This window comes from Cryptomeria japonica, chromosome 10 (genome assembly GCF_030272615.1).
Source record: "Cryptomeria japonica chromosome 10, Sugi_1.0, whole genome shotgun sequence".
Classification (NCBI taxonomy): domain Eukaryota; kingdom Viridiplantae; phylum Streptophyta; class Pinopsida; order Cupressales; family Cupressaceae; genus Cryptomeria; species Cryptomeria japonica.
In genome coordinates, this window is record NC_081414.1 from 387,056,227 (window position 1) to 387,128,315 (window position 72,089).

General features: G+C 38.7%; 1 protein-coding gene across 1 annotated transcript; it reads left to right on the forward strand.

Annotated features, from left to right (window-relative positions):
* The first annotated feature begins 18,297 nt into the window (after positions 1-18,297).
* LOC131071681 (guanylate kinase 1-like) lies at positions 18,298-58,503 on the forward strand. Its single transcript, XM_058007619.1, has 2 exons — positions 18,298-18,596; positions 58,191-58,503. Exons 1-2 carry the CDS (start codon positions 18,298-18,300, stop codon positions 58,501-58,503), a joined length of 612 nt encoding a protein of 203 aa, XP_057863602.1.
* The last annotated feature ends 13,586 nt before the right edge of the window (positions 58,504-72,089 follow it).

Sequence of the window (72,089 nt, forward strand, 5' to 3'; positions counted from 1 at the left end):
TGTCACTAGCTCTCCTTGAATGGGAATGTGCAGGATGCGCCAAACATCCTTCAATGTAACTGTCATCTCCCCCTACGCCAAGTAAAATGTGCATGTCTCACTATGCCATCACTCTGCCAATGTTGTGATCAACCCGCGATTCATCTGAATCACGGGCATATACATAACATCATACAGGTCTGTCGCTGCAATGCAATCCACCTCGACCTCTGTCAATCAATCGTCCAGCACCTGTGTGGCGGGATGCCTCTCACGCATCTGTAAGATGCAAAGATCCTCCTACATGCGTGCATCAACCAATATTATTAGTTGTTTTATTTCAAACTTTCTTAAGTTTAAACCTAAACTATCAACAAATACTTTGATCAAGTATCTTCGGGTCTCAACAAGTAAGCATTCATGGTACACCTAGACTACAACAGGCATTTATCCTAATGACCTAAGTCTCATCAGGGCTGATATGGTTCAAAACAACTCTCAACTCACATCTCCCTCCATCCATCATTGGCATCAGGAGATTCTTGTTCAAAAACACTGGGGCATCTACCTTCCTAACAAAAATGTTATTCTGCAGACAAAAGCGCTAAAGTATTGACAAATGCGCTAAATCAACTACCCAATAGCGCTAAACCAACAATAGCGCTATATAAACTATACAATAGTGCCACCTAACAACAAAAGTGCTCAATCAACTATACCATAGCGCTAACAATGCAATAGCACTAAATCAGCTATACAATAGTGCTAAACTTGACACAAGTGCTAAAACGACTATACAAATGCACCATAGCGGCACAAAAGTGCTAATTTAGTTGACAATAGCGCCAAAACATAGTTTTAGCGCTATTGTGTTGACTCAACTTGGACCAAGCAAAAAACATATCAAAAATATATGAAATTCAAAAATTCCAATTCACATACCGCTGGTCTGTAGTCGTCTGGCCACTGGAATTGACGGACTCGCTCTAGTCGATGATCTACTATGGGAACTGGCATCCAAAAGGTCACTATCAGAGCTCAAATTTCACTATGGAGATGAATGCAAATGAGCCTGTTTTCACCCCTTTCCCCCCATATATACCCTTCGTTGTAACCCTAATTTTACCCCATTCACCATCGTGGTCCCTGTGAACTTCCCAAGCCTCCCATTTCTCCATTTTATCTCCGATTTCTTCTATTTTTCACCAGTATTGCTAAATTCTTCTCTTCTACCTCCCCTCCAATTCTCATTCTTTTTCGAGAGATCGCCCGATTTCCCATCTCTCAAGGGGGCATACCACCCATTAAATTAACATTTTATAGGGCATATTTCTTCACACCTATTTTTTCTTTCTTTGAAACGATGCGATAAACCGCACCATCTCAAAGAAGGGCAAATGTAGTCACATAAATCTGTCCATTTTAATTAAATGAATATTTTCTATTTATTTGATTAAAAACCCACTAGCCACCAGTTAATTAAATTAACATTTAATTAATTCATCTTCAAACATCTCCTATTAATTAAATAAATTATTCAATTTATTTTAATTAATTCATTAAACCAAATTCACAATCAATTAAATGAATAAATTCTATTTATTTCATTTAACCCCATTTCCTCTTTTAAATAAATTAAATAAAACAAATTATTTAAATCATTAAATCCCCTCCCACTTGCATTCTCCTAAAAATGCAACTTGCACCTATTTGTTGAAATAAATGAATTTTATTTTAATAAAAATCCTATTTTCTCTCACCCACCAAACCCACTTGCAATCCTAATCCCCTTCTAGATTCTTCTAACCCCTTCCTAAGTAGCCTAATCCATCCCCTAATTATTGTCACATTCCTAAGCAACTTGGAGTCACTTCTCAAAGAATCCAAAGTCTTTGAAAAGCATTTAATGCTTTATGTGTCCAACAAGCTAACCTCTAAAGTCTTCCAAACCACTAATGGCTCTTACATGACCATTGATGGCTCTTACATGACTATTTATGGTTAAATCCACTTGCACCCATGGTTAGGGACTTTGACCCCTAACTCAACCCTCATGTGACCCATATGTCTTCTCAAGCATTTATTGCTTTGACCATGGTTATCCTCACTAACTCTTGCACAAGAGTTTATCCATTAGATAAAAGCATTATTCTTTGGATAATGAATTTATTCACTCAACCCAACCTTAACCTTAACTCCCAAGTTAACTCTTAGGTCATGTCAAGCATTTAATGCTTATTCCCTCTCCTCTCAACTCATCTCATGTTGACACTTGTCATCCTGGGATTGGGTTGAAAGTCCACACATGGATTGAATATCATTCAATCCTGACCCTTGTTGAGATTACTCAATCTCAACCATCCATTGCTCCATTTTACCTATAAATAGAGCTCACATTCCTAATTTTCAAATCCTCAAGCACTCTCAATCCTCAAGCATTCTCAAGCATTTAGCATTCATAGTCATAATCCTAAAAAGTTGTATGCATTTACATTATAGTGAATTTTAGAGAAAGAGCATTTAGCCTAAATAACATATATTGTCATTTTGGACTAAAATAAATCTTATTTCATTTCATAGCATATCTAATTAGTTTTGTTCACATTTGCATATCATTTTTGAGAGAAATCATTTGTCAATATTGAACCTCCATAAGGCATCCATAGTGCAAAAAGTTGTTGAGAGCTACACTAATTTGGAACTTGGAGAGGAGAGGAACAAGGGAGAAGGAGTTACGAGCATGGTAGAAGGCATTTGGAGATGCCTTGTTGTGTTTGCTTTCAAAGTTAAAAACTTCATCATGTTTTTAGTGTCTCTCTTGATATGTCTGCTTAGATTAGTTTTTGGTTGATTAACACTAACATTTATCTTTATTTCTTGTGTTCTTATGTGTTATATGACCACGGGTTTTAGTCTAACATTGTCCATTTTGCATAGCATCACCTTCCATCCATCTTGGGTCCTTACTTCCCTCCATCCACCATTCCATCACCTCAAATGATCCATAAGAAAGATCAACAAAGGCACGCATCTTTGAACTTCTTTCAAACATCTTTTCAAAACTATTCTTCCATCATTTTCTTTATCTATTTTGTGTTCTTATGTCCCAAAATTCAATTTTCCTCCATCTCTTCATCACTTCTCAAGTTGTGTACCAACACTAATCTTGAATACATTTCCATCTATCCTTGCACAAATCTTCAAACATTCTATCTATTATCCAACACCTCTTTTCTATCCTTCCATCCCTTTCATTCAATCATTTGCATAAATTCATCATCTTTGAAATAGGCACTTGTGTCATTTTTTAACATGCTTGCCCATGCTCGAATCTCATGTTCATTCCATTTCCTAGATATATATTCATGATACACTTCAGAATTTGAGGTTGTTCCTCTTTAACATTATCTTTTGGTTGGGATACACACTCAATACAGAAAAGAACCACTTATCGTGTTTTGGTACTGCCATCTTTTGATTACTATATCTCATACACTTAATCAATTGCTCTAAATCATTATGATCTCTTAGTCGAAGACACGGCTAGTGAAAAATCTAAAATATTGCTTCAGCACCACTGTAATTATCAGACCCGTGTATGTTTCATTACTTACAAGCCAATGCAATCAAAATAAGAAAAGAAAAAGACAATATCAAAAGATCCAAAGCATGATCAGGAAAAGAAATATCCAGAAAAGAAAAGAAAAAAAAATGAAATATCAAAAGCTTGGCTATGGGAATATGTGAGTAACTCCATCGGTGTTGTGGATGCCTACCTGGCAATGGAGAAATATTTGTGATATTACAACGATAACCTCATTGGAGCTATGGACACTTGTTGGCAGCGAGGCTCTATCCAAGATTATTTTGAAGTCATGGTAGCTCATATAGCTAGCCACGTTGGATTCTGAAGATTACAATGATCATATGAGCCAGAATGAACCCAATTCCACACACATGGGTAATCAAAGACTAATTACCTTGATCCAGTTTGGGATTCTTCTTCCCTTTTGAGTCTGTTTCCTAGTTGTTGGATCTGTTTGGTTGAATTATTTGGAGGTTCTAACTGTGGGTTGGGTCTCTATCTTTGAAAAGTTCAGGAACACTTATTCAGGTGGTGCTAAATACTATGACAATCTTACATATCATGTCTTTACAAATGGAGACCTCTATACTTGGGGTCAAAGTTTCATCCACTCTATTCTTCATACTACATCTCCCATTATCCTTCCTCTAGTATCCATTACCCTATCTAAATTCATCCATCGCTATCTATGATCTTACTTCATGCTAATCTATACCATCTATCCTAACTATTCATTTCTTCCATCATCCCTCACTATCTATGATCTTGTTTCTCCTATCCATATCCACTTTTCCATCCTTGATCTTGATCAAAACTAAGGACAAAAACATGATTTTAAGAAGCTCTTGACGTGTCTCCACATAAGCTACTTTCATCTTTCTCCTATCCATTTCCACCTCAATGGTTCAGTCATCTATTCATCCATTCCTTGTCTTGCTATATATTGGGGAAACCAAGTACATCTTTCTTCTAATCCAAAAATCTCCTATAATAAAAAATGTCTCAAAAACTATTAAAAAAAAAATCAAAAGAAAAAAATTGAAAATCAAAGCATGAGCGCATGACCCATCCATCAAATCAACAATAAGAAAACTCTCAAAGTTTGCAATCAAACTGATCACATGTCTTGTTGATCAATTTGTCACTCAAAATCTATCAACATCAACATGTCTTATACAGGGACAGGTACACTCAAAATCAGACTGATCGTTCTTATATGGGATACTCACTCTTTGAAACCAGACATTCTTATCAATCATCGAATAAATCAAAACAATGACATAGATCAATATGACTACTGGATTTTGTTCTAGTTATTCTTATTTTTATCAATTGATGGTAGGACATGTTTCATCTCTCAAAAATCGGGAAAGACAAAAAAGTCAAAAACAAATCAAAATGTGCAATAAAAACAAGTGGTGAAAACCTGGTAAATAGGTGCTATCTAAAAGTGAGTTATTTCATCTATGAGATCACTTCATGCACCTATCCACTCTATCCTATTTGCATCTATCACTATCATCTATCTTAGCTTATCCATTTCATCTTTTGCATTCATTTCTCTAAACCATTTAGCAGGAAATATGCAGCTTACCAACAATTATCAATCTTTGACATACTTAGTGTAGTCATTGTCTTGGATTTTATAAATCATATCTGCATTATATCCCACCATGGTTTGGATTTTGATCATTTTTAGTACATCCGTAATAAAGTTTTTTTCTGCTAGAGGAAAAATCCTAATTCCTTTTGCTAAGGTGATCTTTTAAATCTTTAAAAATCCAAAACATTCGGAAACCTTAGGAAAAAACCAAAACACCTAGGATTTTGAAACAAATTACGAGCAACAAAGCAATGAAGATCAAGGCATTTTGTAACAACTGAATTATGAAACTTAGAAAACAAAGATTCAACCAGCAAGTAATAAAGGATTATCAATGATCATTGATCAATATGATTATATCAGTTAATGACCATGAGAACATGTGAATGACATACAAGATTAAATGTTTATTTCTTGATTTATTTCTAATCATGTACCCTATGTAACTCAAGGATGTCCATGAATAGAGAAGCTATGATGGGGCATGGTTATTTTCTTTGTTTGTTGTCTGTGGTTTATCTCTTATTAAGGTATGTACTTGTCTAAGGATATGATCAGTAAAAGATTAAGGAGGATGTTCTAAGTCATGCATGAAAGGGGATAATCCTTGTTTGTTCTGCAAGAAATACTCAGGTTAGCTTGATTCATCATATTAAGTTGCTTCTATAAACTTGCTATATCAAAATCCATGTAAGAAATACTCAAGTCAGCTTGAATCATTATGTCAAGATGCTTGTATTTTCTTACAACATTTTTAAAGCTCAGTGATGAAATCAAGCACTGTTATAAGACAGCATATGAAGAATGGAAGTATCATTTTAGTTAGATCATTTTTAGATTAGCTCATTATTCATCTACATTATAAGAATTCATTGTGAGTTGCATTATAAGCATTTCATTCAATTCAGAGATCAACGGTTATAAATAAAGATTGAGTATACTTGGACAAACCAAAATAATTTGTATTTAGGTTCATTCATTTCATTAGGTTTTCATTTTGATCATAATCATTTGAACTACATTAGTTTGTATTTCATTAAGTTCATTACATTAATCATTTAGTATATCATCATTATTATTTGCATTAAGATCATTATAATTGTAGTTCTTTTTATCCATTAAGGTCATTTAGTTGCATCTTTGCACTTAGATTCATTTATCATTATAAGCATTTCATTATAATCATAAGCATTACATATAAGCATCCATCGCATAAGTTTGATCAAGAATAGCATTCATAATCATTATTTGCATTTAAAATCATCAAACTTGAAATCAAATAAATTTCATGTAGATCATTTGTATTTCAAATCATTATATGCATACACATTAAAAATTTAAAAAAAATCAACATTCATTTGCATAAGTAATCGTTGGAAGCATTCTCATATAGATCATTTCATTTGCATCATTTAAGTAAAGCATTATAGAATTAATTTCATTTGCATCCATGATCATCAAAATAAAAAATCAAATGCATTTTCATTTCATCATCATTGCATCATATAGAACATCATCATCATGAAAAGAAATGAAAGAAAAGATCATCATGAAATCATCCATCACTTCATATATATATAATCTATGTAATCAATGCATATAGCTCATCATCATATAGAGTAACATGCAAAAATAAATCATGAATCATCAACATCATATAGAGTCCATGTCCACATATATAGATCATCATAAAACAATAAAAAATCCAAGTATACAATGATATCAAAGAAATAATCAATAAAATAAAATGTCCCATGATACAAATCAATGTCTCATATCAATATGTCAACTAGGACGAAGAGCACCACTCTTTTCAGATGTTGTAGGTGTTGGTATTTTGGCATTAAGTTGTCATTGATGTCAACCAATTTGGCAAGGTCACCAGCAAGAAAGAAGAAGTGAGCTATATGATGGTAATACACATGAGAGTAAGAAGACAGTTACCTATATGATGAAAGGTCACCAGCAAGAAAGAAGAAGTGACCTATATGATGGTAATACACATGAGAGTAAGCAAACAGAAGGAAGGATTACCGGTAAGGTAGAAACCAAGATGAAGGTTGTGTGTGTGTGCTAGTATGTTGAGTGGCAATGGATAGAGGAATAAATCGATCTGGAGATTGGCTACTTGTTTATGATGAAGAGGCAAAATGTTAAAGTTATCACAAACCACTGGAGGTGAAGATGTGTTATCGGTATAGTGTGTGCTACTGGTTAGCAGAAGAAGAAGGCCTCACCGATAAAGGCATGTACTGGTATAATTTTTTTGAATGTTCAAGTATGGACTGACTGTGTGTTGGTGAGCTGAGTGATTGACCATGGTGATGCCATGTGGAGCCGAGGTGGAAAATATGCAGAGGCCGATAAAGCCACCATCGACACAGTTGGTGAAACTGTAAGTCATCATAAATGAAATAGCCACAAATCATGGGATTGTAACTGACTAATGCAGCTCAAGGAAGAAAGAATGACAAAGGAAGATCAGGGAGTAGTTGGCACCTGGATCAATGCAAAGGAAATCCGATTGCAAGAAGACCTCAAAAAGGAAACAGCTGAAGTGTTTTATGAGTCGACAAATTTCAGGGCAGAAAATATTGTATGTGATTTCTATCCTTAGAAAGTATATATTGGATAATGGAAACTGTGTATAGATGCATCCCTAGAGTATAGGTGATCGATCCAAGATAGGATGGATAGGATCTCATGAAGATTGTGTCGGGTAAAGGAAACCCTAACCGCTCAGTATTTGAATGCATTCTTGGCGGGAAATCATGATGATAAATACATGAGCTCAAGACAGAGCAGGATGATGTTGCGGAAAACAAGAAGAGAAAAGAGAGATTAAGTGCAAAGAAGAATTATTAACCTTAGAATGAATTGTAAGAAAGTTGCAGAGAAAGTGAGCAAGCATACCGATGAGAGGGTTCAACCGGCAGTGATTGAGTACCGGTATAACTGTATTTTCATAGTTAAGCTAAATTGACAAGGTGTGGCAGAGCAAGAAGCATCCAAGTGTGACACAGCGTGTAGTGAGACTATGAGAGAGAGAGATAACAAAGGCCAAGAATCAGAGAGAGTATTCCCACAATCAGTAGTGTGAGATTCACTGGAGGAGAAAAGACTATCAATCGACAGTAGAATATTTAATCAAGAGTTGCAGAATTCACTTGCAACAAGAAGCCTTAACTATATCTAAATTGTATTTCAATATACATTGCCAAGTTGGAGCTTGGTGAAGGGGTTGGTGCTCCTTTGGTTGGTGCCCTAAAACAAAAGGGGTTGGTGCTCCTTGGGTTGGTGCCCTAAATATTTGTAATTCAGTATTTTACCTGTGAGGCTGGATTGGAGTAGCAGTCTCCAGCAGCCTTTCTCACTGAGGTTTTTCCCACATTGGGTTTTCCTCATACATCCAGTATTGTGAGTTGCATTTGTGTGATTGATCTCTTTGGCTTTCCTTCTTGCTTTACCAATTTGATTGTTTAGTACTTAAGAGATTAACGGGTATTCTGAAGTTGCTTTGCAAATCAAATAATTTAGGAACCACTGATTTACCCCCCTCTTAGTGGTACTTTGTGTTCAACGATTGGTATCAGAGCCTAGGTTCCCAGTTATCATTAAACCTTGGGTAGATTTTGGAATTTGAACACAATGGCAAGAAATAAGTCTGCTTCTTCTAAAGCCCCCATGTTTGATGGTTCTAATTATGCCTTCTCAAGCAGAAGAATGGAGACCTACATTTCCTCTTTGGTTTTTGATGTGTGGATGTCTGTCAAAAATGGTTATGTTGTTCCTAGTGAACCTTCCACTAATCCGGATGCCAAAAATGAATATGAGAACAATGTAAAGGCCAAACATGTTATCTTGAGTGGGCTATCAGATAATGAGTTTGTCAAAGTCATGCACTGTGTTTTAGCAAAGGAGACTTGGGATAAATTGCAGAGGTTATTTGAAGGAGATGCAAAAGTAAAAGAGGCCTAGCTGGAAGAACTAAGGGGCCAACTTGAAAGCATCAAGATGAAAGATGTTGAAAAGGTTGCAGACTATCTTCACAGATTTGATGAAACTGTGAACACCAACATAGGACTTGGTGAAGAGATTGCAGATGATACTTTTGTCAAGAAGGTACTTAGATCTCTCACACCCAAGTATGATACTAAGGTGTTTGTCATAGAAGAAGCCAAGGACCTAAAGACCTTTACAATGGATAAGTTATTTGGCTCACTGACAGCCTATGAGATGAGAACAATCGATGATACTTCCTTAAGGAGAGAAGCAGCATTCAACATCACCAAAAAAGGGGAAAGAAGTAGCTACTCATAATGAATCTAGTGAAGATTCAGATATAGAAGTATCAAACTTTGTTAGGAAGCTTAAAAGAGGATTCGGATAGTATAAAGAAAAGCTACCACTTAAATGTTTCAACTGTGGGAAGGTCAGACACTTTGTTGCTAATTGTCCTCACAAAGAAACTAGTGGAGATGAGTTAAGAGAGTTCAGAAAATCTGTTGGCAAAGATAGAGAAAGAAATGACTACCGGCAAGGAAGGAGAGGCTACCAGAATCAGAAAAGTCTATATACTATTGAGGATGATACAACAGATGAAGAAAATGCATCAGAAGATGATTACCATGAGAATGACAAAAAAGTGAATCTCTTCATGGCACTTGGTGAACTAGTTGATGAAGATGAGGAAGAGGAGGATATTGAGGCTGAAGTGGACTTGGAAGGGGGACTTATTAGTTCTCTTGAGGAACAGAGAAAAAAAAGAAGAGAACTCAAAAGGTCAAGCTTGTTGCAGTAGATGAACAAGATCTCTTGAAGAAATCCCTTGATGAGTCTAGTCAAGTTATATCTAACTTGAAATTGCAGCTGGAAGAAACTAAGAGGATATGTGAAGCTACATCCTCTGATCTGAAAAAGAAGGAAAGGAGAATCAAGAGTTGGAAGCAGAGATAGTGAAGCTTGGAAAGGAGCTTGAAGAAAGTAAGGAAGAAATAAAAATAAGGAGCAAATATGAAGGCAGCACCGAGGCCTTAGACAAGATGTTGAGTAAACAGAAGCAATCCAAAGACATTGGTGGTTTAGGATTTGAAGTAGGTCAAAGTTCAACCCACAAAGATAAATCCGGTAAATAAATAAAGTTCACCTCTTCTTTTGAAGGTGAAGAAAAGAAGACTTTCATTATAGGCAAGGATACCGATAAAAAGACATATGCAGATGTTGTTGGAAATCGCCACTCAAATCGGTATATAGCAATGAATCAGAGGCCACACTTATTGTATCAACACGCATATCCAAGGAGAAATGCAAGGGTTGATCATGAACGTTTCACCAGATTCAACAACATGAAGGGAAGACCCTCAATGAGGCAGTCCCATTCAGGACCAAGGCTACCTAAGCATTATGTTTCAAACTTTCATGGTTATTATTACCGGTGTAACTAATTTGGGCATAGAATGGCTTACTGTAGATTAATCAATAAGCCCCCTATGAGTTATGAAAGTACAAATCCATTTAATGCACTTTATTATATGAATGTTGTCTGCCATCAGTGCAATGGATATGGTCATAAGAGTTTGAATGTAGGAAGAATAAACCGGTGTCCCAAAATAATTTTAAGGATGATCCCTTATATGAAGATGTAAAATGCTATAACTATCAAGAGTTTGGACACATAGAAAATTTGTGTAAAAACTAGAAGATCAAGCAGAAGAAGACAAATCCTGATCAAGAACCGGTAACTGAATCTGAGCATAATATAGTAGCTGACAAGAAGGAAACCAAACTGGTATGGATTGAGAAAGAAAAGGAAAAAGCAGAATCAAGTCTCATAGTATAAACTGCCTTACATGTTGAAAGGAAAAATCTATGGGTTGTAGATAGTGGTTGCTCAAACCACATGACTGGTGACAAAAGGAAATTCATCAAACTTGAAGACTAGAATGGTGGTTCAGTAAGCTTTGGAGACAACTCATCCATCAAAATAAAGGGAAAAGGCACTCTAAGTATTGATGGAAAATTGAAGGCATGTGACGTATATTATATTGAAGGCCTTAAGCACAATTTGTTGAGTGCGAGTCAGATGAGTGAAAAAGGTTACAAATTCACCTTTGACTCAACCGATTGCTAGATAAAGAAAGATAGTACCGGTCAAGTTGTGGCAGAAGGAAAGAGAACAGATGGAAATGTTTACAATCTGAAGGATTACTATGAGTCCTAATGTATGTTAGGAAAAGTAGATGAAATTTGGTTGTGGCACCGAAGATTGGGTCACATAAACTTTGATAACCCAGTTGTAGTAAGAAAAAAGGGGTGTGTGAGGGATATTCCACCCATCATTAAACCCGTAAGCACATTTTGTGATGAATGTGTAAAAGGTAAGAAAACTACAGTGAGATTTGGGACAAAAGAGAACAACACCTCAAGACCACTTCAAATTGTGCATATAGATATATGTGGTCCAACTAGGATAAGAGCACTTGCAGGTGAAAGATACTTTATGATCTTCATTGATGATTACTCAAGAATGACATGGGTCACCTTCCTGCAAGATAAATCACAAATATTTGAGAGATTCAAGGTCTTTAGGAAGATGGTGGAGAAAGAAAGTGGGTGCAAGTTAAAATTCCTAAGATCATACTGGGGTGGAGAGTTTACTTCGAATGAGTTTGAAGATTATTGTGAAAAGCATGGAATTAGAAGGCAATCCTCAGCTCCTAAGATACCACAACAAAATGGTGTGGTAGAAAGGAAGAATAGGACAGTCATGGAGATGGCCAGAACCATGTTAAATGAGGCCAGTCTATCGAACACATATTGGAAGGAAGTTGTTCATACTGTTGCATATACTTTGAATCGGGTTCAATTAAGAACAAATAGTTGAATGAAACCTTATGATTTGTGGTATGACCGGAAGCCATCTGTCAAATAGTTCAAAGTAATTGGAAGCAAGTGCTTTATCAAGAAAATATGGATGGTTTATGAAGTTTTGACTCCAAGAGTGAAGAAGGAATCTTCCTTGGTTACTCATCAAACAGCAAGGCTTACAAATGCTACAACAAAAGACTAAGAAGAGTTATTAAGAGTGTGCATGTAAAAGCTCATGAGGATATGCAAAAAGGATTTGAACCATAGATCAATTGATATGATAACTCTAGTGATGAAGATGATGAAGCTCAGTCAGACATTGAACCAAAGAATGCATCCAAGAAAGCCCCCAACCGATATGTATAGTTGAATCACCTGAAAGAGCAAATTTTGGGAAATAAGAGTGATGGTGTGCAGACTAGAAGAAGACTTGCCCGGACTGATGAACAAGTCAACCTCTGCATCATGACTGAAGTTGAACCCAAAACATTCTATGAGGCCAACAAAAGACAAGAATGGATGGATGTCATGGAAGAAGAACTGCAACAGATTGAGAAGAACAAGACTTGGGAATTAGTCCCTAGATTGGAAGACAAGAACATCATTGGCACAAAATGGGTCTACCAGAATAAGATGAATGAAGAAGGTAAGATTGTTAGACATAAAGCTAGACTAGTGTACAAAGGATACTCTCAAGTAGAGGGGATTGACTTTGAAAAAACATTTGCACCAGTAGCTAGATTAGAAGCAATTAGAATGTTTCTAGCCTACTCTGCCTACAAGGGTTATAAAGTATACCAAATGGATGTAAAATCTGCCTTCTTAAATGGAAATCTAGAAGAAGAAGTGTACATGGAGCAACCAAAATGGTTTCTGTTATATGATGATGAGACATTTGTGTGCCGGTTGAAGAAGGCCTTGTATGGTCTAAAGTAAGCTCCTAGAGCATGGTATTCAAGATTAGATCAGTACCTGAAGAAGCAGGGATTCAAAAAAGGAAGTGTTGATAGCACTTTATACATAAAGAAAGATGGGAACCACATGATCATTATGGTTGTGTATGTAGATGACATTATCTTTGGAAGAAACAAGGACACCCTCTACAAAGAATTTGTTGATCGGATGCAGTCAAAATATGAGATGTCAATGCTTGGTGAGTTGACTTACTTCCTTGGTTTGCAGATATTACAGCAAGATAAAGGAATCTTTATCTCACAAATCAAGTATGCAAAGGAGATGTTAAAGAAATTCCAACTGGAAGATTATAAACTGGTAAGTACCCCCATGGTGATTAGCAGTAAATTGAGCAAGAATGATGAATTATCGGTGGTGGATCAGACTCTGTATAGATCCATGATAGGTAGTCTACTATATCTGACTACTGTAAGACCGGATATAGTTCAGGCAGTATGCATGGTGGCTAGATTCCAAGCTGCACCTAAGTAGTCACATATGAATGTTGTTAACATAATCTTTAGGTACCTACAAGGGACACTCAACTAAGGATTGTGGTATCCTAAACAAGGAGATTTTATCTTGCAAGCATACACTGATGCTGATTGGTCAAGTTGCATTGATGATCAAAAGAGCACAAGTGGTGGTGCATTCTTTCTAGGTGACCGATTGGTCTCATGGCATAGCAAGAAGCAGGACTCGATCTCTTTATCTATTGTTGAAGTTGAATACATTGTTGCTGCTACGTGTTGCTCTCAAGTGCTTTGGATGAAGCAGACTCTCAAAGACATACAGGTGGACATCATTGATTCTATTCTCATCCGGTGTGACAATTCAAGTGCAATCAACATAGCAAAGAATATAGTAATGCATTCCAGAACAAAGCACATTGCTATCAAGTATCATTTTCTCAGAGAGAAGGTTGAAAGATGGTAGGTAAGGATGGATTATGTCCCTACTGGAGAACAAGTAGCAGACATTTTCACCAAACTATTACCGCTAAGCACTTTTGAGTACCTCCGACACAAGTTGGGAGTTGTGTCATTTGTCTAGGAAGGCTTTATGTGGTTCAGAGGGAGTTGATAGTGGTCAAAGGGGGAGCTTGGTATGGATCAAAGGGGGAGTGTACAGTACCCTTTGTCATTGTGTCAAAGGGGGAGAAATGTACCAGCATGAAGTGTTTTACGATAAGTTGACATCAATGCCAAAGGGGGAGATTGTTGGCATTTTGGCATTAAGTTATCATTGATGTCAACCGGTTTGGCAAGGTGACCAGCAAGAAAGAAGAAGTGACCTATATGATGGTAATACACATGAGAGTAAGCAAACAGTGACCTATATGATGGAAGGTCACCAGCAAGAAAGAAGAAGTGACCTATATGATGGTAATACACATGAGAGTAAGCAGACAGAAGGAAAGATTACCGGTAAGGTAGAAACCAAGATGAAGGTTGTGCGTGTGCTAGTATGTTGAGTGGCAACAGATAGAGGAATAAACCGATCTGGAGATTTGTTGTTTGTTTATGATGAAGAGGTAGAATGTTAAAGTTATCACAAACCACTAGAGGTGAAGATGTGTTACCGGAATAGTGTGCACTGTCGGTTAGCAGAAGAAGAAGGCCTCACCGATAAAGGCATGTACTGGTATAAGTTTGTTGAATGTTCAAGTATGGACCGACTATGTGTCGGTGATCTGAGTGATTGACCATGGTAATGCCATGTGGAGCTGAGGTGGCTAATATGCAGAGGTCGATAAAGCCACCATCGACACAGTTGGTAAAACTATTAGTCATCATAAATGAAATAGCCACAAATCATGGGATTGTAACTGACTAATGTAGCTCAAGGAAGAAAGAATGACAAAGGAAGATCAAGGAGTAGTTGGCGCCTTGATTAATGCAAAGGAAATCTGATTGCAAGAAGACCTCAAAAAGGAAACAACTAAAGTATTTTATGAGTCGACAGATTTCAAGGCAGGAAATATTGTGCGTGATTGTTATCCTTAGCAAGTGTGCAACATATAATGGAAACTATGTACGAATACATCCCTAGAGTACAGGTGATTGATCCAAGATAGGCTAGATCGGATCTCATGAAGATTGTGTTGGTTAAAGGAAACCCTAACCGCTCAGTGTTTGAATGCATTCTTGGTGGGAAATCATAATGATAAATACATGAGCTTCAGACAGAGCAGGATGGTGTTGTAGAAAAGAAGAAGAGTAAAGAGAGATTAAGTGCAAAGAATAATTGTCAGCCTTAGAATGATTTGTAAGAAAGTTGCAGAGAAATTGAGCAAGAATACCGATGAGAGGGTTCAACCGGCAGTGATTGAGTATCAGTATACTATAGTTTCATAGTTAAGCTAAATCGTCAAGGTGTGGCAAAGTAGGCAGCATCCAAGTGTGACACAGTGTGTTGTGAGACTATGTGTGTGTGTGTGAGAGAGAGAGAGAGAGATAAAAGAGGCCAAGAATCAAAGAGAGTAATCCCACAACTGGTAGTGTGAGATTCACTGGAGGAGAAAAGGCTATCAACCACAGTAGAATATTTAATCAAGAGTTGCAGAATTCATTTGCAACAAGAAGCCTTAACTGTATCTAAATTGTATTCCAATATACATCACCAAGTTGGAGCTTGGTGAAGGGGTTGGTGCTCCTTGGTTTGGTGCCCTAAAATAGAAGGGGTTGGTGCTCCTTAGGTTGGTGCCCTAAATATTTGTAATTTAGTGTTTTACTTGTGAGGATGGATTGGAGTAGTAGTCTCTAGCAGATTTTCTCACCGAGGTTTTTCTAACATTGGGTTTTCCTCGTAAATCTGGTGTTGTGAGTTGAATTTGTGTGATTGATCTCTTTGTCTTTCCTTCTTGCTTTACCAGTTTGATTGTTTAGTGCTTAAGCGATTAACTGCTATTCTAAAGTTGCTTTGCAAATCAAATAGTTTAGGAACCACTTATTGACCCCCCTCTCAGTGGTACTCTGTGTTCAACAATAGGCCTCGTTGATCCTCCTACTCTCTGCTGGATGAATCAATACATCTAGATCCTCTTGCAACATGATATCAACAAAATGTTAGTTCTTGATCCAATCAATCACTTTGATCAATTAATCAGCTATCCTATATGCTCACTTGAGATTTCTATCAATCTCTTTGACCACATATTACTGACGCTCATTCATTATGAGGTTACGCATCTATTCTATCCAAACATGAGTTTACATCATTGACATTCATCAATCATGAAGTCAATCAAACTCTATCCTATCAGATCATCAAAGCTTCAAGTTTATATCATTAATCTTCAGCGATCATGAAGTTAATCAAACTCTATCAATCATTAAATCAAGCAAAATATCAAAGTAATCAAAGAGCGGACATTTTCATCAATCAAAGTATAAATTTAATCAATTATAGTTAGATTAATCACTCATCCAAAAAATTTCAATAATTTTGTGATCAATCTCCCGAGGGAGCACACAATTAGGATTTTTATCTTCATAAAGTGCATTATCGAGACTTGATTTAATCTTTCAAACAATGTTGTCTCAACATCATTTCAAAGAGGGGCAAAATGTATACACATAAAATTGGCTATGAGCAATTAAATAAATATTTTATTTTTATTTAATAATTATTCTTCTATTAACTAGTTAATTTGAAAAGATTAATTTATTTAATTCATTTCATGTCCTTCTATTAATTAATTTAATTAAAACATTTTATTAATTAATTCGTTATATCCTTTTCTTCTAATCAATTAATTAAATATCTAATATTCAATTATTTCTCTATCTACTATCCTATAGTCTCATTAATTGAGGCCAAAAAACTGTCTATTTTTAGATGATGAGGGGATGGCTCACGTGCAGGTTGTGCGAACGGTCGAGATAGGGTTTTGAAGCCCTAGCTCACGGGCGTAGTTGTAGCTGGAGCAGAGGGGGAGAGAAGTGAAGGGAGTTGGGGGAGAGCGGTGGGGGGTGCGGCTGGGGGTGGCAGTGCTTCCTCGCTGGTAGCCGGGGGGTGGTTTGGGCTGCGAGGGTGTTGGGGTTCGGGCTACTGCAGGCAGTGGGATCCCTATGGGTCTCCCATGGGGTTGGGGGGGTTTGGTTGGCTTATTCGGAGGAGAATCTTGGAAGGGGTTTATTCTTGGGGGGTTGCGCTTTCTCAAGGGCCTCTTCGGGTTTGGTCTTTGGCTATCCTTTATCGCCTTTTAACTCTATTTGCGATCCCATGTCAGGCTTTGGTGGTGAGGCCTCTCAGGTGGCCCCAACCATGGACTTTCATGTTGCGGTGGGGTCAAAACCCCGACTTCAGAATATGAAGACATTTTCCAATAATCTTTTTTCCTCAGATCTGGGGTCTGGAAGTGTTGGTAGCTCTTGCCTCATGAAGATTAATGGGTGTCTCGAGAGATACAGAGAAAAGGCAAAGCTGGTTATTCCCCCCGAGATGATAGCTAAAGACATTGAGTACTTTTCAAAACACTCACTCTACTACAATTTTTTGGGAATGAGGGTCTCCCTGCAGTTCTTGGAAAACTGGGTGCAGAAGACTTGGGCGCTGGATGGGGAAATGGAGATTATGCTGCTGGCGAACAACTATTTTTTTACTTTCAACTGTATGGAGGATCGCAATAGGGTCTTTGAAGGAGGCCAATATTTTTACAACCAGGTGGGGTTGTTTATCAAACCTTGGCATGGGGGGTTTAACCCTTCAAAGGAGCTCCCAAACAGGGTTCCTATGTGGGTTCGCTTACCACAATTTCCAATGGAGTGCTGTTGGGAGGAGGCGATATGGATGTTGGGCGCATTGCTTGGGAAACCAGTGGGATCCTCATCACAAACCCTAGGGAGAAAGGTAATGACTTTTGTGCGCACCTGTGTTGAAATTGATCTTAGTAAACCTTTACCAGATGTTATAGATATGTGTGTCAGTTCTTACTCTTGGGTTCAGCAGTTAGATTATGAGACATTACCTTTTCATTGTTGTATGTGCCATGAGTATGGTCATTTACAACATAAGTGCCCTAGATATAAACCAGTGGTGTGCCAACCTCAACAACTGGCCTAGAGCCAAGATAGGACTGATAAAGGAAAAGTTGTTATATCGGTCGAGGTTGTGGGTGCTAATGGTTTTGCTTCAGTTAAGACAAGGAACAGAAATCGTGGTCAAAAGAGGTCCCTTTAAGAGAGACGGGAGCAGGATACCTTTAATAGATTTGAGGCATTGGATGACCTCAGCCAATAGGAAATCAATCTGTGGCTAACCTCGTTGGACCAAGGTGCTTCAAGGGGGGGGTCCAGAAAGAGTTATGGAGGATTTTACCCAAGCCTTGCTAGTTATTGGAAGCCAATTAATGGAGCTGGAGCAGATTGCAGGGGCTGAGGTGGGACTCTCTCATGTTTCGGAGGTGAATTTAGTGGGGGGGGAGGGCTCCCTGGTAGCTCTGAAAGTGGAACCGGCTGGAGCTAAAACTATTAAGTCTTCTGCTCACTTGGGTCTTCATCAGAAAGATATTAAGAAGAGTGCTTTGGAGAAAATCTCAAAGGCCGGCAAAAAGAGAGATTTGGATAAAATCAAATTGATGGGAGAGAATTTGGTTGAGTCGGGGTCAGTATAGAATTTGGATTCTCACTTTCCCAATCCTCCTAAATGATTGTGCTTTCATGGAATGTGAGGGGCTTGAACAGTGGCCCTAGACAAAAATTTGTTCGGGATTTGATTAGGAATCATTCACCTGATGTCCTGTTTCTGCAAGAAACTAAACTTTCGGTGGAGAGTATGATGGGGTTGGTGTTGAAGCTATGGGAGCGAGGCGAGTGTCAGTGTATTGGGGCTGCTGGCTCTTCTGGGGGAGTGGCATGTTTGTGGAATCCTTCAAAGATTCACCCTATCTGGTGAATGGCTTCTAGATCATCATTATCCGGGGTTGCCATGAGTCTTGAGACCAGAGACCATATCTATGCTCCCACTAATTTTTTGGGCAAGCAAAATATTTGGTCTCATATTTCTTGTATGCGAAGGTTGGTCCCTTCTCATCCTTGGATTATGGTGGGAGAATTTAATGTTATCATTGAGTTGAGTGAGAAGAAGGGGGGAGTCATTCAACTGGATCCCTCATCTTATCTCTTTCGGGATAGTATATATTCCCTGCATCTAGTTGACATTAAGCCTAGCAACGTTTTGTTCACTTGGAACAATAGGAGAGTGGGGGAGTTTTGGATTGCTGAAAGGCTAGACAGGTTCCTGGTTTCTAGTTCTTGGGTTGGTAGGGGGTGGTCCACAAGTTCTAAGATTCTTGACTGGAGAGGGTCTGACCATTGGCCTATCAAGCTAGTCTCTTCTTCAACCTGGGGTGCTCACTCTCCTTCCTTCAAATTCCAACCTATGTGGCTTTGGGATCTCGCTCTGCATGCTCTAGTTGAGCAGTGGTGGAGGAAGGGGAGGTCAGCCTTTGGCACTACCATGTTTACTTTTGCCAAGCAGTTGCAATTTGTTAAGTTTCAGCTCAAACAGTGGAATAGGCAGGGTTTCGGGAACATTTTTCACGCTAAGAAAGCCGCCCAAACAGTGTTAAATGGTATCACCAGCTAAATCAGAGAGCAAGGCTTGTCTGAAGCCTTGCTTAGGGAGGAGGATAGGGCTCTCAAGGCTTTAGAGGAATGGGAACTCAAGGAAGAAATTTACTAGAAATAGAGAACTCACATTGATTGGCTTCAAGCAGGCGATAAGAACATGGCTTTCTTTTTCAACTCTGTGAAGGCGAGACGCCATGGCAACTCCATTTCTGCTCTGGTCAATGATAGAGGTGAGATGTTATTATCCTTGTAGGAGATTTCTAGGGAGGCTCTTTAGTATTTCTGATCCCTCTTTACTGAAGATTCTCAGTGGGTTTTGTTGGAGGAGAACCAAGTCCTCGCTTGCATTCCTCCTCTTGTGTCTAGGGAGATGAATGAGCAACTTATGTGTCCTATTTTGTTGGAAGAACTTGAGTGGATTGTTTTTCATATGAGGAAAGGAAAAGCTCCAGGACCAGATGGGTTTCCAGTTGAATTCTTTCAAGAGTTCTGGGAGATCATCAAATTGGACTTACTCGAAGTAGTCCAAGAGTCCCAGAGCAACAAACAGATGCTTCGGGCCTTGAATGCGACCTTCATTGCGCTAATCCCTAAGTGTGATGGAGCCAACAGGTTAGGCCAGTTCCACCCTATATCTCTCTGCAACGTGATATACAAGATCATATCTAAGCAGATAGTAGAGAGGTTGAAGAAGTGTCTGGGGGTTGTTATCTCAGAGGAACAGAGCGGGTTTGTGGAAGGGCGTCAAATTTTGGATGGTGTGGTCATTGCTACGGAGACCATTCACTCTATGGCATCCTCCAAGGAAAAAGCTATGTTTGTCAAGTTGGATATGGCTAAGGCTTACGATAGAGTTCACTGGTCCTTCCTTCTAAAGATCCTCAGGTCCTTTGGCTTTGCTAAGGAATGGAGCTAATGGGTTATGAGTTGTGTCACGTCCACCTCTTTCTCAGTGCTTATTAATGGTGATCACACGGAGCTATTTGGTGCAACTAGGGGCCTTCGCCAGGGGGACCCCCTCTCCCCTTACTTATTCATTCTCCTATTTGAGGGTCTGGGGAGGCTGATCAAGCATAATGTGGGTCTGGGTAGTATTCAGGGCTAGAGTTGGGGTAATGATTTGCAGCCTCAATCTCATTTGTAGTTTGTTGATGACATGGCCTTGATGGGTTTTTCTCGGATCAGTGAAGCTACTAATCTACAGAAGGTTTTGGATGTCTATCTAGTGGCCTTGGGTCAGTTGATCAATGAAGATAAGTCTTCTATTCTTTTCTTCAACACTCCTGGAGCTATTCAAAGGAGGATTGTTCTTATCTTGAGGTTCCAAGTGGGTACTCTGCCCATGACTTATCTGGGTATTCCTATCTGTCCTGGTAATCGTCCTCGGGAGTCATGGCAAGGTATCTTGGATAAATTTCACTCGAAGGTGGAACATTGGATGCACAGATGGCTATTTTTTGCTATGAGGGTGCAACTGATTCAGTCAATGGTTCAGGCTCTTCCGATTTATCGTTGTATGCTTCAAGTGGCTCCTACGTGGTTCTTGAAGGGATTGGACTCTTTGGCAAGGAAGTTCTTATGGGCAAGCAATCATCCTCCTCCAAATGGAGTCTGGTTAGTTGGGACCTAGTGTGTAGCTCAAAACAGTCGGGGGGGCTTGGTTTACGGTAGGCTATTTTATTCGGGGAGGCTCTGGCGGCTAAACTGTATTGGAGGTGGTGCGTCGAGCAGGATCGTGGGTGGGCTAAGCTATTGGCTTACAAGTATATGCAGAGGATCCTAGTTCAGGAGGTTCCAAGATATCTGCTTGAGGGAAAAGGCTCAACAATTTGGTATACTCTCAAGAAGGGGGCTTCTCTCATTAAGGAGGGACTCTTTTGGATCTGCAGGAGGGGGGAGGAGGTCCTTTTCTGGAATGACTCTTGGGATGGGCACCCCCCATCCTTGTGCAGTTTCCCAATCTTGGGAACCTTAGCCAAAGATTCCTGGAGGTAGGGTGGTCTAGGGTGAGTGACTTCAAGGTAGTTTACCGATGTGGGTGGTTGGAGATGGAGAGGTGGAAGGCTCCTAGTGAATGGCCGGTTGTGGGGATGGAGGAAGAGTGTGCGGAGCTACAAGGCATTCTGGCAAGTAGACACTTTAGTTCTCTCAAGGGTAGGGATGGACTTGCCTTGTCTCTGAATCCTAAAGGCATCTTTACTATTGCTAGTGGTTACCAGGTTCTTTTGAACAGAAGGTTGGAGGGTAGAGAGGTGCACTACTAGAAATAGGCTTGGAACAGTTTCTCTTGGCCAAAGTGAAATTGCTTCGCTTGGACTCTAGCTTTGAATAGATGCCTAACTTGGGATAATATTCGCAAGAGGGGATTCTTGGGGCCTTCTATTTGTGCTTTGTGTGGTAACAGGGAAGAAGACTCCTCATGTCTGTTCTTCAGATGCCCCTTCTCTATGCTTATTTGGCACTATTGGTGGGGGGTGTGGAAGAGTATGTGTGTCCATGCAGATTCTCTGGTGGAATTTTGGAGCAGTTTGGGCAGACCACCTATTATGTCCTCCTTCCTCTAGATGGTCTAGTACATTGGGCCCATCTTCATACTCTGGCAGATTTGACTTGAGAGGAACAGAAGGATCTTTCGTGAAGCCAGACTATTAGTGCAGCAAGTATGGAATAGAACCATGGTTATGATTCGGGAGACTGTGGAAGCGAAGTGTGAGGTTAATCTTCCTTTGAATAGAGATGAGGCAGACATTGTGAATAGGTTGGGTTGGCATGAGCTATCTCCTACTTCTATTTGTGTCAGAAAAGGTAGATGTGCTAGGAAGAAGGTCCAAAGGGTTGGAAAGTGGAGCCCTCATCAGGATGAGATTATTAAGATTAACACTGATGGCTCCTCCAGGGGTAACCCAGGCCCAGCTAGGGTGGGGGGATAGGTCAGAATTGTATGGGAGAGGTGATATTCCTCTTTTTGGTGCATAAAGGGAGGCAATCTAATAATTATATGGAGGGTCTTGCTATTCTCTATGCCCTAGAGCGGGCCTGGGATTTGGGTTGTAGGAAGGTTATCTGTGAAGTAGATTCACAAATTGTTGTTAATTTGTTGACTGAGCAGAAGATGAGTGGGACTCATTGGCAGCTGGCAGGGATTGTGCATCAGATCCTTCAGATTAGTTCTTTAATGGATCAGGTGTCTTTCATCCACATTCCTCGTGAATGGAATAGAGCGGCAGATTGTTTGGCTAAGTGGGCCTCAAAACATGATAGTGATTGGAAGCTGGTAGGATGGGAGCATCTCTCCCTAGATTATTGTCAAGTCTTGTGGAAGATTCTTGTTGAGGACATGGAGAGTTATGATGTTGACTGAGCTTGGTCTGGGCCTAGGGTTCTTTTTTTGAAAGGCCTTGGGGCTCTGGTCCTCCTTGTAAATTTTGGGTCTGATCTTTAATAAAGTTTTTACCCCTTTTATTCATCATATAGTCTCATTAATTAAATAATTTCTTAATTATTTAATCCCTTTTCCAACTCACCTTTCATTCTCCACATCACTTCTTCTTTGCCAACTCATCCATCATGTGGCTAAATCAATTCAACAAAATTAAATTAAATTAAATTAAATCATTTATTAGCCACTTATTTCCAACTTCCAAAATAAATGAAATATTGTGTACATGCACATATTTCCTAACTTTCTTCTATATTCTCTCCAACTTCCCTTTATCTTAGGAGGACTTGAGTCCACTTGTCCTCTCATTCCTACATCTTCTCCAACTATCCTATATCCTCTCAAGTCTTCAACTCGGTCAAGGTGAGATGAGTGACACTTGTCTCCTCCTTCCTCCTTTCTCTCAACCTTCAACTTCTTGCTCATATCCATCCAATTTGTAAGATTCAATCATGACCGTTGATCGCACTCAAAAATATATAAAAAGAGGTCTCCTAAGCCATTTTGAAACTAATAGCTAATAATATAATCATTCTAGAAGTTTTTATCTTGCATCTATGACTTTAAGTTTCAAGAAATTAGCAATTTTAGAATCCTTATCATAGCTTAATATCATTTTAGCTTAAATCATTTGCATATGCATATCATAGTATCAGTTAACTTTTAGTCCATTCTTCATATCCCATCTTGGAAGCTACTAGTACTTGTCTGAGAGCAAATTATCTACAACCAGGAATAGTGGAGTTAGGAAACAATGAGGTGTATATCATGAAAGGTATAATCTTGTTTATTTCATTTACTTCATGTTACTTCATTGGTTGAAGTTAAGTTTCTTGTAGCTTTCCTTTTATATTTTATGATGGACTAACAAGTTTCAGGATATTTCTTTGGAGTTCAACTTTAACCTCAACAGGTGTTACATAATCTTGCAGTTCCTCCAGATGCTAAATCTGTCAAGCAGAAACTACGCAAGATGTATCCTCATATTGCTCTCTTAGTCAGAGCATAATTACAAAAGATGTTGGATGTTGGTTTCATTAAACCCATTGATTATCTTAAATGGGTCTCCAACATTTTGCCTATCGGCAAGCCCGTTGGGGGCATTAGAATTTGCATGGAATTCAAAGATTTGAATAAAGCATACCCTAAAGATAACTTTCCCTTGCCCAACATTAACATGACTATGGACTTGACAATGGGGCATGAAATTCTCTCCCTCATTGATGGATTATTCGGCTACAACTAGATCAGAATCACAGAAGAAGACCAATAGAAGACAACATTCACAACACCTTGGGGTACATTCTGTTATTAGGTCATGCCTTTTGGCCTCAAGAATGCATGAGCAACCTATCAACGTGCAATGACAACTATCTTCCATGACCTTTTGCATAAAATAATGGAAGATTATGTGGATGATCTCCTAGGAAAGTCAAAAACAAGAGATGAGAACATTTCGATCCTAAGGCAGATCTTTGAGAGACTTGAAAAATATAAGTTGTGTCTAAATCCTAAAAAGTGTGTCTTTGGAGTGACATCAAGAAAGCTCCTTGGGTTCATAGTATCTCGCATAGGCATAGAAGTAGATCCTGCAAAAGTGAAAGCTATAATGGAAATGCCTCCCCCAAGGACACTTAGACAGTTGTGCAACCTACAAGGGAAACTCTAGTCTATATGTAGGTTCATTGCACAATTGGTAGATAAGTGTCACCCATTTACACATCTTCTAAGAAAAGATACCATATTCAAGTGGGACTGACTCTATAAAAAGGCCTTTGATGAGCTAAAAGAATATCTAGCTTCTCCTCTAGTCTTGATGCCTCCTATTCTAGGACAGTCTCTTCTTTTGTACATATCAACAACTAAAGTGGCACTGGGGGCATTACTATCACAGATAGATGACCAAGGTAAAGAACACACAATCTACTACATCAGTCGTACACTTGTAGGGTATGAGCTAAATTATACCCCCTTAGAAAGATCTTGCCTTGCATTGGTCTTCAACACACAGAAGCTAAGACACTACATGCTCAACAATAAGACTAAGTTGATCACCAAAATTGACCCCCTCAAGTACCTTTTGTCCAAATCTACTCTCACTGGAAGAACTGCAAATTGGGTCATGTTATTAAGTGAATTTGATATAGAGTATGTGGACTGAAAAGAAATCAAAGGACAAGTTATAGCAGATCAATTGGTCAACACTCCTCTTCAAGGTGATCATCCCCTTATAACAGAATTTCCAGATGATGTCATTATGCATGTCACCACATCATCCAAATGGTAGTTGTATTTCAATGGTTCCTGCACACAGAATGGATTGGGGGTAGGTATCTTGCTCATGACACCTCAAGGAGATTGCATCCCGAAGTCATATAAGGTTGCCTTTGCATGTACCAATAACATTGGAGAGTATGAAGCTTTAATCAATGGCCTCTGCCTTGCCATCCAATGGAAGATAACTAAGTTACAAGTTTACGATGACTCCCAACTTGTCATAAAACAAATAAATGATGAATATCAAACAAAAGATGACAAGTTACTCTCATATCGTAGCATGGTAGAAGACCTCGAGCAACATTTCACTCTTATCCATTTTGATCAAATTCCTAGAATAAACAATCATGTTGTTGATGATATGGCTATAATTGGTTCCCTACTCCAAATGCCAGCAAATAGTCAAAAGTGTGAGTTCTTGGTTGAGAAACTCCTAATTTTGGCATACGATGTCCCTGAGTCTGAAATGGTATGTGTCCTCATTATTTTTGACTCCCCTTGGTATCAAGAGACCTTTACCTACCTTCGAGACAATATCATCCCTCCACACCTCACCAAAACCCAATAGTAAACCTTCATCTATCATTCTACCAACTACACTATCCTCGGTGACACCCTTTTTCGAAGGCATTCTGATGGATCCCTCCTAAGGTGTTTAGACAAAGAGGGGGTTGAATGGGCACTACATGAAGTGTACGAAGGTATCTATGGGGAACACTCAAGTGGCCTTACATTGGCTAAGAATCTCTTGCGTATGGGATACTACCGGCCTACCATAGAAGAAGACGCATACTATTATGTGAAGAAATGTATCCCCTGCTAGAGGCACGATGACAAGATTCATGCACCATCTCAAGATTTGTAATCCTTCATTACACCCTATCCCTTCTCTCAGTTGGGACTCAATCTCATAGGGAAAATCCATCCCACCACATCCAATGGCCACAAGTTCATAATAACCACCACTGAATACTTCACCAAGTGGGTGGAGGCCATACCCCTCACCTTCACCACTGGTAAGCAAATTTCTAAGTTTATCTTGAATTACCTCATCTACCAATATGGAATGTCTAAAGCAATCATCACAGATAATGGCAAATCATTCAAGAATCAGGATGTCAAGGAACTTTGTCAGAAGTTTAGCATTCAACACCACTTCTCTACTCCATACTACCCACAAGGCAATGGTCAAGCTGACACTTTGAATAAAACCCTCATCAAAATCCTCAGAAAGATAGACAATGAATTTGGCCGTGATTGAAACTTCCAACTCCATCTGGCTATCTAGGCCTACTGCACAAGTATCTGCACACCCACGGGAGCCACCCCGTACTCCCTAGTCTTCGATTCTAAAGTTGGCCTACCCCTTGAGATCGAGATCCTATCACTAAGGGTTTTGCTGTAGAACATCCTCCCTGATGAGGAATGCAGAGTTTCCAGATTGCAAGAGCTTGATCTACTGGATGAAAGGCACCTCAAGGAATTAAATCACCTCCAGGTATATCATAACTGTCTATGTTTGAGCTATAACAAAAAGGTCTGAACCTGAGAATTTGACATTGGTGATCTCGTGCTTATGGAAAATCAAAGAAACCTACAAGACCATGAAAAGAAAGGCAAGTTTGAGCCTAACTGGCTTGGACCATTTGTGATCACTACAAAGTATGATCAGGTGCCTATCAGTTGGCTACTCCCAAAGGAGAACCCTTGGATGAGCCTATGAACATTATGCACCTGAAGAGATTTTATGCCTAGTCCTCGGAGGTCACCATTTTCTCAAAAATCAAAAAATCAAAAAATCAAAAAATCAAAAAATCAAAAAATCAAGGAAAATACAAAAAATGAAAAAAAAAAAAAAAAAGAAAAATCAATTTGTACATTAGTGAAAACCACTTTGTGGCGCTATGGGCAAGTACCTTGGTGAAAACCAAGTTTCAAGTGTTGAGGTAAATAAGCTAGATCCATTGTCTACTCAGATAAACATGCTTTTTAGGGCTAAGAGTTATAAAAATATCCATCCCCCCATAGTCTCGTGGTTTTTCCACTTTTATAGTGTTTGCGAGCAAATTATTCTTTACACCATACCCTATTCTTCCCACCCACCCACCTAATATCCATATTCCACAAATTGAGTAATTTGACATGCAGCTTCCCCACCATCCATATTCTATAATAAAAATTGGATATTCTAACATCTTTTGCACTCCTCCAACCCTGCAATGATGAGGATTGTAAAACTTTACTTACCAAATAAGGGCATCTGTGCAGGATGAGTCCATGTTTCAGTCACCCAATCCATCTCACCAACGCCCTTGTACACTACGAAAGACATTAGCTTATTCCAAGGCTCAAATCCCCCATCCCCCTTGTTTGCTTGTAGCCAATTGTCTCCTTCATTCTTCAATCCACGCCACCTCATAAACCTTGAAACACCTCATTGGTGGATATCAAGGTTACTTGTATCTTCATTAAGAAAATTGATTTGTTGACCCTACAAATCCCCCACCTTCAGGAGATGATGAGTCTTTGTTCGAACTATGAATAAGGATCGTCCTAGCACGCTGAGCTTTCATCCCACCTTGTTGAGCTTTCATCCCACCACACTGAGCTTCCATACCATCACACTGAGCTTACCCCATCAAGATGAGATTCTTCTTAACTTGTGTGTCGTCAAATCACTCATCCACATGAGCCTAATCAAATCTTTGCAGTCACTATCACATTCGCATGCATGTGTCCATACCATCTGCTTTGTTGCCTAATCAATCCTATCAGTCACTCCTGCCTGTTGGGATGCATCCTTCCCATGTCCAGAAGTTTATACATCAGTCCTAGTCCTACTCTTGGCAAGAGATGTCAGTTGGCCTTGTGCATTTTGTTTGCATGATTTTGTCTCTTGCTTTGATTTGTATCATTATGTCCTATGACTACTCCTATCTATGGCTTCCAGGATCATTATATATCTTGGTATGTTGTGGGTGAGTGTATATTGGGGCATTTTTTGTGGTATGATATGTTTGATGGTTTTTCTTTCACAAACCTACAGCCTTGTATCTACATCTATATGGTGTTTACACGGTTGTGTGCAAGGGATACTTATTGTTTAAGAGTTAGTCCATGCCTCAGATTTTCACAACATCCTGATTCTTATAATCAGTGGTGTAGATCATCCTTGGCAAAATAAAAAATAAGGTTTGCTCTCCACAGATACACAACAACAAATACCTCCATCGCCATCCATTACACTTTCTCATTTCATCTCATCTTGCATTTTGGAGACCTCAATTTATTCAATTTTCCCTTTCTTCCATCTAGTCATGTATCATTGTATTATGGTTGGCACATTCTCAAAAAAAAATTCTTTTGCTTGCATTAATAATTTTTATATAGTTGTATTATCATTTTTTTCATATATTTCCATCATCATCTTTCATATAGTTGCATTATCATTTTCCATATAGTTGCATTATCATATAGGTGCATATCATTACATTGTCCATTTAAGTGCATCTTCATTTATATTATATATTCATTTTAGGTGCATTACATTTTAGGTTAATTATATCCATAATAAATATTGATATAAGTGTAATCAAATCCCATTCAAACATTAATATCTCACGCGAATGGTAATGTGATCCATTAATCGGCCTCCTTTAGTTTCGCAATCAGCAATAATCACACTATAAAGCATCTGAAAATAATCCCATTTTGGTAAGTTAGTCAAGAACAAGTACAACATGCTTTCAGTCTATTGTGTCTATAATACTAGTGGTTGAATAAGGGTTCTCGTTGCATAACGGGGCATTATATTATCACTTGCTTTCATTTAGATGCATTCATAATAGTAGTCGCATTTATATCATTATGTTAATCATTATAATTGCAGATATTCACTTATCATGTTTTGGGTGCATTTCATTGTTAGGGTCATTAATTCCATTTTTTGCATGTTCATGAGTAGTATCATTTCATTATATTCACATCATACATCCATCATATCACATACATAGTACATGCATTTCATGCATATAGGACATCCATTTTCACTACAAATATCATCAATAACCATATTGCACAATCATTAGGTCATAATCATACATCATATGCATATCATATAGGCATACATCGTAAACATGCATCCTACATCCACAAACATGTTAGGACCATCATATGCATAGCACATGATCATCCATCTTGCATCACAAATAGGTCAAAACATATGCATAATCATGTCATAAATCATCATCCATCACACATAAAATAATACTGACAGTCCATGAATAGTCCATAATAAGTACATACACATATGCTGCCAAAAATCATATCTCATATATAGCTCAAAAATGAATGTGTCTGATTAGAGTACAATTATACATCCCTCAAAAGGGTAAAAAATAATAATGTCACATACATCAAAGTGTTATCCCGCACTCTCCCTATCTGCCAGACCCCCTAATGGTCCGTCCTTTGGGATTGGGTGGTCTCGGCATAAGAGGGTGCTCTCTAATCTTTGAGCATGACCTAATGATATAGATCCCTGTAATATTGGATCTCCCTTCCCATCTTCTCTGTCAGTTGCCTCGCTACTGAGATCTCTATCAGGAGGGGGCCCTATCCACCAGGAGCTAGAAATTGTCGAGAAAGATCTTTGTCACTCCTCATCCTGGTCACATTAGTCTTTTCCCTACTAAGCCTGGCCCAAAGGGTCTCAAGCTCCTCATCCTACCACTCTATCTCTCCCCTCAGTTGTGTTATGGCCTCCCCACTCCTAGCCTCCTCTGACAGTCTCTCGAACTCATCTATGTCTTGCCTCAGATCAACTCCCTTTGTCAATGTAGTTTGCAAGTCCTCCCTCAGAGCATCCCCCTCCCTCCTCAGTCACCCTACCTCCTCCTATAGGCTATCTTCTTAGGCTCTCTCTTGATCAACCCTCTATCTCCCCGTAGTGATTTGATCCTCCAAACTCTGAGCTCTTGCCCTCTCTATGTCTCACTTGGTAGCAACCCTATCAAAATCTTCCTGAGGTACCTGTCCAACCTGTCCATGTCCTTGTGGAATATCCATGGGCTCAGCTCCCCCATCCCCTCCCTCCTCTGCTACCCCCGCACCTATCTGGTCGGCTAGTGCATGTACCTGTAAAGGTACCTCTACGTGAGGTACCTATTGTCCCTTCCTCCCCCTCCCTAGAACCTGTCTCTGCCCTCTCCCCCCTCCTCCCTATCTCTGTCCTATGGCTACTACCCTATCTATAGGACCATCCTCCTCTCCTCTGACCACCTCATCCACTGAGTGTCGTACCTTGTCCTCCTTTAGTAATCCTGGTATAGTGACTCTCATTGGTTTGTGGGCCTCCCACTAGCAATTGTAAGCACTTGTACAACTTGGATCCTCTCCTTCCTAAAAGCACTCATCCCAGGTAATCCTCTATGTTGCATCCCAAATCACCCAGACCTCTAGTGGTCCCACTATCTCCCCCCAGGTAGCTGACTCTTGTGTGATCCTCGGGTGTGTTTTCTCATGCTTGACAATGTCTTGTATGTGGCCAAACTGCCTCATGACCCAGTGAGGTAGGTATTGATCAATAATATGGACTATCCATCTAAACAACCAGCACTCTGACTACACCCACACGAGATGCCAGTCCCCCCACCATCTCTCGTAGTCCATAAAAGGTCATCAACTAAAGAATATCAACTCATCAATCACCCACCTCCAAAACCACATGGCTCCCACCTTGGTATAGTGAAGCAGTCCCCTATACCAATCAACATATGGAAATCTTCACCTCCTATCCTCCACCCCCACTGGTCACATCACTACGATGTGCTCCCAGGTCTATATGTGTAGAAAAGTGACACATGTGCCAAGGTTCCTATAACCTTGATAGACACACATATACATGTCATGATATAGTTGTTCGAGCATAACTGCTCCCCATGCATAAGTCACACAATCCTCCAGCATATAGTATACACAGTGGGCCCATTCAATGGAGAATCCATGCCCACTTAGATCCAATAGCATGCAACCGTTAATCAAGCTGCACATGAACAATACTAAATGAGGAATCTATTGAATCTACATCGCCTACCTAGGGTGCATCCTCATTTGGTCCATCGACAGCGCATCATGCTCACATATCAACTGAAGGTAGTAATCCCCTCCATCCAGTCAATACTCCAGGATAAAACCTCTGATGGGGATCTTCAAGATCCTCCAAACATCTAGTAAAGTGATGCTAACCTCCCTAGTTGGCAGGTGAAATGTGCAAGTTTGGTTGTCCCAGTGCTCCATGAGCATTGTCGTCATCGTCGTGTGTGCCCTGATCCGGGGCCACCTCCCAACGAATCCCAATCCCATCACATTTAGAATCTCCTTCTCGTCTACCCTTAGTTGTCTGTATAGCCTCATAGCCAAAGGCCAATGCTCTCAAGATGTGAGAGACCCCTCATCCACCTGCATCCAACCAATTCACCTCATTATCCTTCTTATTCTATCCTATTTTGGCCTATCCTAGCCTACTTTATCCTATTATTACCCTATGCTATCCTCGGGGCATCTAATTGCCCCCCTAACCCCCCTCTTTATCCCTTCTCCCATCTCTCATTTCCCTTTCGCTGCCTTCCGAGTGGAGATGTTGATCCCCCTTGGTGGAGATGTCAAACTCATGGTGGAGACATCACGCCATAGGCGGAGACGTCAATCGATAGTCTCTGCCCCCCCCCTTTATGACCCCTAACCTGCATAACACCATCTCTGCGGATGTTGATCCATCCGTGCAAGCAGTGTTTTTCCTTCCTAGGACCTTCAATGCCTACGGAGGCATTGATCCCATGCACAGATGCCAAATCGATGATCGACATCTGTTCCCTGACCCTTTCTAGCCCTCATTAATGACCCTATATATTGTCCTAGCCTAGTAAATCACAAAGTGGGTTTGGGGTACTCATCTATGGGCCATACTTGGTCGGTCACTAGTGTCATAGGACTCTCCCTATGTAGTGCTCATGGTGTGGGATGCGGTCCATATTTCTCTTGGGGCTCTGTGCTCTCCAAGTCTTTTGAAGGTGTATGTGACAATGACCCTTCCTTGGGCCTCATGTCACTTATATAGGGCTCCCATGTCACTATTTTTTTTGCCCTTCTTCCATTTTCCTCATTTTTTCTCTCTTCGCTTTTCATTTTATTCTCCCTCTTTTTCCTCTTTTCCATCCTCATCATTTTCTTCTTTTTCGAGAATTTCCCCGAAAATTTTAAAAATTTTCGATTAAATTCTCAAGTGGGCATATATCACCCGCATCTTCACAATGGGGCATTGTTCTTCTGTCTTTTACCCACCACCAATTTTTTCATTGCGTCAAAGAGGGGCAAAATGTAGACGCTTAAATTAATTAATTTACATAATTAATTAATTTAATTATCTTCCCCTTTTATTCTTCTCATAATTAATTAAATTTAATTTAATTAATCCTGTCACTATAGTCCAATAATTGATTTATCAAATAAATAAATTATTCCCTATTCTTCTAAAGTTCTTCAAATTAATTCTTATAAATTTCCTTTAGTTAATTAATTTAAATTAATTAACTAAATCATGTGATTCCTACAAATCACTTCCCTCTAATCCTCACTTAAGCTAATTAATTCTTCTAGAACCCCACTTATAATTATTTCCTAATTTTTAATTCCTCCACTCATTCTCTCTCCTCTTGTTAAATCCCCCTAGCTTTCCCACTTGTCTTCTGATCTCTCATTATCCCACTTAATCACCCTCTCTAATAATTTGCTAGTTCTTAATCCTCATGATTGGCCACAAGTCAACCAATTTCCATAAATGGCTTGTCTCAATCTCAACCCCCAACCTTAAATGCACCAACTTTGGTCATTTCAAGGATTTCAAATATCCTCTTCCACCCATGCACTCTCATCTTCCCAAGGAATTTTTAATTCTTTTTCCCTTTTCATTTTCCCATGCACCTCATTGTTTGGGAATTTTAAATTCCCTTGCCTCCCCTAAGGAATTCTTTATTCCTTTTTGTCTTCCCAATGTACTTGAGGGTATTTTTCCCATGCACATTGTGGAGTGTGGAGACAAGAAATGCCTTTATGACAAATCTCTTGGTCTCAACACCATGTCCTTTCAATCCACCTCTTCCATCTCCTTCAATCTCAACCCTTGATTGATTTTCAATCCCAATTGTCCATTCCCCCTCCTTCCAATCTATAAATTGGGGTCTCCTCCCCTTCATTCCATATCTCATCTTGTGCAAACTTATGTTGCTAACATAGCTTCTGAAATCTTCCTTGTGCATCCATATTATAGTCAATCTTAGGCATCTATAGTTATCCATTTGCAATCATACCCCACCCATCTATCCATATTATCCATTTGTGTTGTTGTGTGGAGAGCAATCCACAATCATATAAAGAGCCAATCCAATCAATTGGAGAAGGGACACACTCTTCACTTCATCAAAGGCTCAATCCTAAGGAGTAGACAAAGGTATAATGGATTTTAGTTTTATGATTTGAATGTTTTATGTTTGATTAACTAACCATTGCATCACTTTGTATTTTTTTGTCGCTCTTCGGTAAGCATCAACCAAGGGTGTTTCAGCTAACTGGTTTGTAATGACCTATTCTTTGAGGACCTTTATGTCTATATTTTGAATGTCGCATTCACTGAGCAACATGACCCATTTAGCCATATGACCAGTGAGTGTTGTTTTGGATAATAGGTACTTTAGAGGATCAATCTTGCAAATGAGCTTAATTGTATGAATTAACATATAGTGTCGAAGCTTTTGCAAGCAAAAGACAATAGCTAGACATGCTTATTCCATGGGATAATAATTTATCTCATATCTGACCAAGGTTCAACTGATATAGTAGATTTCTCTTTCTTTTCCCTAATCATCATGTTGGGTAAGAAATTCCCCCATGGCTATTGGAGTAATTGAGATGTATAAGAGCAAGGGATGACCTGGAATGGGTGGCATAAAATTGGAAGATGGGCCAGATATTCGTTTATCTTATCAAATGTTTGTTGGAATTGGGCATCCCACTTGAATTCTACACCTTTTCTAAGGAGATGTGTAAATGGCTAACACTTATCCTCAAGTTGGGAAATCAAATGTCTAACATATTGTAACTTTCCTTGCAGGCAGTGTAGATTTTTTAATATTCTGGGAGGAGGCATCTCTAATATTGCTTTGACCTTTTTAGGGTCAACTTTAATGTCATTCCTGGATAGTATGAATCTCAAGATCTTACCTGATGTAACTCCAAATACACACTTTTTAGGATTAAGGCACAATTTATATTTGGTCAGGCGCTCAAATATTTGTTCAAGGATAGTCAGATGTTTGTTGTTGTCTTCGACTTACCTAGTATGTTGTCCACATATTCTTCTAGTATCTTATGCATGAGGTCATGAAAAATGACTATCATAGCACGTTGGTATGTGGTGCCTATATTCTTGAGACTAATAGGCATGACCTGGTAACAAAAGGCTCCCCACATGTAGTAAATGTTGTCTTATGTTGATCTTCTTCTACTTTTTTTATCTAGTTATATCCTAAGAATCCATCCATGAGGGAAAGCATTTCATGTCTTTCTATTAAATCGACAAGGATGCTGATGTTGGGAAGGGGAAAGTTATATTTAGGACATGCTTTATTTAGATCTCTAAAGTTTGTACATACTTTGATGGCACCACAAGGTTTAGAGATGAGTACCTATTGGAAAACCATTTTAAATAATTGATTGGTTAGATAAATTTGACTTCTAGGAGCTTATCCAACTCTTCCTTGACCAATAATGCAATCATGGGGTGCATCTTGTGTAGTTTTTGCTTGACTGGTTTAGCATTTGGATCAACTAAAAAGTGGTGGACTACTAATTTAGGATCAAGACCAGGCATGTTTGTTTAGGACAATGCAAAGTTAATGGGACACTTATGAACGATATCAGAGAACACTTGAAATTCCTTGTTAGATAAAGAGGCAACGACATGAGTCATGTGTGGGCTATCTGCAGTACCCAATTTGATTCCTTTAGTCTAGTCTATGGGGATTGGTGATCTTTCAGGAACATGATCACCAATGAGGGTAAGAAGAGAGTTCCCATCTTCTGGCACCTCAAAGAGGTTTTCACTAGAAGATACACCCTTTATTTTTACTATTTTGTGGTCTATAGGTGTCTTAGAAAGGTTTTCACTATAAGACTCTTGATCTTTTGATTCTTTTTCACTTTTTCATTTAAGGATTCCCTCTTCCCCAAAATAACCTTGAGGATCTAGCTTATACACTATATTCAACTTAGGATGATAGTACAGTGCACACTCAATTGCCCCCAAAAACTGTAGGAGCGTTGTATCATTTTGGAACGTGTCTAGGTGTGCAACAGTTTGGGCTCAATCAATGAGTTCAAGGTGGCGAAGGGGAAGGTCAATTAGGAGGACAAATTTGTCAAAGAGGTAGGATGTTTCAAAGGTTGAGGAGCTATCTATATCATTGTACACTTGTTTAACAATCTCCTTAAGCATGTCTTTGATATCGACTGAAACATTTTCATTATTTTCAGAAGTGCCAGCCAAAGTCGAGGCTTCATGTGAGCGACATCCAAAACCAAGCCCTTGTTGGCGAACATTGGGGGTTGGATCAATAGGGCTTCTGATTCCTTGTTCTTCTTGACCTAGCCCGCCGCCTTGGTAATTCCATTTCTGAGTGGCCCATTTATGAGTTGCATGATATTTCTCTTTGAATTGATTGAGGCAAGTGTCATTGTCTATGGAGACATCTTTAAAAAGCCACTGGTTAATATCTCCCTATATGACCTCATGGTTAATTTCACCCTGGGTTTGAAATGTGATGGAGCCACACTATCAAACTACAAGTTATTTCTTCTTATGCTCCTTGGTAGGTTTCCCATGAGCATATGGGTCTACAGGTAGGGTTCCTACTATAAAAGTTCCTTGCAAGGCATATTCACCACAACCAACATCGTTGATCTTGAGTTGGGAGAAAGATGATGAGATGGAAGTGTTTTCTTATGCACCAACATCTATGGCATCAGGGTCAACATATGAGGAAGATGATGGGATTTGGGAAGCTCGCATGTTCATACTTGGGCAATGATGAGAATATGGGGATGAGGCCTCAAGAGCACGATAGTACTTGAACAGTCGGGTGTCACCATAGATTATGATTTCATGGCCTTGATATGAGAATTTTAGGCACTGATGGTAGGTGGAAGGGATGGCCTACATGGCATGGATCCATGGGCAACCAAGGAGAATGTTGAATCAAAAATCAAGATCAACAACGTGGTACAACGTGCTATGTGTTACTGCACCCACCTGAATCGGGATATTGATCATTCCTATTGAACTTCTCTCAACATTGTCACATGCCTTGATGGGGATGCATTAATTATGCATGTACACAATAGTATACCCCACTTGAGTAACAAATTTTATTATACATAGGTTTAGGGTAGAACCATTATCGATTAGTACATGTTAAACCTTATAGCATTTGACAATGACTTCAATATTGAGCGAGTGAATATGATCAAGATCTAGGACCATGGCATCAAACTGTGTGAAACTGAGGTGGTATGTAGAAGACAAATGGGCTACCATAGCTTGGAATTGCATAGGGTCTATATTGTTGGAAAGGCAAGCCTCTTGCAATGTTCAGGTGAGAATCTCTTGATGAGTAGGTGAGGCTTTTAGCAAATCTAGGATGGAGATCTATGCAGGGGTTTTCCCTAAGTGTTTAAGGATATTATATTGCATATACACAGGCGCTATTGGGGTAGTGGTAGGTGTGGGACCTCCAAGAACTAACATATGAGCTCTCCTAGTGGTTACTTCGCATTGGGTATCAACCCCTTTGACGTGAATCATGTTGACATGATCTTCTTCTTGAATAATGTAACCTATCGTAGGACCATTATCAAAGGGTACATTATTCTAATTGATGTTATTGGTTGTACGAGCCTGCTTGGCATTAGATGTGCTAGCCTCTCCTTGAGGTTTGGGAAGAGAATTCTTATTCATACCAAGATCAGCATTCAGGGATTTTCCCATGATAGGGTCAACAACAATTTTACCTTGGTTAATGAGGTCCTAAACAAGGTGTTTAAGCTTCATGCACTTGTTTGTACCATGACCCTTGATGCGATGATAGGCACAATATTCATTATCCTTATACTTTCACTCATCAAATGGTTATAGTTGAGGATACACAACCATGTTATGCTACTCCATACACTTGAAGATGATGTCTAAAGGTTCAACCGTGGCCATAAATTAGCATCTTAGGCCATTTTCCCCTATTTGATGAGGAGGAGCTTGGGATATGATGATTGCATTCATCCTACTCGCCTGTGCATTTTATGTTTGCACCTATGATTGTTGATGAGCAGGAGGTGGTGAGTTGACATGCATGGTTGGAGATGGATTGATATACAATTGTTGTGTAGGATTAACATATGTCTATGGGGGTTGGCTTTGCAACCACGATCATCTACACTATCTTGGAATTAGTGATCCCATCACCTGCAACATTTTTATTCTTGTTCCAATACCTTTGTTTGTCATGACTAGGCTTGTCGGAATACTATTTGTAGAGTTCGATGATTCCTTCATTGATTAAAGCTTGTTCTATCAATGACCTTTTAGACATTATGTCCTTAAAGGTGCTCACACAATTTAATCATTTATGATAGGTGAACTTTGGGTGGAGATTGTTGATAAAAACTAAGACTAATTGAATATGGTGTGTGAGCTATGGGTGGAGATTGTTGATAAAATTGGGACTAATTGAGTGTCTAACATAGTGCACAAGAGTCGGTCAGCAAGGTCTCTCCACCTTTGGATATAATCTAGGAGACTTTCTCCACCCTTTTTCTTGGTCTTACATAGATCAAGCATGGAGACATAATTTTTGATATTGTAGTGATACTGAGCCACAAAATGCTCTAAAAGGTCAGCAAACATAGTGATAGTGCCAAATGGCAACTTGGAAAACCATTCAAGAGTAGGTTCATTGAGACTTTTGGGGAAAAATCAAAGAAGATAGTTGTCACACCAAGATACCTCTTGAAAATCCATAAAGAACTCTTTGACATGATGGTGTGGGTCACCTTTCCCTTGTGTTTGTCAAATCTAGACATTTCAAAGTATTTGGGAAAAGGCATTTCCGTTATGGACTTTCCAAATAGATAAGGACAAAGCTTGTCAAATTTGAAAACGTGTTCAGAGCTATTGTCTTGTAAGGCCTTTAGAGCTGCCTTCATTTCTTCCCATTCAGTGTTGACCAAAAAAGGTTCAGGAGACAAGGTAGTAGATTGATATTGTGGTATTTGGTATGACACCTGATGTGAATGAAGGTAATTCATTTGTTGTGGTGAATTCTGATAGCTTGTCATGTTTTGATAGATAGGGACATATTTCTGGGCAAGCCATTGTTACTAATATTGAGATGGTTGTGAGTACGTCACAATATTTTATTGTGGAGCGACGGGTTGTTGCCGGTACTCCATATTAGAAAATTGTTGAACTTGAGGAGTGCCACCTTGGAGATAACTTCCCCTAGTATAGTTAGGGTGCACATTGGATTGGACATTATACGATGGGGGGTTGAAACTAACACCACTTGGTAACTAATGAATATTCATGACGATGTAGGATGAAGATGGAACTTGCAAGTAACTTATGGTCTAGGAAGTCACTTGTGGTTGATATTGTGGAGCACTGACGACTTGTGGTATTGACTCCACAAGTGGGGGTATAAACGATGATGACATTGGGTATCTCATGGCCCTATTCATAGTCTGCATGACTAATGATAGTGGATAAGCTGGCATTCTGGTAGTCCAAGCTAGCAGTTGTGTAGATTAAATGTTTATAGATCGAGTGACCAAATTGGTGAAAGGTGTGACTTGCATCACACTAGACATCATGGGCATTTGATCTGTTAGAGGGAATGATGTGGTAAGTTATGTAGATGACACATTAGTAGGCACATTATACATACCTCCTCCTAAAAATGGGGGTCCTAATAACTTAGCATAAAATGGTTGATAATGTTGTGTAAGAGTATCCATAGGTGGTTGTATGATTGATGCAAGTGGGTCATTTTGTGGCGGTGTTGTCACCAATAGTTGGGTGTGTTGTTGGATTAAAAATGATGACGAGGGTTGTGGTAAGGACACATGTTGTTGAGGAGGTTCTTGTGGACTAGCAAGCATAGGTATATTAGGTGATACGATGGTCATGCCTCGAGCAACCATGTTAGCGAAGATGAGACTCTTACAACTCTCGATGATTTCCTCTACCATTTGAGAATTGTTTGGATTGGAAAGGAATTGGTCAACCAGATTAAATTGGGAGTCTATATATTCAAGTTGGTTGACCATAGTGTCATCAGGGATGATAAGATTGAGCGAGTCATAAGTGATAGGATTGTTCCCTGACATGATAGGACTAACACCCGAACCAGGATTTGATTGTGGGTCTGGAAATCCTAATCCAAATTAAGAAATTTATTGTTGCATGGCTTGTCTAAATTGAGGCTATGTAGTGATAAGAATGAACTACAAAATGAAGTGAGATGATGAGAACACAACTCTAGAATCAAGGATTAGATTGATTACTTGATTAAATCTAGTTGAAAAGAAGAATAAAATGAGGATGGAAGCGATGACTGAAGGAGAGATGGAAATGACTGAAAAACTAATACTCAAATTACAATTTGGGTGGCATCTGAGTGAAGTGATAAGACACTGAAGTTACTCAAGAGGATGCACTTAAGAAACTAAATAAGTCTAATGTGAGTTAGAACTCTTGATCGAGGTGACAAGACCACAATAAATGGGAGATAAAAAACTCTAGTCACGATATAGTCAAAGATACTAATGTCGCATAAAAATATGCAGACTATATTGCAATTTGAGATGAATAAGACCAAAGGATGAGGATGATTTGGACTGATGAATCAAGCACAAAAAGGAGTGAAAAGATCAGAAGGCTACTGAGGTGAAGAGAATGATGGACAGATAAAGCAATTCAACTGGAAATAGGAAGAATTGATTTTGAATAAACAGATTATCCTTGATGTTAGAGAGACCATGTGGATGATAATAAAATTTAAGAAACACGTAACAAATAATGAAAAGGGTATCAATAATGTTGTTGCAAAGAAGGAAAATGATGATCGAGAATGAAACTAAGAAGCCACTAGGTGTTGAATTGACAAATTGACAAGGTCTAGTCAATGAACAAAAGGAGCAAACCCAATGGACTAGAACTCAAACCTGCCATAGGCAAATTTTGGTAGTGTAATGAGGCAAAAAGAGAAAACCTGCTAAAGTAAGAGATGAACCTACCACAATAGGTATCAAATCTGCTAGACCTAAGTTCAAAGCTGCTATAGTATCAAGGACTGAGATAGCAGGCGAAAATGACAACGAACCCGCCAGACCAAGGTGCAAACCCACTAGACCTAGGCACGAACCCACTAAAGTAACAAAGACTAAGAGAACACTAAAAACCAACATCAAACGTGCTAGAGTAAAAAGGACACCCATGAGTCTTCAAAGAAAACCCACGAGAGTTCGAGTGACTATGCTAAGTATGTCAATCTAGCCTAAAATAGAGGCATTCCCGCTACACCAGAAATCAAACCCATTGCAGGACAACAAGAACTAAGACTATGTGAAATTTGATGTGTTTGATGAATTAGACTGATTTCAGCAAAATATCTTTGTGACACAAACACAACAAGCACACGAATGTGATAAATGCATGAACAATCATGTACATCTTAGGTTGGTCAAATGACAGTACTTGTTGAATCCCCTTGCAATAGAATACCAAATTCATTTGGATAGATAGAAGCTTGGTAGCACTGGTTCCCCTCTATGACACACACCTCTCAAGCATACCAAGCTTCAAATTTCTAAGGACCTAAAAATCCTGAGAAATTTACTATCTCAACTTGAAGGGTACATAAGGGGTTTCTTCGGTATTCGTGTATCACAACACTTGAGTCAAGAAGTAGAAGGTTTTTGGCAACTAAAACTATTTTGGTTCATATTGGGGGAACTTTAACGGAACCCAGTGTCTACCAATGTTGTGACAACTCATTTAAGATCCCATTCCCAGTCCTCGAAATGATTTTTATGCATCTCACACAAGTGTGGATACTGAGGGAAAATTGTTGGTGTAGATACATGTCACCAAGCAGTCGTGGCTTTTGCCTAACTTATTAATTTATATAGTGGGCTGAAGAAGTGCCACTTGGGTTGTTCCCTCTCACCCAACCTTATTAGCTACTCGGGAGGTAAGCCCTCTACCTAAAATAAAAACTTGAGCGTCGTTAACACTTTTCTCTTGCACCCAGGACCTTGAGAGCTAGGGGAGAGGATAGTGTGTGTTAGTAGTAGGTCCACCCAACAGATGCACAAGCATGCCAAACATGGAAAACAATTTGTTCTTTTCCTTTAAGAAATTTAAGTGTGCCACTAAACTAAAGCATAAGACATAATGCAAAATTTAAAGCAATTAAAGAAAAAAGAAAAGAAATGTTTTTCGTGAAACCCCTCCTCTTTAGCGGTCCTACAATAAATTGTTAGTGTTTAAAAGTGTGGGGTCTTCAATTGGTACGGTTAGCTACACAAAAGTTAGTAAATATCCAACCAAACAACCAAAGTTAGCAGGTTGGCAATAATCTAATCAAATAAGTACTCTAGAAAATAACAAAAAAAATAAAGACCCAACAAACCCGCCAAAACACAGTTCAAACCTGCTGGACTACAAAGATAAATTGCAAACCCATCATAGTTAACTTCAAACTCACTGGACTTAGTCTCAAACCTGTTGAACTTAAAAATTTGACTTCGCAGATAACTGTGGAAAAGATAACATAGATTCAACAAAGCAAACCCATCGGACTTGGGCTCAAACCTACTAGACCTAGATGCAAAACCGCCACAGCAAATAATACAACATACCAATTTAATGTAATGTATGCAAATTGCATAGGCAACAAACCCGCTAAACCTTACCTTGAACCTGTTGGACTGATAAATTTTAAAGAATGGTAAAAACAATAGGTTGAGAGAAAAAACACCCATAATTAACTTTGCCTAATTCTGCCAGTTCAAACCCTCCATAGCTGAATGCAAGCCCACTATAGTATGAAATATTAATAAAAAATTATACCTATAGACAAAATGGCAGGAATGCATTCCCGCTGCAGTTAGCAATGAGCCCGTTATAGTTGGACACAAACCCGCAAGAATATAAAAAATGACTTGGTGCCCAAATGACTTTTGCCAAAGTGGAAGTCGGCCTCTGAAATCGCACTTTTTCCACCAAGTATAAAAAATCTGCAACCAAAATCACTAAAACAGCAAAATTCATTAATATGACCTGTGAAGTGGGTCCCACTAGGCATGCCAGAAAATGTGTGATAAAAATGTGGGTGCAAAATACAAATGATTAAAAGCTAAACTAGTAATCTAACAACCACAAATAAATCAAACACCTTAAGATAAGAACATTAAAACGAAAACAAAATTGGAAACAACAAATAAATGCAAACTAAAAATCCACTTTGATTTGAGAGTTCCTCGATTTGATGTGTGCTCATGATGTTGCAGATGCTTGATTTTTCTCCATGATTGACAATGTGAAGATGAGATTGATGAAAAGTGTGTGCAAGGTGAGTGACGATTTCAACATTATGATGGTATGACTGTGAAAAAGTGGATGATTTCCTAAGAAATGGGAGGGTTTAAATAAAAATGGATGGGAGATGAAGGGAAGTTGAAAATGAGACACTTGAGGCACTTGTCCTCAAGATGCCATGTGGAATAAGATTCCACACTTGTCCTCAAAAAGGTCAAGTGGCTCAACCAAGAAGGACACGGGGACAAGTGTCCTCAAGGAGGACAAATGTCAAAAAGAGGCATGACCTGTGTCCTCAAAGACACATGTCCATTTTGGGAGATGGCCACCCAAAATTGGTTATAATTTCCTAAATATTAGGAAATTAGGAATGTGCACACACATGTGAGGGGGGGGGTTAGAAGGGATAAGGTTGGTTAGGTGGATAGGGTTAGTTAGAAACCATGGGTTAGGCTAGGGGTTGGGTTATATGGGGGTTCAGGTTAGGAGACATGTGACCAAATAAATTAATTTAGAATTAATCAGTTTTAAGAATTAGAAGAAAAACATGACATGAATTAAATAAAATAGATGAGCTATTTTATTTAATAAAGGTTTTAAGGGAGACATTAATTAATCAAGAGATTAATTAATTAATTGGCTATGAGACATGGCTTTATTAATTAAATTAATTTAGCTAGAGGGGACGAGATGTTATACTTTATTAAATAATATGAATTATTTGATTAATATGAGCGACTAAGGATTGAAATTTGATTTAATTAATTAATCAAATTTAAGTGTCTACAATAGATTATAATGTGATTCAAAAAATCATCACCTACTTAAATTTGATAAAATTTTATAATAATTACATGTTAGTTTATGATTATTTATAGAATTTTCATGATCCTTTTTTTTAATAATAATTTTCTTATTATATTCATATTTATAGAGATGAAAAAGTTTAATATAATATTAATTTGTTTTTAGTAATTATTATGCTAAGAGGTGTAGTATAGTCATAGATGGATGAAAAAACCTCCATCAATAAAAACAAAAAGCAAAACAAATTTCATTTTTTTATAGGTATTTTTCATTATTACATTTTATAAAAGCAATGTTTTTTTATTTTAAAAATAGAAAAAAAGATTCTATTATATTTTATAAAGGCAATGTTTTTTTTTTCAAAAATAAGGAAAAAAAAACGTAAACACAATTTTGTTTTTTGTTTTAGAAACAAAAATATTTAAATGCTATTGTAAAAAATAAATAGAAATATAGTATCAACTATGTAGCAAGTAATATTCTATTTAAACCGAGCAAGGAACCATGGCAATATCATATATTCTCGATCTGAAAAGAGTTTAACTAGTGCAAGAAGGAGGCATTAGCAATCTGAAGAAATTCATTGTGTTATGAATAGAATATTAGAAAATTGAATACTATGAGCTTCTTTAAATAACTTCTCTAATAGATTTTGTTTTTAGTGGGTGAAACTATGTTGGGTATTATAAGTAGAGGCATACATTTTGTATTTTGATTTGATCGCATTGAATTCTCTTTAGGAGTTGGCCATAATCATGGCTATTGTATGTATTTTATAATATTGAAGTTGTATAAATTAGTCATGGCTATAAGTGTATCTTACATTTTTCTTTGTGGTTATAAATTAGGTAGTTTCACAACATGTTCGTGATTGAGGTGATTGAGGTTTGTAGGTGGATTACATTCTTTGAAATAAATTCAAGTGTTTATTTTTCCTTTTATTTTTAATAATCTGCAACATTTATGTGTTCCTTCCTTTTCTTGTAGAAATCCCAAACAAGAAGATTTGTAGTCATCACTCCATTCCATTCTTCTTTCCAATTTCAATCCGAAAATCATGGATTTGTGTATTCTCTTTCAAATTCTTTTTATTCTATGATTTATTGCAAAATCAATGTGAGCTATGAGGAGATCATTCTCTATAGATTCATCATTCTTGACTCTATAGATTGATCTAAAATAATAGTTTGTTCAAACAACATGAAGAATGCCTTTTTATTCTTATAAATGATAGAAGCAAAAATGTTATCCTTCTGTAGCGTCCTAAAATTGTGACACTTGCAATTTCGACTGCATTTCGGTCTTCACGATGGCGACGCAACATGCAACCTGAATGGAGACCCCGAAACCTGATTATGACACTGAAAACTGCATTTTTCAAGTACCCTGACCTGAACCTCCTTGCACCCTGCTGTCCCGGGAGGTGGGACCAGAGCGCCCAGCGCCTTGGTCCCTGGGTCCTATTTTGGGCCCAGTCTCCTAAGGGGTCTCGGGTCTTTTTGTTTGCAATTTGGAAATTAACTTTCCTGGTCGGCCTAAGGTCGGGAAAATCAGTCTATCAGCCCTAATTGACAAGTATATAAACTACATTTGCCTCTCCCATTTGGAAAGAAGGTCATATGATGAAAAAGGCGTGGAAACTATACTCAAGCATTCAAGCATTCAAGCATTCCTTCAAGCAATTGATCATTTCAAGTCTCCATTCAAGGCTAAGTGTTGCATTCAAGACAAGGATTCAACCATTGAAGAGGAGATCACATACTACTACAACATACAACATACAACATCTAAACCTTCGCACATAAGGATACAAACATCCTTAGAACAAGGTATTAGTACTTGTTTTACAGTCATTTACATTTACAGCTCTTGCTCATTTCTTGGTTAATTCCAAAACTGGGGTTTGACCTAAAGGCAAACCCCTAATCCCTAACCCCCCAATCGTCTTCGCTTTTCTATGTGTAGGTTGCAGGTACGCGGCTGAGATTGAAGATCTGGAATCCTTGTGCAGAGACAAACAGATCCCCCTTCGTTTCGCGGATTTTTCGGAGGACCGTGGCGCCGGGCGCCATCGTCCCAACAACTTTTGCTCAAATTTGCAGGACAGCACCATATCGACATTTTACTGCTAATTCCAGGTCTGCAGCTTCATACTGTATTCCTATCTCAGTTTATAAGCGAATCTTTGTCACTTTTTATGCATTCCTAGCTCAATTCTTCTATGCACATTCTTTACAAAAGAGGGTAGCCTTGTTGTCTTAACCCTTGAAACTCATTTAGCATCCAATCTTGCATTGCGTGGGATTGGATCTTGTGGGTTTCAACCCCTCTTTTGAATGTAAAGTCTCCCCCCTAAGTGAAAACCATCGAATCCTAGCGAACCTCCCTTCTCTCTCCTTGGAGTTGGAAGAGGGGAGAGCAACTAGGGTTCGATCGCGATTTTTTCCGCTTTACATTTTGGTGAACCCGACGTGTACATCCTTTCTGATTTTTCATGCTTAGATCTGAAAAAAATTGATTACATTTCCATGTTTGATCTTTTCCAAAATTTTAGAGGTGATTGCATAAAAACCCTAAAATTTCTTTTTAGTAATTAAGCTTGTGAAATGTTTAATTGTTAATGCTTGTTTCAGATCTATCCTTCTATTACAAATTATCAATTCATATCTATGTTTTAATTTTGAAAATTAAGCGGTTAAGTGTCAAAACCCTAATTTTTGAAACCCTCTTGATTCAACCTTTGTCCGACAATTTCACTGATCAAAACATTTCCAAATCAGCTGTAACTTTGGATTCCGCAATAAAATCACAATATCTTTCATCCCTGAAAATTTGGAAAAAAGTTGCGAGGACCGTGGCGCCGAGTGCCATCGTCCCCGACATTTTTTTCGAAATTTCGGGAGCAAGATCTTACTGTATTTTCCTGCTAAAATCCAGAATTTTGGCTGATTTTATCAATTATAACACCTTCAAAATTACAGTCAAAGTTGGTCTTGTGATTGCTTGGATTAAGACTTTTAAACATTCAAAAATCATTGAAACTGAAATTTTGTGTCAAAATTGTGTTCTTACTGTCCTAAATCTGAAAAGTGCATTAACATTCATTAAAAATTTCAGTGCTTTATTCAAATTCTTGCATTTTGTGACTTTTGAAATTAAGTGCTTAATTACAACAACTTTGATTTCCGCTTTCAAAATTGAATTTTGCGTGAAATTGAGTCAATTTTTGAATTTCAAAACTTGCATTGCTTTTGACATTCCCTCTAAAATCATAAAATTCAAAATTTCAGTTTCCCTCTCTTTTTCAAAATTCAAATTTTGCATTTTTCGACAATCTGGGTAGGGTTCAATTTTGAGATTGCAACTTTAATTTGGCCTATCTACAGATCGTAAAATCACTCAATTTTTTCAGATTGGCTTTAAAATCATCATACCTTTCATCCCTGCAAATTTCGAAAAAAATTGCAAGGACCGTGTTGCACTCCGAGCGCCACGGTCCCGGACATTTTTTCCGAAATTTCGGGAGACTATTGTGATTGCATTTAACAGCTTAAATCTAGAAGATTGGCTGATTTTACTGAAAATTGCTACCTCTAAAATCAAAATTTTCTCTCCTTCTCTAGTGCATGAGTTTTACAACAATAAGCCCTACTTACACTATTCCTGTTAGACGAAGCCGTAGAATTAAGTCTTTCCGAGGTTTAATTACCGAGGAGATGGAACCTAATTTGAATAACCTTTTTAACGAGGACATGGGTAATTCCTCTAATCCTCCTAATGATGAAGAAGCTCTCCATGAGGTTTCTGAAGAACAAATTTCAAAATTGGATAACCAATTTGATGATTTTCGACAATGGATGTCTCAAGAATACCCTGATAGTCAAGCTCTTCCTTTAATTGAGGGTCTAAAATGTATGCTTCAAAGTGATAAGAATGGAATTGATATTTTGCGTGGTATTGCACACATTGTGGATTCGAACGTGATGCCTATGAAGAGTTGTGCCGAAACTTTAGGTTATACACAACCTCCTACTCAAGTCAATCATTCTATTCCTTTGATGACTTCTATTGCTAGCATACCTACCTTTACATCAAACATAATGGCTACTTCTACACAAGACATTCCCCCTGTGATCACTAGTCATGGGGGCAATCCTTCCTCTTCAATTAATCTGACTTCTTCATTCATTCCTTCAATGAGTGTTCCTATTACATCTCCGCAAATGAACATGACGCAAGGGGGCAATTCATTTAATCATTCCATTCCTCCTTGTAGTGTTCCTCTTGTCCAATCATCTCCTATGACTAATTATCATAGGGTCCCACCACCTTACTCTTTACCTTCTTTCAATAAGATAACACCTCCATCTCAATCTAACACATCTAATATGAACTCTTCGACTGAAGCGACCATTAACAATCTTGCACAAACTGTCTCTTCTTTACAGCAACAAATTGCCTCTATGAATCAATCTAAGTTTAGTGTGCCCACATTTGATGTTGCGAGCCCACTTTCTCTTGACATTGTTCGAGCTATTCCCCCTAAACATGTTGAAATCCCGCATTTGGAGCTTTATAATGGTAAAGGAGATCCTCTAACACATGTTAAGACTTTTCAAACAATTTGTACTGATTTTGCTTATGACCAAAGGTTGCTTGCAAAACTATTCACTAGAACATTAAGAGACAAAGCCCTACAATGGTATTGCTCGTTGCCTTCCTATTCTATTACTTCTTTCGAACAACTTGCAAATGCTTTCATTCAACAATTTCAAAACAATATAAGTCCTAAAGTTACTTTGATTGATTTAATGCATTGTAAACAAGGTGTTAAAGAAAAAGTGACTGATTTCATTGGTAGATATAAGCATTTGTATGCTCAAATTTCTTTTCCAGTGCCTGACAATGATATTCAAAGAATCTTTATTTCTAATTTACAAAAAGATATTCAAGACAAACTTCTGTTTTCTGAGTTTACTTCTTTCCAACAGTTGTGTGCAACTCTTCACAATTATCAACTGACTGTGAGTCAAATGGAACAATCACATCCTATGGCTCCGAGTGATAAGGGTGATAACAGTCAACAACCATTTGGGAAGTTTAAACCGAACAGAGACTCCATCAAATTCAATGAAAACATCATCAACAACAATGTGAATGCAGCATCAGGTGTGCCTCCTATTTCTAAATTTTTCAAGAAAGAAAGAAAGTATACTCCTTTGAATGAATCATTGCATAGTATTATGAATAAATTATTGGAACAAAATGTGCTTACTCTTCCTCCTATAAGACAAATTGATCCTACAAAGATTACTTCACCTTATTTTGATAACAAAACCTTTTGTCAATTTCATCGTCAGCCTGGGCATGATACTGAAAAATGTTTTTCTTTAAAGGGTAAAATTCAAGATTTGATTGATAATAATACTATTTCTATTTCTGGAGTGAATGATAAAGGCAATACATCTGTAGCTCCTCCTAATCAAAATCTTCAGATTTTCACTGATCCATTACCTTCTCATACCTCTAATGCGATTGAGACTCATGATTCCTCTCTTTCATCTGATGGTCTTGTGTCTATGACTCCAAATGTGATTAACTTTGTAGAGCAGCAAGAAAACCCTAAAGAACCTTCCATCACATTTGATTCCAATGAAACCATTAGGGCACCTGATGGTCCTTTATACATAGTTGCAAAAGTCAAGAATACACCTTGCCGTGGAGTGCTTATTGATCCTTCATGCATGGTTAATGTTATTACTGAAGAATTTCTTTTTACTTTGCAATTGAATCAAGTGATTTATGATAAAACAAATGTGATTGTGAAACTATTTGATGCATTTTCTTCTCCCGCAATTGGTTCTATTACATTGCCTATTGAGGTCTATAACAAATCCCTTGATGTGAACTTTGCTATTATTCCATCTTCCGAACAATTTCGTGTGAAGCTTGGCTATCCTTGGCTATCTTCCATGAAAGCTATTGCTTCTCCTATTCATAAGTGTTTGAAATTTCCCCATAATGGTGAAGTTGTTACTGTCAATCATAGCCTCTTTAAACCAGCTGAAAGAACCTCTAGTGTTCCTCTTGATTACTTTTGGCCTAAAAAATTCCAATCCCTTCCTCCGCGAAGTGATCATCTTTTCAAATCTTATCAAAAGTGGAAAACAGATATGATCCTATCTTTAAGTGAACCTAGAACACCTAAACTTGACATTCCTATCATTCTTGAGAACGAAGTTCTTCCTTTGAAAGATAAAACTAATGTCTTTCCTCAAGAAGATTCCCAACCCATCCTTATGGATGTGACTATGTCTAATAAACTTCCTAAAAGTAGACCTATACCTCCTCGTTATGATGGACTTGGTCTCCTTCCTAAACCAAAAATTCCTCCTTTATATGGAGCAGTTCCTCCTCCTTCCTTTTATAGAGAGAAGAGACCTTCTTCTTCTCCTATTATTCAGCCTAAGAGACCACAACCTAAACACCCAAGTGATAGGGATGAGAACATTCCTCCTCCTCAATCTTCTTCACTTCCTACTAAGACTAGACGAAATCGTTCTGCACGTGAACGCCGATGAAAGCGTCGTCTTAGGGCTCAAGCAGCTGCTTCTCAAACTTTGAAATCTCCAAAAACACCTTCAACAAGCATTATTCCATTTTCTCCTCAGCCGGACATTGAGCCTAAATCTCCTAAACATAAGATGCATGATGGTCTTGATCCTATGCGAGTTAAAAATCCTATTTTTATAAATCTTGATGATGATATAGATGAAAATGTTATTCATGATGAAAATGTTACTCCTGTTCATTCTGATAGTGAATATGAACTTGTTGATATTGATAACCATTTATCTAATGAATTTTCTAAAGCACTTATCCTAGCTCCTAGACAAGAACAATGTGGCTCGGAACATGAACATAGCCCTTGTTTGGATCTTGTGATAGCTCCATCTGCTATGTTGAATGTTCCTCCTCTAGCGTGTTCCCTGCCTTCCCGAAACATTGATCAGCAAGATCGGGGGGTAGATGACGTGCTAGACTAGTTACATTAGCATAGCAGATTCTCTCCTCCTCTCTTGTGTTACTTCTTCTATATGTTATTCTCATTCTTCTATTTGTTGTCCTTAGTGTTGTCTACTTGAGGACGATGCAAAGCATTGAGATCTCTCGATCTCTCTCATGTTGACTCAAAAGACACATGTGTTCCCTTCTTCTAGGTGACCTTCCTTGATTGGGGAATGAAGAACAATTATGCATACATACATATGATATATACATGACTTATCATACAGCATACTGACCCCAAGGAAAGCGAAGTCACCTCGTGCTTTGTGTTTTGTGTCTATTATCCTTGGGCTTATGTCACACTTGGGGGCTAAATCCTTGCGATAACGTGCTCCTTTCCTTTCTCATTCTTATGTGTATCACTACGTTAAAACAATCACCCCCGGTGAGGCGTGTGCGATCGCTTTAACGTAGGGGGGCATACATCCCGTTCATATCTTTTCAAGATACTTGAAAATTTCTTGACAAATTTAGCTTTGCCTTGAAAATTCTTGATATCTTTCTTGCATGACTCATAGTGAGGGAACCTTACTACTGACAGTCATGGTTCTCCCTCGTGATCTTCCCTTTTACTTTGTCAATCGAAGTCGTAAGATCCTTAGTCCACTGGGGGCTTGGTGTGTCTTGCCTCCTTGACGTGGTGAAAGTCTTTCAATGTTGTTTCCTTGTACTTTACCGGAAGTATGAGCATACATACTCCCGCTAAAGTGGGGGCTAAATGTAGCGTCCTAAAATTGCGACACTTGCAATTTCGACTGCATTTCGGTCTTCACAATGGCGACGCAACATGCAACCTGAATGGAGACCCCGAAACCTGATTATGACACTGAAAACTGCATTTTTCAAGTACCCTGGCCTGAACCTCCTTGCACCCTGCTGTCCCAGGAGGTGGGACTAGAGCGCCCAGCGCCCTGGTCCCTGGGTCCTATTTTGGGCCCGGTCTCCTAAGGGGTCTCGGGTCTTTTTGTTTGCAATTTGGAAATTAACTTTCCTGGTCGGCCTAAGGTCGGGAACATCAGTCTATCAGCCCTAATTGACAAGTATATAAACTACATTTTCCTCTCCCATTTGGAAAGAAGGTCATATGATGAAAAAGGCGTGGAAACTATACTCAAGCATTCAAGCATTCAAGCATTCCTTCAAGCAATTGATCATTTCAAGTCTCCATTCAAGGCTAAGTGTTGCATTCAAGACAAGGATTCAACCATTGAAGAGGAGATCACATACTACTACAACATACAACATACAACATCTAAACCTTCGCACATAAGGATACAAACATCCTTAGAACAAGGTATTAGTACTTGTTTTACAGTCATTTACATTTACAGCTCTTGCTCATTTCTTGGTTAATTCCAAAACCGGGGTTTGACCTAAAGGCAAACCCCTAATCCCTAACCCCCCAATCGTCTTCGCTTTTCTATGTGTAGGTTGCAGGTACGCGGCTGAGATTGAAGATCTGGAATCCTTGTGCAGAGATGAACAGATCCCCCTTCGTTTCGCGGATTTTTCGGAGGACCATGGCGCCGGGCGCCATCGTCCCAACAACTTTTGCTCAAATTTGCAGGACAGCGCCGTATCGACATTTTACTGCTAATTCCAGGTCCGCAGCTTCATAATGTATTCCTATCTCAGTTTATAAGCGAATCTTTGTCACTTTTTATACATTCCTAGCTCAATTCTTCTATGCACATTCTTTACAAAAGAGGGTAGCCTTGCTGTCTTAACCCTTGAAACTCATTTAGCATCCAATCTTGCATTGCGTGGGATTGGATCTTGTGGGTTTCAACCCCTCTTTTGAATGTAAAGTCTCCCCCCTAAGTGAAAACCATCGAATCCTAGCGAACCTCCCTTCTCTCTCCTTGGAGTTGGAAGAGGGGAGAGCAACTAGGGTTCGATCGCGATTTTTTCCGCTTTACACCTTCCTATATGATAAGCCCTTTGTTTTGTTTTGTTTTTTATTACAATGAAATATTGCATAAATGCCTCAACTATTGATAGTAACAAGATATATTCATTGTGAAGATATTATTTATGAAGATCAATTATAATTTCTTGAGTGATGTAAATTTATTTTTTATCTAAAGATTTATTTTTTAGGTTTCTTCTTAGATATATTTTGTATTGGAAACTTAGATCATGAAAGTTCCATATCCATTTAGATTCTACAAATCTATTTCATATTTAGAAATTTCATATCCATTGTAATAAAAAATGTTCATTCTATTTTAAGTGCACAATGTCTATTAGATTTTGGATTTTAGGTGGATTAATTGTTGCATATATGATAAGGGCGGAGTATGGCAACCGTATATATATAAATAAATCATAATAAAGTTTGTATTAAATTTTAACAGCTACAATTGCTTGACTAGTGTTGTCATAGGGATTTGCACCCGATGCAAATATGAAAAATATGTATCTCATGCAACATGGGATGACTCTCAAGCTATGAGTATCCTATAGTGAGAGTAGACCTCCAAATTATGGGTTGGCTCCCTTTAGATAACCTATAAACTACTAATTTTTTGATGGAGGAAAAGGGATAAAGAGATTCTGGAAAAATGATATTACTACTACTAATAGGTGATACACCAAAGATAAAACTTGCTAATGCTATTGAAAATCACAAAACTAGTCAATTAAAGAAACCACCCTATCTCACAACTCAACTGCACATGCATGCAAAAATTATTCTTATGAAAGTTTTAAGCCTTCTGATGTTCATGAAAAGGAAAACAATTATGTCTTCACAATTTTAATGCAACATAATGCAAAATGCATTCACAGACTTGCACTATAAAATGTTGTTCCTAAATCAAGCATTTAAGGAATGAAATAAAAATAAAGGATTTCAAGATAAAATCACAATATCCTTAACAAATTACTCACATACAATGATAAAACAGAAATAATTAAGGAGGAAACAAGCTTCTTCTATTGAAAATTAGGATCTTTCTACATTACCAATTTGAAAATACTCATAAGCAAATGAGTTACAGAAGTATGAAAAGCTTCTAGAGAAGATACAATACTTAGAACTAGAGAAAACAAAGAGAAGATGAAAGACTTGTTCAAAGGGCTCCAAAATTTCAAATTTTGAATTTTGACTCCAAAACATGATGTGTTGTCACCTTTCCTCCAAATCAGGCATGAGACTGAAAGAAAACTCCTCAAAATAGGCAAAAGGAGTCCTGAATTTGCAAACAACTCCATGGGGTCATATGCAACTGAAAATCCCTCCAAAATTGAGGTGTAATTGAAAGAAAAAAGGAGTTATGCCCCTCAAACTACTCCTTGACTCATACTCCACCCCTTTGGGGTCTTTAACTAAAACTAAACTATCAATCAGGTGACCAAATCACCAATCTTTGCTCCATATGTCTGCAAATCCCCTTAATTACCTCCTAGATGCATGCAAAGCTTCAAGGCTTAACTAAGCCTTTATCTTGTTTATCTCACCTAAGCACTTAGCTCTATTTTTGCATTTCATAATATCGTTTATTTAAAGTGATTTTACATTATCACTTAAATAAAGACTTACAAAAGTAAATGCAAAAAAAAACATCCTCTAAAAACCCTAAGGAGGCTTATTTGACTAAATCCATATAAGTGTTTATCATACACTTAAAAGAATTACAAAATAAAAGAATATGCCACAAATAAGTGTGAAAAGAAAGCTTTCTTTTAAAAATTTTTAAAGGAAAAAAAGGCCTTTGCCCTATCAACACATATTAGGGTTATCAAACCCTAATGCAAAGGTAAAAATATCAAAACATCTCATCCTTTTTTCATTTTGCTTCTTTGTTGTTTGAAGAGGGCGCTACCATGAGAAGCCTAGGGTTTGTATTGGAAATCATTTTTTGAGTTGTTGTTATCTTGATTTGCATAAGACTTCTACAAGGAAAAGTGAGGTAAGCACCCTGCATCTCAAATCTGGAATTACCATTTGCAAAGGTTTGATATTGTGCCATGAACTATATTCTTTGCTTCTTCATAAGCACTGCTCTGTCTAATGACAATGTCTTGTGTCTTTATGCTCTTAATACTTCATGGCTTTCAACTGTGGCTTCTCATTAAGGTCTTTGTCTTTCTTGGCATGCAAACTCATTATGGCTTCATTACCTAGGGCTACCAGGAGGGATTTTGACCATTAATGGCATTGTTTAATTTATTCTTCATGATTGTGATCTTAGTCTTTCTCATGGTTTTGATCTTAGTCTTTCTCATGGTTTCGTTGTTCTATAACTTTCTACATTATTTCAAACTGTGAGGGTTGGTTGTATTTACTATATCTTTAAGATTTCACTTGCATCTTAGAGACCTATGATTGTTACTATGCTTGTGATGACTCTGCTCTTTGGTGTCCTCGTGACTGATATGATATGGGCTACTCCCAAACTATACATTCTTACTGCCTTTGTGTTGCCATGGCACAGACTCTTTGGCTTCCTCCTACAGGTTGTAATTTATGAGTTCTTCAATGGTCTGTTCTATATTTGTGGCAGGTTTGGGATCTAGTTTGTTTCATATACTTAACACTTCTATCATATGATTGTTCCATGCTTGGAGGGTATAGCACTTTCATTGTGCTCTTTCTCCTTCTATGATCTCAGTCTTTTCACTTCTCTTTTATGTAATTTGGAGTGCATCTATGGTCTATAAGGTAGTGATTGTATCTTTGTCTCTTGGTCTTTGTCACTTTTAACGTTGCCAATATTCTTCTTATAGTATCTCCTTGGGCTTTCATTTTGTACATGGTTGCATATTGTTGTTGTCATCAACTTGGTAGGACTGATCCCTCATCTTTTATCTCTAATCTACCTCAGGGGTTTTGCACATTCTTTAGTAAACTTGACATTATTGAGCTCTATTCACAAACTGTGTGTTCTCTACTTGCAGATTGTGCTTTATCCTCTATAATACACTATCATCTATCAACAACTTTTTATTGTGCTTTTGGCTCAAATTTGACTGCATTTGAAAATGTATTATGACTATTTCATGGCTTTGAGAAAGGTGACTACTCTCATATATTTTGGTGACTTTCCATTACTCAACCATATACCATTTCTCTATTTAGCATGCCTTGTATTACTCATCAAGATTTTCTCTTGTAAAAAGATCTTTGTCATCTTATAAATACGGTCATGAGATCTTTGTTCCATTGGATATGTGATTGTAACTGTCACATTGATCATGTTATTGTCATTATTCACTATGCTGATTGTTTCTATGTAAAGAGTTACAACTTATCTTTTCCAGTGTTTACACTTTACTATGTCCTTGATGAACTATTACAGCTACTATTGTGACTACTGGGACTGCATGTTCCTCATGATTATCATCATACCTAGAACTGTGTATATGCCTTCATAGCTTTGACCCTGAGTATTAGGTGACTATGTTCTTGTTTGGACTACAAAAGTTCTTGGATCAAAGATTATGTTTGCATGAGCTTTGTTTAGGGCCATAAATGTTATAAACATAGATTGATATCAACTTGAACATTAAAGGAATTGTCATTCTGGTGCAGTCATGATTAGGAGGGACCTCAAGGAGATCAAACTGGATCGTGCAACAAGAGTAAACATGATAGAAGCAGCACAAGATGATGGAGGCAATGCAAAACTGATTGATTTATATCATGAAAACTAATTACAATCTGTCGGCAATAAGGTTCGACTCATAGGCCTGATACATACATGCCCAAGTACATTATCGATCAACTCCAGACCTCTTAATCTCAAGATTGATCTTATATGTTCGAATTGAATGATTTCTAATGCTTAATTATATTTATTTATATAATATAGAGGGATTTGCTTTGGCCCAAGAAGAATCAAATGATGATGAACAAGATGAAACGTGCAAAACTACTAGGTCAACTTCCGCCAAAGAGAATCCTCTAGAAAATCCAAAGGATGAAGTGCGTACCAAAGGTAAGGACGGCCATATGCCAAGGAACATTGGAAACAAGGAACTCAGGATTCGCAAGCTGTAGAAAGGATCTACCAAATTCACCAGAAGAAAAATAGGTCCAAACGATTCTAGTTTTCTATTGGGACTCATTAAATTTGATTAATTTGAGAGGCCCATTTCAAAATTTTGCTATTTCATTTTCAGAAAGGCACCTAATCTCATTCAGGTGGCCTAGTTAGAAAGAGGGTAAAATGGAGCCAACTGATTTTCGAAGGGTAAGGCTTGGGAAGTGTGTCCTATACCTTTCATTTGGCCTATGTAGTGTGTTGCAACTTTCATATTTCAGTTTTGATCAGTTTATCAAGTACCCATTTCAAGGGGTGAGCTGAAAGTCCATCATAAGCTCGAATTCATATTTTACCAAGTAGCCTACTTTGAGCGCCTATAACTTTTGCCAAGTTGATCCTCATCATGAAATTAAAGGTGTATTGAATTGTATACATAAATATGAGTCAACATGCAAAATTTCAAGTCTTTATGAATCCATTTGCTCAGTTTGGTAAGCTCAATCCGTTTGCAGTTTATGATTTGCACAAGTCCCTGTTTGAGGAGCTAGTTAGAGCCCCGTTTTGCACATTTGTAAAAGATGCCTCGGTGAATGTCATGTCAGAATGTTTATTCTGAGCTATTTTTGGTATAAAATACAAGCTATGTTTCAAATTTCAAGCTCCTTCCAATCCGTTTGATCAGTTTTCAAAAGGGTTTCTTGAGCCACCTTATTCAGTGTTTCGTACTTTCATTGCTACATCAGTTAAAGTGCTATTTTCATGAGCGCACCATTTGCACCCAGTCAGCCTTTTGGTCAAACTGAGTATTCTAAGATTTGATATGTACTTCAAGGTACCTATGTCTCATATTTTAGGGTCTACGAAGATTGTTTGATATTTTTAAGAAAGGCATCATGAGTTGCCTACGCATTGACTTCATCAGGTCCGCAGTGCCAACAAAGCCAGTTGGTCATCTTTGACCATTAATATTTCTTCACTCGAGATTCATCTTGAGAAACCGCTTGATAGAGTTTATGTTTGTATATCAGAGTACATGCCTATTAGTTGGCGAAGTCCAAAAAGGTGTTTTGACTAGTTTGAAAATTACGTCTTTGCGATTAAATGCGAAAATGTGGTGCAGGCAACTGAAAGTCGCAAAACTCAGTTTAATGATCTGAAAATGGTGTCGATCATTTCCAGAGGTATGTTTAAGGTTCATGAGGCATTTCAAAGGTTATTTACATGAAAACGAAAAAAAATTTAGCCGGACCCACTTTGGGGCCCGACCTGGCTTGCCACTTCATGCATCTTTTCAGGCAAAGTTTAAATTGTTATTTTAAATCATATGTTATATGATTTAAGTATAAAGGAGGAAGATGTCCAAAAGCATTTAAGAACTGCCGAGTCAGAACTCGAACAGGGGAGAAACTCAAATTTATTTGACCATATATTGGTTAATGATGACTTGGATACATGCTATGACAATCTCAAGGAAATTCTTGGCCTTAGTAATATGTCCTTTCCATTGGGAGCACCCAATAGTCTTCCTAATCCATCAGTGGTAGATTTTGAATTCCCTTATGATCAATCTGCATCATTAGTGAATCAAAAAGTAATAGTTTATGGTGGTATTGCAGCAGATGGAAGAGGAGCAAAAAACAATGCATGTCCTTGATGTGTCTTCTCTTGAAGGTGGAGTTCCAAGAAGAACTCAACGTGTAAAAACACTGGCAGTGGATGGAATCAGTAATCCATGCACCTGGCTCAAATAAAGTCCTCCATCTAAAGAACATGCAAAGAAGTTTCAACCAGAAGTTTGTCTGGTTACGGGAAAATGGTGGGGTTCCTCTGCCAAAATCCCTCTCTCACGTGGCAGATTGGGCATAGAAAACAGCAACAAATGTCATTAGTAGTTTGAAAAGGCATTAGAAACCCCAACCAAATGCAATCTGGTAGGTGCATTCTCCCCTACGTGGCTTTGGCAAAGGCATTAAAATGCAACAAATTGCAACTGGCAGGCATAGTGCCAATGTCCTCCCTACCTGTGGCACATAGATGGCTATGAAGAAGACATTGAAACCTCTGGTGTAAATTTTAACAGTCCCTTGTAATAAGGTGAAAGGAATTAAAGCTCCAAGCAAATTCCAGTGTGGCCTAATGAAAAGACTCAAAAGCTTCAACTGAATTTCATGGGCAGCGCCATTGATTTCCTTCAAAAATGTAGTCCCAGGCAAATGCATTAATCCCACATTGGTGGTGAGAGGGAAATATGTGATATTTAAAAGTAAGGCTTCACACAAGTATAGTGTCGAAAGCTTGAGACTTTTAACAGGATGGTGTTGGCTGGGCGCCTTGGCGGACCCCACGCGCATGGACGCGTTTCTTGAGGTGACCAAGGAGGCCAAGTGGAGACCAGGTGGACCCCACATAGGCACATTTCCTGAGGCAAATTTTGTAGTGAAAGGGCGACTTAAATGGTGAGCAAGTTTGCAGCAGATCGACAGTGCACGCAGTTTCACAAGCTGAAGTTGCTTGAGGATTAACCATGGCAAAGTGGCGAAAAGCACATGCGAAAAAGGGGATGGTTAATGATCGTGCAGGTTCATCGAGATCTGACATTTGGCGCTCTTTGGCAAGCCGAAGATGCATGCCCATTAACCATCGCGAAATGGCAAAAGATGACATGGTGTACAGATGGTGATGATGCAGCAGTCAACTAGCAGATAGATGAGGTGTCATCCCAGGTGGCACCCAGTGGACCCTCCTAGCAAATCGCAGGCTGCCACGTGGTAGGGCGTCAAGCCAAAAAAATGGTGAAAAATTAAAGTTAAAATGCATAGTTTCAACTATAGAGTAAATTCAAAAAATTTAAATGATGGTGCATATAAAAGGATTAATTCGCCCAGAAGTTAATTTTTGGCCAAATATGCAAGTATTATATATCACCAGAAAGCTTTCAGAATGAGGAATGCAGTTATGAAGTTTGTTTCAACAAAAATTAGATATTTAGAGAGAATTTTTCATGGGAAGGAAATGAAATTCAGTTAGGGAAAGAAGACACGTGGCTTGTTCTGATGAAATCTGATCTTTTCCTCTCTCCTTATTCCCATTTATTCTCAATTGTAAGGGTTCTAGTTTTTTTTGAGAGATTTTCTCCAAGGGAGAAATCCAAAATTGCAGGTTCCAATGATGGCATCTTTTTATTTTTGCAAATGACAGTGTGTTCTACGGGGTTTTTCAGTGTTGTCTTTGTTGTAGGTTTTGTTTCAGTTTGTAGGTTTACACATATGCAAGGCATGTGTGATTTTCCATGAAATTGTCTTCAAAAATGTATTTAGATTCATTTAATTTCATATTGTCAAGGATAATTTGGAATTGTCTCTTTTAGCCTTCTCTAAGAGTGTAATGTTTTCCTTTTGGGTATTCTTCAAGGAAGAATTTAAATCCTGAAACCCAGCATTAATGATTTTGAATATATATTGGATATTTAAGTATGGTTTTGTGACAGAGCAGAAGATTGTATTAATGTAAGGCATTAATACATGAGAATTTAATGTGGAAAGTAACTTGTAATTGGGATCTCTCTTCCAGTTGTATACATGACTTTGTGGCCAGGATTAGGCACTGGTCTTTTACAATGTTGAAGGATTGTCAGAACAACAATTTAAACTCAAATCAGAATATCTTTATTTTATGTTTTGTTTGAAATGTTTCATCTATCTCATGCTCAAACATAGCTAAGTTATATGTGTAGATCTAGCCCATCTGCAGTAACCTAGTTTTTTTTGAGCTCTTATGAGATCCATCTACTTTTGTTGATGTTGTCTTGTGTGTAATGGGTCTAATTCAATGCATCAAAGGTATACCCACCTAGGTTTTAAAGAGCCTAAAGAGTAGAAGGATTCATATCCTTGTTACGTTGGTCCAGTTAGTCCTTTGAAATCATAGTTGAGGTTGGCTACCTTTCAAAATTTGGTTGTAGATTATACTGGTTGTTGATTTTGTTGTTCAGCATAAAAAGGAGCCAACATGTTCTAAGCCAGAAAACTGTCTCAGATTTCAAAAGCTTCTACCAAATTGTCCTCCAAAAATAACCAACAAACTTAGTGTCTCTATCTAAAACTATGCTCTTAGGTAATCTATGCAACCTCACCACTTCCTTGAAAAATAACTCAGCTACATGCACTACAACTAATATCTTCTTACAAGGTATGAAATGTGTCATCATGAGAATCTATTCACTACCACAAATATAAAAGCATTCCATCTCTGTGTCTTAGGCAATCCAAGTATGAAATCCATGCTTATATCCTCCCAAAGTCTCTTTGGAATTCTCAAAGGCTTATACAATCCCACATTTTGACTACTACCTTTTGCAATCTAACAAACTCTACAGCTCTCCACAAATTTCCAAACATCCTTATGAATATGAGGCTAAAAGTAATGTTCACTCGCCAAAGCCATTATTTTATCAACACCAAAGTATCCAGCTAATCCCCCACTATGCTTCTCTTTTATCAAATTCTCCTTCATATAACTCTTAGTTATACACAACTAAACTCCTCTGAATAACATCACATCATAGATGAAATAATCCAACAACTTACTTCTATCCATCATAACCAGTTCTTTACATGCTTTCCAAGGTTCTACAAAATTTGGGTCATTATCATACAAGTTCTTCAATTCCTCAATTCCTAACACTATCACTCTCATTTCTGTCAGCAAATTCCTCCTTCTACTCAATGCATCAACAACTTTGTTTGACTTCCCACTTCTATGCTTCAACATAAAGGTGTAACTTTGCAAGAACTCTACCCATCTCATATGTCTTTGATTCAACTTACTCTGACTATTCAAATACTATAAAGCTTGATGATTGATATACAACACAAACTCCTTAGGCAACAAGTAACGTCTCCACTTATTCAAGGCTTGAACTATGGCATAAAATTCTTGATCATATACTGAATATCTCCTCCTTGCATCATTCAACTTCTCACTAAAATAAGCTACTTCTCTCCCTTCCTGGCTTAATACTGCTCCAATTGCATTTCCACTTGCATCACAGTCCACTTGAAATACTTTGATAAAATCTGGTCAAGCTAATATAGGCTGCTCAATAACCTTCTTCTTCAAAAATTCAAAACTCTTATTTGCTTTGGTTGTCCATTTGAAATCCTTCTTATCTCCTCTCATTGTCTCGGTCATAGGGCTACAAATTGAACTGAAATTTCTGATAAACTTTTAGTAGAAACTGGCCAATCCATGAAATGATATAACCTCTCTAATGCTTTCTAGTGTAGGCCATTCAACAATTGCTTTTACCTTCTCAAGATCCATCCACAGATATCACAAATCCCAAATAGACTAACTCTTCCTTCATGAAACTACACTTCTTAAGATTTATCAGCAACTTCTCTTCTCTCAATTTCTACAGAACTTGTCTTAAATGCAATAAATGATCTTCTTTTGTCTTACTGAATATTAAAATATCATCCAAATATACAATAACAAAATTACCCAATAACTTCTTCTATACCTCATTCATCAATCTCATGAAAGTACTTGGTGCATTAGTCAACCCAAAAAGCATCACCAACCATTCATACAATCCTTCATTTTTCTTGAATGTTGTCTTCCACTCATCTCCTTCTTTGATTCCAATATGATGATGTCCACTCTTCAAGTCTATCTTTGTGTATCATTGGCTCCACTCAAACAATTCATTATATCATCCATCCTAGTCAAAGGAAACTGGTACTTCACTATGTTCTTGTTTATTGCTCTGGAATCAATACACATCCTCCATTCTCCATTCTTCTTAGGTGCTAATATTGTTGGTGCTACACAAGGACTCAAACTTTCTCTGATCAAACCTTTCTCCAACAATTCCTGCACTTTTTTATTCAACTCTTCATTTTTTGTCGGTGTCATCCGGTGTGTTTCTTTGTTAGGCAAACTAGCTCTGGGAATCAGGTCCATGCAATCACTGATACTTCTCACAGGCAGTAATCCATCATGCACATTATCTGAAATGGCATCTTCATACTCTGTCAGCAACTCCTTTATCTCCTCCAATTTTTCTCCATGCTCCGGTTCTCAGTCTTCATAGGAACTAAGGCAAAACGCACATTCTCATGTCTCATTCCATCCAATAATTTCCTTCCATCAACCAAACAAATTATTGCATTCGTACAAACTTCACTTTTCAGGGGCTCCTCCAAGGGTAACAAGCTTTTCCTCATCCCATTTGCAGCAATAGTGTATATGTTCTTTCTCCCATCATGTATTGCTTGTCTATCATACTGCCAAGGTCTTCCCAACAAGATATGACAAATATCCATAGGCATAATATCACACAAAAATTCACCATGATAATTTCTAATTTTTTAATTTCACCGAAAATTGCTCACTTACTAATATATTATGATCATCCTAAATCCATGCTATCAAATAAGGCTTAGGGTGTTTCAATCTTTCCAACTTCAACTTATTTCCTATCTCCTCTAAAACAAGATTTGAAGAGGGGAAAAGACTTGTGAGGTGGATTAGATAGCAAATACGCAAATCAAACACATAATCATATGGAATCCAAAGACATAATTTGAAATACTCAAAACAAGGAAAAATGCATATACCTCACAAACCAATACCTTCTCCTTCGGATGGAGCTTGATGAAGTGAAGACGCCCTTGGATGATGCTCCACTTGATGTGGATGGCTCTCCAATGTTGTGCATAGTATGAAATGGATATTAGGAGGATGATATGGATAAAATAATTAAGGGTGGATGAGATATGATTTGGACATGATAAGGTTGCTAAGATGATTTCCTGGGCTCAAAAGGGCAGCATAAGATTATTGAACTTGGAGATGAAGAATGAAGAGATGGAATCCTCAATTTATAGGAAGAGGAGAGGAAAAATGGATGGCTAGAATGGATTCAAAATGAAGGGCTATGATTGCTTGTGAGCTCCCTCAAGACCCAAGAGAGGGTGTGGAGACCAAGAGATATGCCTTAAAGGCATTTCTTGTCTCCACACTCCTCAAGGTACATTGGGAAGACTTCTCATGGTACCTTGAGAAGAGCAAGGTGCATTGGGAAGACTTGCCAATGTGCCTTGAGAGGAGCAAGGGATGTGACATTCCTTGAAGAATGGGGAGGAGGAATTTAAAATTCTCCAAAAAGGGATAATCATGGGGATTGGAGGAATAAGAAGGAAATAAAAATTCCTTGGGAGAGGAGATGTCTAGAGGATTGTGAGATTTTAAAAATCTCACATTCACCTAGGAAAAGAGCATTAAAAGCTAGTGGTTGGATGGAAGGGACAAGGAGTTGGCTTTGTGGCTAATCATGATGATTAGCCATTAACAACTCATTAGGAGGAGGATTAGAGGAAATGTTAGGTGGGATTAGGATTTTTAGGAGGATTTGACTAGGAGAGAGAATAAGTGGAGGGAATTAAAAATTAGAAGAATAAGGTTAAGTGAGTTTAGGGAGTTTCTAGAAGAATTTATTAGGTTAATGATGAATTAAGAAGATGATTTGTAGGAATCATGTAAGTTAACTAATTAATTGAAATTAATTTTCCAAGAGGAAGATTTGTGAGGATTTAATTTTATTAGAAGAATAAAGAAAAGGATTGATTTATTAAATAAATCAGTCACATACTATAATGACAATATTAATTATATTTAATTAATATTGAGGAGAATTTGAATTAACATAATTAATTAATTAATTATGTGAGGAATTAAAAATAATTAAAAGTAATTATTTTTAAGTGTCTACATTTTGCCCCTCTTTGAAGTGAGGTGTGATGACGCGTTGATTCAAAGAATAATCTCGTTTCTTTGATGATGATATTGATTTGATAGGATTCCCCAGCTCTTGATTACTAAATTCTGGTATGAGGATGCTCCCTCGAAAGATCAATTGAGATAATTGATTTTTGGAGTTTTGTGAGATTGATATCCTGATAGATTTGGTTTGATTTCTGCAATTATGGTTTGATGAAAATGCAAGTTCTTCGATTAGCTTGATGGATTAGGTAGGTAAGATTGAAAAATCTTGTTCGATTCGATTGATAAGATCTAGATTCAGTCTAGTTTCAGGAAGGATTCATCCTGTATAAGACAAAGCTGATCAAAGTGTCTAGTTTCAAGAAGGATTCATCCTGTATAAGACATAATTGATCACAACGTCTGGTTTCAAGAAGGATTCATCATGTATAAGACATGATCAGAACGTCTGGTTTCAGGAAGGATTCATCCTGTATAAGACATGATTGATCACAACATCTGGTTTCAGGAAGGATTCATCCTGTATAAAACATGATCAGAGCGTCTGGTTTCAGAAAGGATTCATCTTGTATAGGACATGATTGATCATAACATCTGGTTTCAGGAAGGATTCATCTTGTATAAGACATGGTCAAAGCGTCTGGTTTCAGGAAGGATTCATTTTGTATAAGACATGATTGATCACAACGTCTGGTTTCAGGAAGGATTCATCCTGTATAAGACATTAATTAAAAATAACTAAAATAATTATTTTTAAGTGTCTGCATTTTGTCGGTGTGTAGAAGATAGAAGGAGAAAAGGATGCCCCAATGTAAAGCATGGGAGGTGTATGCCCCCTCGAGAATTTTTTTCAGAAAAGGATGAAAAATTCTCGAAAAAAAGAGGAAGAAGAATCAAGTGGAAGGGATAAATGAGGAAGAAATATGAAGTAGTCGTGAAGAACTTGGAAAAAAAAATAGGAGATGCAAGACCGCGGAGGAGAATGGGCCCTCACGGGGGCCCATATTAGCCACAACGGGCCCAATGAGGGGTCATTGTCACACACAAGCCTTGGAGCCACTCAGAGCGAAGAAGAAGAGAAGGAGAGATGGATCGCATTCCAGTTCATGATCATCACACAAAGAGGATCTGACGATTCGACTGACCGAGGAGCTATGGACCATCGATGAGTAGGTCTATCCCTCATTTGAAATTTTTGATTTTAAGTAATTTTTAGGGCTAGAAATAGGGGTCAAGCTTAGGCGAGACGCTCGCGCTAATCATCATTTCAGCATGCGCACTCCTAGAACAGTGTGAGCGCTCGCGAATAGCACGAGCACTCGCCAGGAGTTGGTCAGGGTAGGGGAATTTGGGAGGGCTATGGGGGGACCAGCGTGAGTGCTTGTGCTTCAGTGCGGGCGTTCGTGCTTTGACACGGACGCTCGCGTTGACGGGGTTGGAAGGGGAAAACAGAGGAAAGGGGGAGCTCTGTTGGCGCGAGCGCCTGCAAAATGGCGCGTGCATCACTGTTTTGGCGTGAGCGCTAGGTAAATCAGCGCGTGCACCTGGGAAGGGGGGATGCATTTTTGCTTAGCATTTTTGGCATGGGAGAAAGGGTATGGGTGGTTCGGGAGGTGAGGAAAGAATTTTTGGGCATGAAAACAATGTTTTAGTTTAATTGATGTAGGTAGAGAGGGGACCGCTATCTTCGAGGGAGCATTGGTCTCCCACGATGAGTCTCTACCATGAGCTAGGCCACGATGAGTTGGAGGTTCTAGATGCGATGGGGTTGCATTATGTAGGCAGGTGGCCCAAGATTTGGGCGCATACTGCTATTATGACTGCATTGGTGGAGAGATGGGATAGTCGGTATCACACTTTTTGTTTACCAACTGAAGAGGTGACCGTGACTCTATTAGATGTTTGGAGGATCTTGAAGATCCCCGTTCGTGGCGTGATCCCTAAGTATCAGTTGGATGCGGCCGATTTTTATCTGAGGGAGGTGTGCGAGTATGAGACGCCACCGATGCTAGATAGGAACACGATGCACCTGGGCTGAGAGATGGCCATTTGCCAGATTCTGCGGCTGGTTTTGGTGATTTGCGGCTTTTTGAGTGGGCGGATTCTTCCGGATTTGGGTGGACACGGATTTCCTGTGGGGTGGAGTAGATGCGTGTATTTCATAATTCATGATGGTGTTCAGTATGTGTGGGGCTCAGCGATGCTAGCCCAGCTATATCATGACATGCACCTGGTAACTTACAGAGAGTATGTTGGTTTATCTGTTGGGGTGACACTCTTACACATATGGGTGTAGGAGAATATTGCAGTGACTCGGCCACTGGGTGTTCAGGACAGGTGGCCATGGCAGCTATTTGTGGACAGGTACAAGGGATTGTTGCACTACACATAGACAGCGTCCGTGTGGTTTTGGAGGAGGATTCTAGATGAGCTGGCGCAGTTCACATGGAGGCCATTTTTGGGGTGTGAACGGTGGAGGGATGATTGGCAGCTTCACTGGGCAGGGGTTGAGATGTGGATTTTTGGGAGGTCGGTCTATATCATGGAGTATTATGCTCCATTCAGGGTGGCCTGACAGCTTTGGCAGGTGCGGGATATTGTGGGGGATATTCTAGTGTATCCCTGGATTACACAGGAGGCGAGGTATTAGGGGCCTACAGCGAGTCCCTTGGATGGCCGAACGAGCTTCCAGATAGCATTTCACATAGTCTGGGATGAGCAGATGGGAGCGGGGGAGGATCTAGGTATGACAGGTGGTTACTAGAGCTGGTGGGAGGGGCACTTGCCAGTAAGGCTTCCTATTATGGGAGTTTTGGATGATGAGGAGTTAGAGTCGGGGGTTGATCAGGTGGTGGGTGGGGAGGACGATGGCCCAGGAGAGAGAGTTGTAGTTCGGGCAAGGCGCGGTGCGGGCGGAGGGCAGAGGAAAGTCCGAGTTGTGTGGCAGAGGGTTCCAAAGGAAGAGGGAGGGGATGGAGAGGATGCCCAAGTGAGAGAGGGTGTAGAGGCTGCATTTGGTGAGAGAGAGGAGGCTGCAGTTGGAGAGGGAGAGGTTGCAGTTAGAGAGGGAGAGGTTATGCCCATGGATATTCTTGAGAGACAAGCAGGGGTGAGGGGAGGACCGTCACAGGCTGATTTTGACTGATTATAGCAGAAGCGAGATAGCTATCGGGTGAGGCTTCATTCGGTGGAGGATGAGTTGCAGGTAGAGAAGGCTCGAGGGGAGAGTTTGGAGGCAGAGGTCGTGCGGCTGACACAGGAGATATCTGATCTGACAGAGAGTCTGCATACTGCCAAGACAAAGGTGGATGCCTTGAGGGCGGAGGGGGAGGAGGCAAAGAGGATGTTGGAGGAGGCCTTGACAGGTACAGCTATAGGAGGGCTACAGGATGTCATTCGGTGGTAGGATGCTGATTTAGAGGGATTACGGGCCAGAGTGCAGAGGGCGAAGGCGGATGTGGTACGGTTGCGGGGCAAGAGAGATGCAGCCCACCAGGCATTGGTTCCTATGGGATTGGCACAGATATTTTCTGACAGTCTGCAGCAGCGAGAGAGAGCAGATAGATCAACCCGAAAGGCACAGTATTAAAGGGGGTTATATCACGGAGTGGTGCCTGCAAGATAGCAAGCAGCCTCGTATACTGAGAGTGTGCGGTCTCACAGGACCCATAGTCAGTGGCCGACTCAAAGCCAGCAGATAGGAGGATCAGTGGGTTTTTGGCCACCAGTAGGGGGTGCAGGAGGATCAGGAGGGGGAGGTACAGTAGAGGGGGGTGGTGAGACAAGAGGGGTGGGCTAGCTCCTTGTATTGCCTGTGTATTATATTATGACCCTTTAGGGTGATCATTGTATCGTGACAGACACATTTACCTCTTTATATATATATATACATGATTTGATTTGTGGCAGATGATGTGTAGCATTTATTGTGATGGATAATTTTTGTTTTTCTTATGATGTCATATATGGATGCAATCATGGATGTGCTATGGTGACCTATTCTGTGATGCAGAGTGGATGCTTATATATATATATATATGTTTATGATGTGTTGCTAACATAGTTTTTGGATGTAGGATGAGTAATTTTTTATGCTTTATGTATGAATACACATGTGTGAGTGATTTATGATGGAGTCTAAATGTAATGCTATATGGATGAGTGTATCTTTTATTTATGTGATGCAATCTTATATGGTAAATGTTTTGTGGAAAATATGACTGTCTAAGAAATGCACTCTATATGATGTGAATGAATTAATAAAAAGGGGGAATATGCCAATAATAACACAATGATCTTAGATAGAAGAATATGGAATAGATGGGAAGTGGGGGAAATTGAGAACTCCATGGGATTATTGAGTTTAAGATTTGATGGAATGATGGTGAGATTTTGTGCACAACAAATGTGGAGAGCCAATCTAGTTTAATATTGCCTTGAGTGACTTGCACCACTAATTATAGAAATCAAGGTGCCATGAGAAACCCAAGGCGTGGACTGACTCTTTAGACAAATGGGAATTTCTTGCACACAACAATGCAAGTGTTAAGAAACACTAATACAAGGTTGTGGGTTCGTACAAGGGAACCCCCAAACACACTGATGCCTCTTGTACACGAGAAGGTAAGTGTTGATAAACACTAGTACCAGATTGTCAGTTTATACAAGAGAGATCCAAAACATGCCCTGTTATGAAAATATGCCCCAGTATGCGCCTATTGTAACATACCTGGATATGGTAAACCCAGGCAGTCATAGATAGTTGCAGTCTTAGGGCAAAAGATGCAAGTCAAAATGAAAAGATCAAACAAAATCTAACCAATCAATTATTTCATGACCAAATGATACCTCTTGCCAAGAGTAGGACTAGGATGGGGGATTAGGTTGTCAGACGAGGGAATGAATCATCCCTAGGGCAAAGTCAACTTGTTGATTTAGGTAAGTGATTTTTATGGTTTTGGAAAGTGACCTGTGGACTTGGGATTGTTTCTCAAGAGTTCTTGAAGCTTACAAATAGGCATAGAAGCTCAGTTTAATGGGATATTCCTTGTTCAGGTGAAGACTCATCATCATACGCATGTTTTATTAGGAGGCGGAAGAGAAGGAATGTTGTGAATGGGAGGACTAGATAGGGGGGGATTTGCAGTGTCGATCGAATAGACAGTGGATCGGGATATTTACCTTGGCGCCTAAATGGAGGTTTTCACCAAGGTACTTGTCCATAGCGCCACAAAGTGGTTTTCACTAGTGGATGGATTGTTTTCTTTTTCTGATTTTCTCTTCTTCTTTTTTCTTTTTTTTTCTTGATTTTTTTTTTTTTTTGATATTATATTTTTTTTTTGACAATTTAGGACTTCCTGAGGACTAGGCATGAAATCTTTTGAGGTGCATGATATTCATTGGATCATCCAAAGGATCGCCTTCAAAAGTAACCAACTGATAAGCTCTTGATCCATATTTTGTTGTGATTACATATGGTCCAAGCCAATTAGGCTCGAACTTGCCTTTCTTTTCTCTTTCTTGGAGGTTTTTTTGATTCTCCATGAGGACAAGATCACCAATTTGGAATTCCTGGGTTCTGACTTTGTTGTGATAACTCATGCACAGATGGTTCTGATATACCCGGAGATGGTTCAAGGCCTTGAGGCGCCTTTCATCTAACAATTCTAGCTCTTGTAATCAGACAATTCTGTATTCTTCCTCTGGTAGGATATTTTGCAGTGATACCCTTAGGGAGGGGATCTCGATCTCAAGGGGAAGGATGGCTTCAGAGCCAAAGACCAGGGAATAAGGAGTGGCGCCTGTGGGGGTGCGGATGGAGGTGCAATAGGCCCATAGAGCAGGATTGAGTTGGAGGTGCCAATCACGACCAGCTTCATTGACTGTCTTTTTGAGGATTTTAATTAGGGTTTTATTAGAAGCCTCAGCTTGGCCATTGCCTTGGGGGTAATATGGGGTGGAAAAGCGATGTTGAATGTTGAATTTTTGGCAGAGTTCTTTGACATCCTGGTTTTTAAATTCTCTCCCATTATCTATGATAATGACTTTGGGAATGTCATATTGGCATATCAAATAGTTTAGGGTGAATTTAGATATATGTTTACCAGTGGTAAAAGTAAGAGGGATAGCCTCTACCCACTTGGTGAAATACTCAGTGGCGGTGATAATGAATTTATGTCCGTTGGAAGATGGAGGGTGGATTTTCCAAATGAGATTGAGCCCCCACTGCGAGAAGGGCCATGGTGTAATAAATAGTTGCAATTCTTGTGATGGTGCATGAATCTTGTCGCCATGTTGCTGGCAAGGGATGCATTTCTTCACATAGTTATATGCATCTACTTCCATTTTAGGCCAATAGTATCATGTTCTCAAAAGTTTTTTTAGCAAATGTGAGCTTACTTGAGTGTGCCCCACATATACCCTCATGTACTTCACGTAATGCCCATTCTACCTCTTGTTTATCTAAAAACCTTGGGAGGGAACCATCAAAATGCCTTCTAAATAGAGTGTCTACAAGGATGGTGTAACGAGCACATCGGTGAATGAAGGTTTGTTGTTGGGTTTTAGTTAGATGTAGGGGAATGGTATTGTCTTTGAGGAAAGTGAAGGTTTATTGGTACCAAGGGGACTCGGGACCAACGAGAACACACACCATTTCAGACTCTGGTAGGTCATATGCTGGTATAAACAGTTGCTCAACTGAAAACTCACACTTATGACTGTGTGCTGGCATCTGAAGGAGGGGGGCAATGGTGGCCATTGCATCTGCATCCCTGTTGTTAGTTCATGGGATTTGATCAAACTTGATTTCCATGAAATGTTGTTTAAGATCTTCAACCATGGTATGGTAGGGAAGGAGTTTATCATCTTTTGTCTGCTACTCATCATTGACTTGTTTTATGACGAGCTGGGCATCGCCATAAACTTGTAACTCCTTTATTTTCCAGTGGATAGCCAAGCGTAAACCTATGATAAGGGCCTCGTATTCTGCTATGTTGTTGGTACATGCAAAGGCTATCCTGTATGATTTGGGGATGCCATCTCCTTGAGGTGTGACCAATAATACTCCTGTCCCCGATCCATTTTGGGTGCAGGAGCCATCAAAGTACAACTACCATGTGGAGGATGTGGTAACGGACATAATGAACTCATTTGGTAATTTTGTGAGAAGAGGATGGTCCCCTGGAGGTGGAGCTTCAGCCAACTGATCTGTGATGACTTGTCCCTTGATTTCTTTTATGTCCACATATTCAATGTTGAACTCACTTAAGAGCATGACCCATTTAGCAGTTCTACCAGTGAGAGTCACTTTTGACAGGGGATATTTAAGTGGATCTATTTTAGCAATTAGCTTTGTTTTGTTGTTTAGCATAAGTGTTGGAGTTTCTGTGTGCTGAACATCAATGATAAGCATGATATTTCAATGGGGGTATAATTGAGTTCATACCCTACCAA

Bases quoted from the DNA above. Each gene is read 5' to 3' on its own strand.
- LOC131071681 (XM_058007619.1), top strand. From the start codon at position 18,298: ATGGAGGATTTTACCCAAGCCTTGCTAGTTATTGGAAGCCAATTAATG. The intron at 18,597-58,190 runs GTCAGTATAGAA...ATATGATTTAAG, and splicing joins GAGAATTTGGTTGAGTCGGG to TATAAAGGAGGAAGATGTCC.